Raw genomic sequence first — 72,089 nt, forward strand, 5'->3', positions numbered from 1 at the left:
GCGGTGTATATATTTCCCTGTTCAAAGAGCGGTGTAGATATTTCCATGTTCATAAAGATAGCAGTGTAGATATTTCCATGTTTTTACAGATAGCGGTGTAAGATGTATGCATGTTTACACAGATTGCGGTGTAGATATTTCCATGTTCATACAGATGGCGGTGTAGATATTTCCATGTTCATACAGATAGCGGTGTAGTTATTTCCATGTGTAAAGAGATAGCTGTGTAGATATTTCCATGTATATACAGATAACTGTGTAGACATTTCCATTTACATGCAGATAGCGGTGTATATATTTCCCTGTTCAAACAGTTAGAGGTGCAGATATTTCCATGTTCAGAAAGATAACAGTGTAGATAATTCCATGTTTATACAGATAGCGGTGAAGATGTATGCATGTTTGCACAGATAGCGGTGTATATATTTCCATGTTCATCTAGATGGCTGTGTAGATATATCCATGTTCATACAGATAGCGGTGTAGATATTTCCATGTTCATACAGATAGCGGTGCAGATATTTCCAAGTTCATCCAGATGGCTGTGTAGATATATCCATGTTCATACAGATGGCGGTGAAGATATTTCCATGTTCATACAGATAGCGGTGTAGATATTTCCATGTTCATACAGATAGCGGTGTAGATATTTCCATGTTCATACAGATAGCGGTGTATGTATTTCCATGTTCATACAGATAGCAGTGTAGATATTTCCATGTTCATCCAGATGGCTGTGTAGATATATCCATGTTCATACAGATAGCGGTGTAGATATTTCCATGTTCATCCAGATGGCTGTGTAGCTATTTCCATGTTCATACAGATAGTGGTGTAGATATTTCCATGTTCATACAGATAGCGGTGTAGATATTTCCATGTTCATACAGATAGCCGTGTAGATATTGCTATGTTCATACCGATAGCGGTGCTGATACTTCCATGTTTATACAGGTAGCGGTGTACATATTTCCGTGTTTATACAGGTAGCGGTGTAGATATTTCCATGTTCATACAGATAGCGGTGTAGATATTTCCATGTTTATACAGATAGCAGTGTAGATATCTCCTTCTTGATACAGATGGCGGTGTAGATATTTATATGTTCATACAGATGGCGGTGCAGATATTTCCATGTTCATACAGATGGTGGTGTAGATATTTCCATGTTTGTAGAGATAGCGGTGTAGTTATTTCCATGTGCAAAGAGATAGCTGTGTAGATATTTCCATGTATATACAGATAGCTGTGTAGATATTTCCATTTCCATGCAGATAGCGGTGTAGATATTTCCATGTTCAAACAGATAGCGGTGTAGATATTTCCATGTTCATACAGATAGCGGTGTGGATATTTCCAAGTTTATACAGATAGCGGTGAAGATGTATGCATGTTTACACAGATAGCGGTGTAGATATTTCCATGTTCATACAGATAGCGGTGTAGATATTTCCATGTTCATCCAGACGTCTGTGTAGACATATCCATGTTCATACAGATGGCGGTGAAGATATTTCCATGCTTATACAGAAGCTGTGTAGATTTATCCATGTTGATACAGATGTCGGTGAAGATTTTTCCAGGTTCATACAGATGGCGGTGTAGATATTTCCATGTCCATACAGATAGCGGTGCTGATATTTCCATGTTTATACAGGTAGCAGTGTCGATATTTCCATGTTTATACAGATAGTGGTGTAGATATTTCCATGTTTATAAACATAGCGGTGTAGATATTTCCATGTTTATACAGATAGCGGTGTAGATATCTCCATCTTAATACAGATGGCGGTGTAGATATTTATATGTTCATACAGATGGCGGTGCAGATATTTCCATGTTCATACAGATCGCGTTGAAGATATTTCCATGTTCATACAGATGGCGGTGAAGATACTTCCATGTTCATACTGATAGCGGTGCTGATATTTCCATGTTTATACAGGTAGCGGTGTAGATATTTCCATGTTTATACAGATAGCGGTGTAGATATTTCCATGTCTATACACATAGCGGTGTAGATATTTCCTTGTTTATACACATAGCAGTGTAGATATCTCCATCTTAATACAGATGGCGGTGTAGATATTTATATGTTCTTTCAGATGGCGGTGCAGATATTTCCATGTTCATACAGATGGCGGTGTAGATATTTCCATGTTCATACAGATAGCGGTGTAGTTATTTCCATGTGTAAAGAGATAGCTATGTAGATATTTCCATGTATATGCAGATAGCTGTGTAGACATTTCCATTTTCATGCAGACAGCAGTGTATATATTTCCGTGTTCAAACAGTTAGCGGTGTAGATATTTCCATGTTCATAAAGATAGCAGTGTAGATATTTCCATGTTCATACAGATAGCAGTGTAGTTATTTCCATGTGTAAAGAGATAGATGTGTAGATATTTCCATGTATATGCAGATAGCTGTGTAGACATTTCCATTTACATGCAGATAGCGGTGTATATATTTCCCTGTTCAAACAGTTAGCGGTGCAGATATTTCCATGTTCATAAAGACAGCAGTGTAGATAATTCCATGTTTATGCAGATAGCGGTGAAGATGTATGCATGTTTACACAGATAGCGGTGTATATATTTCCATGTTCATCCAGATGGCTGAGTAGATATATCCATGTTCATACAGATAGCGGTGTAGATATTTCCATGTTCATAGAGATAGCGGTGCAGATATTTCCATGTTCATCCAGATGGCTGTGTAGATATATCCATGTTCATACAGATGGCGGTGAAGATATTTCCATGTTCATACAGATAGCGGTGGAGATATTTCCATGTTCATACAGATAGCGGTGTAGATATTTCCATGTTCATACAGATAGCGGTGTATGTTTTTCCATGTTCATACAGATAGCAGTGTAGATATTTCCATGTTCATCCAGATGGCTGTGTAGATATATCCATGTTCATACAGATAGCGGTGTAGATATTTCCATGTTCATCCAGATGGCTGTGTAGCTATTTCCATGTTCATACAGATAGCAATGTAGATATTTCCATGTTCATACAGATAGCCGTGTAGATATTGCCATGTTCATACCGATAGCGGTGCTGATACTTCCATGTTTATACAGGTAGCGGTGTACATATTTCCGTGTTTATACAGGTAGCGGTGTAGATATTTCCATGTTCATACAGATAGCGGTGTAGATATTTCCATGTTTATACAGATAGCGGTGTAGATATCTCCTTCTTAATACAGATGGCGGTGTAGATATTTACATGTTCATACAGACGGCGGTGCAGACACTTCCATGTTCATACAGATGGTGGTGTAGATATTTCCATGTTTATAGAGATAGCGGTGTAGTTATTTCCATGTGCAAAGAGATAGCAGTGTAGATATTTCCATGTATATACAGATAGCTTTGTAGATATTTCCATTTCCATGCAGATAGCGGTGTAGATATTTCCATGTTCAAACAGATAGCGGTGTAGATATTTCCATGTTCATACAGATAGCGGTGTGGATATTTCCATGTTTATACAGATAGCGGTGAAGATGTATGCATGCTTACACAGATAGCGGTGTAGATATTTCCATGTTCATACAGATAGCGGTGTAGATATTTCCATGTTCATCCAGACGGATGTGTAGACATATCCATGTTCATACAGATGGCGGTGAAGATGTTTCCATGCTTATACAGAAGCTGTGTAGATTTATCCATGTTGATACAGATGGCGGTGAAGATTTTTCCATGTTCATACAGATGGCGGTATAGATATTTCCATGTCCATACAGATAGCGGTGAGGATATTTCCATGTTTATACAGGTAGCAGTGTCGATATTTCCATGTTTATACAGATAGTGGTGTAGATATTTCCATGTTTATACACATAGCGGTGTAGATATTTCCATGTTTATACAGATAGCGGTGTAGATATCTCCATCTTAATACAGATGGCGATGAAGATATTTATATGTTCATACAGATGGCGGTGCAGATATTTCCATGTTCATACAGATGGCGGTGAAGATATTTAGATGTTCTTACAGATGGCGGTGTAGATACTTCCATGTTCATACTGATAGTGGTGCTGATATTTCCATGTTTATACAGGTAGCGGTGTAGATATTTCCATGTTTATACAGATAGCGGTGTAGATATTTCCATGTTTATACACATAGCGGTGTAGATATTTCCATGTTTATACACATAGCAGTGTAGATATCTCCATCTTAATACAGATGGCGGTGTAGATATTTATATGTTCATTCAGATGGCGGTGCAGATATTTCCATGTTCATACAGATGGCGGTGTAGATATTTCCATGGTCATACAGATAGCGATGTAGTTATTTCCATGTGTAAAGAGATAGCTGTGTAGATATTTCCATGTATATGCAGATAGCTGTGTAGACATTTCCATTTTCATGCAGATAGCGGTGTATATATTTCCCTGTTCAAACAGTTAGCGGTGTAGATATTTCCATGTTCATAAAGATAGCAGTGTAGATATTTCCTTGTTTATACAGATAGCGGTGAAGATGCATGCATGTTTACACAGATAGCGGTGTAGATATTTCCATGTTCATCCAGATGGCTGTGTAGATATTTCCATGTTCATACAGATAGCGGTGTATATATTTCCATGTTCATACAGATAGCGGTGCAGATATTTCCATGTTCATCCAGATGGCTGTGTAGATATATGCATGTTCATACAGATGGCGGTGAAGATATTTCCATGTTCATACAGATAGCGTTGTAGATATTTCCATGTTCATACAGATAGCGGTGTAGATATTTCAATTTTCATACAGATAGCGGTGTATGTATTTCCATGTTCATACGGATCGCGGTGTAGATATTTCCATGTTCATCCAGATGGCTGCGTAGATATATCCATGTTCATACAGATAGCGCTGAAGATATTTCCATGTTCATCCAGAGGGCTGTGTAGCTATTTCCATGTTCATACAGATAGTGGTGTAGATATTTCCATGTTCATACAGATAGCAGTGTAGATATTTCCATGTTCATACAGATAGCCGTGTAGATATTGCCATGTTCATTCCGATAGCGGTGCTGATACTTCCATGTTTATACAGGTAGCGGTGTACATATTTCCGTGTTTATACAGGTAGCGGTGTAGATATTTCCATGTTCATACAGATAGCGGTGTAGCTATTTCCATGTTTATACAGATAGCGGTGTAGATATCTCCTTCTTAATACAGATGGCGGTGTAGATATTTATATGTTCATACAGATGGCGGTGCAGATATTTCCATGTTCATACAGATGGTGGTGTAGATATTTCCATGTTTATAGAGATAGCGGTGTAGTTATTTCCATGTGCAAAGAGATAGCTGTGTAGATGTTTCCATGTATATGCAGATAGCTGTGTAGATATTTCCATTTTCATGCAGATAGCGGTTTAGATATTTCCATGTTCAAACAGATAGCGGTGTAGATATTTCCATGTTCATGCAGATAGCGGTGTGGATATTTCCATGTTTATACAGATAGCGGTGAAGATGTATGCATGTTTACACAGAGAGCGGTGTAGATATTTCCATGTTCATACAGATAGCGGTGTAGATATTTCCATGTTCATCCAGACGGCTGTGTAGACATATCCATGTTCATACAGATGGCGGTGAAGATGTTTCCATGCTTATACAGGAGCTGTGTAGATTTATCCATGTTGATACAGATGGCGGTGAAGATTTTTCCATGTTCATACAGATGGCGGTATAGATATTTCCATGTCCATACAGATAGCGGTGCTGATATTTCCATGTTTATACAGGTAGCAGTGTCGATATTTCCATGTTTATACAGATAGTGGTGTAGATATTTCCATGTTTATACACATAGCGGTGTAGATATTTCCATGTTTATACAGATAGCGGTATAGATATCTCCATCTTAATACAGATGGCGGTGTAGATATTTATATGTTCATACAGATGGCGGTGTAGATATTTATATGTTCATTCAGATGGCGGTGCAGATATTTCCATGTTCATACAGATGGCTGTGTAGATATATGCATGTTCATACAGATGGCGGTGAAGATATTTCCATGTTCATACAGATAGCGTTGTAGATATTTCCATGTTCATACAGATAGCGGTGTAGATATTTCCATGTTCATACAGATAGCGGTGTATGTATTTCCATGTTCATACGGATCGCGGTGTAGATATTTCCATGTTCATCCAGATGGCTGCGTAGATATATCCATGTTCATACAGATAGCGCTGAAGATATTTCCATGTTCATCCAGAGGGCTGTGTAGCTATTTCCATGTTCATACAGATAGTGGTGTAGATATTTCCATGTTCATACAGATAGCAGTGTAGATATTTCCATGTTCATACAGATAGCCGTGTAGATATTGCCATGTTCATTCCGATAGCGGTGCTGATACTTCCATGTTTATACAGGTAGCGGTGTACATATTTCCGTGTTTATACAGGTAGCGGTGTAGATATTTCCATGTTCATACAGATAGCGGTGTAGCTATTTCCATGTTTATACAGATAGCGGTGTAGATATCTCCTTCTTAATACAGATGGCGGTGTAGATATTTATATGTTCATACAGATGGCGGTGCAGATATTTCCATGTTCATACAGATGGTGGTGTAGATATTTCCATGTTTATAGAGATAGCGGTGTAGTTATTTCCATGTGCAAAGAGATAGCTGTGTAGATGTTTCCATGTATATGCAGATAGCTGTGTAGATATTTCCATTTTCATGCAGATAGCGGTTTAGATATTTCCATGTTCAAACAGATAGCGGTGTAGATATTTCCATGTTCATGCAGATAGCGGTGTGGATATTTCCATGTTTATACAGATAGCGGTGAAGATGTATGCATGTTTACACAGAGAGCGGTGTAGATATTTCCATGTTCATACAGATAGCGGTGTAGATATTTCCATGTTCATCCAGACGGCTGTGTAGACATATCCATGTTCATACAGATGGCGGTGAAGATGTTTCCATGCTTATACAGGAGCTGTGTAGATTTATCCATGTTGATACAGATGGCGGTGAAGATTTTTCCATGTTCATACAGATGGCGGTATAGATATTTCCATGTCCATACAGATAGCGGTGCTGATATTTCCATGTTTATACAGGTAGCAGTGTCGATATTTCCATGTTTATACAGATAGTGGTGTAGATATTTCCATGTTTATACACATAGCGGTGTAGATATTTCCATGTTTATACAGATAGCGGTATAGATATCTCCATCTTAATACAGATGGCGGTGTAGATATTTATATGTTCATACAGATGGCGGTGTAGATATTTATATGTTCATTCAGATGGCGGTGCAGATATTTCCATGTTCATACAGATGGCGGTGTAGATATTTCCATGTTCATACAGATAGCAGTGTAGTTATTTCCATGTGTAAAGAGATAGCTGTGTAGACATTTCCATTTTCATGCAGATAGCGGTGTATATATTTCCCTGTTCAAACAGTTAGCGGTGTAGATATTTCCATGTTCATAAAGATAGCAGTGTAGATATTTCCTTGTTTATACAGATAGCGGTGAAGATGTATGCATGTTTACACAGATAGCGGTGTAGATATTTCCATGTTCATCCAGATGGCTGTGTAGATATATCCATGTTCATACAGATAGCGGTGTAGATATTTCCATGTTCATGCAGATAGCGGTGTGGATATTTCCATGTTTATACAGATAGCGGTGAAGATGTATGCATGTTTACACAGAGAGCGGTGTAGATATTTCCATGTTCATACAGATAGCGGTGTAGATATTTCCATGTTCATCCAGACGGCTGTGTAGACATATCCATGTTCATACAGATGGCGGTGAAGATGTTTCCATGCTTATACACAAGCTCTGTAGATTTATCCATGTTGATACTGATGGCGGTGAAGATTTTTCCATGTTCATACAGATGGCGGTATAGATATTTCCATGTCCATACAGATAGCGGTGCTGATATTTCCATGTTTATACAGGTAGCAGTGTCGATATTTCCATGTTTATACAGATAGTGGTGTAGATATTTCCATGTTTATACACATAGCGGTGTAGATATTTCCATGTTTATACAGATAGCGGTGTAGATATCTCCATCTTAATACAGATGGCGGTGTAGATATTTATATGTTCATACAGATGGCGGTGCAGATATTTCCATGTTCATACAGATGGCTGTGTAGATATATCCTTTTTCATACAGATGGCGGTGAAGATTTTTAAATGTTCATACAGATTGCGGTGTAGATACTTCCATGTTCATACTGATAGCGGTGCTGATATTTCCATGTTTATACAGGTAGCGGTGTAGATATTTCCATGTTTATACAGATAGCGGTGTAGGTATTTCCATGTTTATACACACAGCGGTGTAGATATTTCCATGTTTATACAGATAGCGGTGTAGATATCTCCATCTTAATACAGATGGCGGTGTAGATATTTATATGTTCATTCAGATGGAGGTGCAGATATTTCCATGTTCATACAGATGGCGGTGTAGATATTTCCATGTTCATACAGATAGCGGTGTAGTTATTTCCATGTGTAAAGAGATAGCTGTGTAGATATTTCCATGTATATGCAGATAGCTGTGTAGACATTTCCATTTTCATGCAGATAGCGATGTATATATTTCCCTGTTCAAAGAGCGGTGTAGATATTTCCATGTTCATAAAGATAGCAGTGTAGATATTTCCATGTTTTTACAGATAGCGGTGTAAGATGTATGCATGTTTACACAGATTGCGGTGTAGATATTTCCATGTTCATACAGATGGCGGTGTAGATATTTCCATGTTCATACAGATAGCGGTGTAGTTATTTCCATGTGTAAAGAGATAGCTGTGTAGATATTTCCATGTATATACAGATAACTGTGTAGACATTTCCATTTACATGCAGATTGCGGTGTATATATTTCCCTGTTCAAACAGTTAGAGGTGCAGATATTTCCATGTTCAGAAAGATAACAGTGTAGATAATTCCATGTTTATACAGATAGCGGTGAAGATGTATGCATGTTTGCACAGATAGCGGTGTATATATTTCCATGTTCATCTAGATGGCTGTGTAGATATATCCATGTTCATACAGATAGCGGTGTAGATATTTCCATGTTCATACAGATAGCGGTGCAGATATTTCCAAGTTCATCCAGATGGCTGTGTAGATATATCCATGTTCATACAGATGGCGGTGAAGATATTTCCATGTTCATACAGATAGCGGTGTAGATATTTCCATGTTCATACAGATAGCGGTGTATGTATTTCCATGTTCATACGGATCGCGGTGTAGATATTTCCATGTTCATCCAGATGGCTGCGTAGATATATCCATGTTCATACAGATAGCGCTGAAGATATTTCCATGTTCATCCAGAGGGCTGTGTAGCTATTTCCATGTTCATACAGATAGTGGTGTAGATATTTCCATGTTCATACAGATAGCAGTGTAGATATTTCCATGTTCATACAGATAGCCGTGTAGATATTGCCATGTTCATTCCGATAGCGGTGCTGATACTTCCATGTTTATACAGGTAGCGGTGTACATATTTCCGTGTTTATACAGGTAGCGGTGTAGATATTTCCATGTTCATACAGATAGCGGTGTAGCTATTTCCATGTTTATACAGATAGCGGTGTAGATATCTCCTTCTTAATACAGATGGCGGTGTAGATATTTATATGTTCATACAGATGGCGGTGCAGATATTTCCATGTTCATACAGATGGTGGTGTAGATATTTCCATGTTTATAGAGATAGCGGTGTAGTTATTTCCATGTGCAAAGAGATAGCTGTGTAGATGTTTCCATGTATATGCAGATAGCTGTGTAGATATTTCCATTTTCATGCAGATAGCGGTTTAGATATTTCCATGTTCAAACAGATAGCGGTGTAGATATTTCCATGTTCATGCAGATAGCGGTGTGGATATTTCCATGTTTATACAGATAGCGGTGAAGATGTATGCATGTTTACACAGAGAGCGGTGTAGATATTTCCATGTTCATACAGATAGCGGTGTAGATATTTCCATGTTCATCCAGACGGCTGTGTAGACATATCCATGTTCATACAGATGGCGGTGAAGATGTTTCCATGCTTATACAGGAGCTGTGTAGATTTATCCATGTTGATACAGATGGCGGTGAAGATTTTTCCATGTTCATACAGATGGCGGTATAGATATTTCCATGTCCATACAGATAGCGGTGCTGATATTTCCATGTTTATACAGGTAGCAGTGTCGATATTTCCATGTTTATACAGATAGTGGTGTAGATATTTCCATGTTTATACACATAGCGGTGTAGATATTTCCATGTTTATACAGATAGCGGTATAGATATCTCCATCTTAATACAGATGGCGGTGTAGATATTTATATGTTCATACAGATGGCGGTGTAGATATTTATATGTTCATTCAGATGGCGGTGCAGATATTTCCATGTTCATACAGATGGCGGTGTAGATATTTCCATGTTCATACAGATAGCAGTGTAGTTATTTCCATGTGTAAAGAGATAGCTGTGTAGAGATTTCCATTTTCATGCAGATAGCGGTGTATATATTTCCCTGTTCAAACAGTTAGCGGTGTAGATATTTCCATGTTCATAAAGATAGCAGTGTAGATATTTCCTTGTTTATACAGATAGCGGTGAAGATGTATGCATGTTTACACAGATAGCGGTGTAGATATTTCCATGTTCATCCAGATGGCTGTGTAGATATATCCATGTTCATACAGATAGCGGTGTAGATATTTCCATGTTCATGCAGATAGCGGTGTGGATATTTCCATGTTTATACAGATAGCGGTGAAGATGTATGCATGTTTACACAGAGAGCGGTGTAGATATTTCCATGTTCATACAGATAGCGGTGTAGATATTTCCATGTTCATCCAGACGGCTGTGTAGACATATCCATGTTCATACAGATGGCGGTGAAGATGTTTCCATGCTTATACACAAGCTCTGTAGATTTATCCATGTTGATACTGATGGCGGTGAAGATTTTTCCATGTTCATACAGATGGCGGTATAGATATTTCCATGTCCATACAGATAGCGGTGCTGATATTTCCATGTTTATACAGGTAGCAGTGTCGATATTTCCATGTTTATACAGATAGTGGTGTAGATATTTCCATGTTTATACACATAGCGGTGTAGATATTTCCATGTTTATACAGATAGCGGTGTAGATATCTCCATCTTAATACAGATGGCGGTGTAGATATTTATATGTTCATACAGATGGCGGTGCAGATATTTCCATGTTCATACAGATGGCTGTGTAGATATATCCATGTTCATACAGATGGCGGTGAAGATTTTTAAATGTTCATACAGATTGCGGTGTAGATACTTCCATGTTCATACTGATAGCGGTGCTGATATTTCCATGTTTATACAGGTAGCGGTGTAGATATTTCCATGTTTATACAGATAGCGGTGTAGGTATTTCCATGTTTATACACACAGCGGTGTAGATATTTCCATGTTTATACAGATAGCGGTGTAGATATCTCCATCTTAATACAGATGGCGGTGTAGATATTTATATGTTCATTCAGATGGAGGTGCAGATATTTCCATGTTCATACAGATGGCGGTGTAGATATTTCCATGTTCATACAGATAGCGGTGTAGTTATTTCCATGTGTAAAGAGATAGCTGTGTAGATATTTCCATGTATATGCAGATAGCTGTGTAGACATTTCCATTTTCATGCAGATAGCGATGTATATATTTCCCTGTTCAAAGAGCGGTGTAGATATTTCCATGTTCATAAAGATAGCAGTGTAGATATTTCCATGTTTTTACAGATAGCGGTGTAAGATGTATGCATGTTTACACAGATTGCGGTGTAGATATTTCCATGTTCATACAGATGGCGGTGTAGATATTTCCATGTTCATACAGATAGCGGTGTAGTTATTTCCATGTGTAAAGAGATAGCTGTGTAGATATTTCCATGTATATACAGATAACTGTGTAGACATTTCCATTTACATGCAGATTGCGGTGTATATATTTCCCTGTTCAAACAGTTAGAGGTGCAGATATTTCCATGTTCAGAAAGATAACAGTGTAGATAATTCCATGTTTATACAGATAGCGGTGAAGATGTATGCATGTTTGCACAGATAGCGGTGTATATATTTCCATGTTCATCTAGATGGCTGTGTAGATATATCCATGTTCATACAGATAGCGGTGTAGATATTTCCATGTTCATACAGATAGCGGTGCAGATATTTCCAAGTTCATCCAGATGGCTGTGTAGATATATCCATGTTCATACAGATGGCGGTGAAGATATTTCCATGTTCATACAGATAGCGGTGTAGATATTTCCATGTTCATACAGATAGCGGTGTAGATATTTCCATGTTCATACAGATAGCGGTGTATGTATTTCCATGTTCATACAGATAGCAGTGTAGATATTTCCATGTTCATCCAGATGGCTGTGTAGATATATCCATGTTCATACAGATAGCGGTGTAGATATTTCCATGTTCATCCAGATGGCTGTGTAGCTATTTCCATGTTCATACAGATAGTGGTGTAGATATTTCCATGTTCATACAGATAGCGGTGTAGATATTTCCATGTTCATACAGATAGCCGTGTAGATATTGCTATGTTCATACCGATAGCGGTGCTGATACTTCCATGTTTATACAGGTAGCGGTGTACATATTTCCGTGTTTATACAGGTAGCGGTGTAGATATTTCCATGTTCATACAGATAGCGGTGTAGATATTTCCATGTTTATACAGATAGCGGTGTAGATATCTCCTTCTTGATACAGATGGCGGTGTAGATATTTATATGTTCATACAGATGGCGGTGTAGATATTTCCATGTTCATACAGATGGTGGTGTAGATATTTCCATGTTTGTAGAGATAGCGGTGTAGTTATTTCCATGTGCAAAGAGATAGCTGTGTAGATATTTCCATGTATATACAGATAGCTGTGTAGATATTTCCATTTCCATGCAGATAGCGGTGTAGATATTTCCATGTTCAAACAGATAGCGGTGTAGATATTTCCATGTTCATACAGATAGCGGTGTGGATATTTCCAAGTTTATACAGATAGCGGTGAAGATGTATGCATGTTTACACAGATAGCGGTGTAGATATTTCCATGTTCATACAGATAGCGGTGTAGATATTTCCATGTTCATCCAGACGTCTGTGTAGACATATCCATGTTCATACAGATGGCGGTGAAGATATTTCCATGCTTATACAGAAGCTGTGTAGATTTATCCATATTGATACAGATGTCGGTGAAGATTTTTCCAGGTTCATACACATGGCGGTGTAGATATTTCCATGTCCATACAGATAGCGGTGCTGATATTTCCATGTTTATACAGGTAGCAGTGTCGATATTTCCATGTTTATACAGATAGTGGTGTAGATATTTCCATGTTTATAAACATAGCGGTGTAGATATTTCCATGTTTATACAGATAGCGGTGTAGATATCTCCATCTTAATACAGATGGCGGTGTAGATATTTATATGTTCATACAGATGGCGGTGCAGATATTTCCATGTTCATACAGATCGCGTTGAAGATATTTCCATGTTCATACAGATGGCGGTGAAGATACTTCCATGTTCATACTGATAGCGGTGCTGATATTTCCATGTTTATACAGGTAGCGGTGTAGATATTTCCATGTTTATACAGATAGCGGTGTAGATATTTCCATGTCTATACACATAGCGGTGTAGATATTTCCTTGTTTATACACATAGCAGTGTAGATATCTCCATCTTAATACAGATGGCGGTGTAGATATTTATATGTTCTTTCAGATGGCGGTGCAGATATTTCCATGTTCATACAGATGGCGGTGTAGATATTTCCATGTTCATACAGATAGCGGTGTAGTTATTTCCATGTGTAAAGAGATAGCTGTGTAGATATTTCCATGTATATGCAGATAGCTGTGTAGACATTTCCATTTTCATGCAGACAGCAGTGTATATATTTCCGTGTTCAAACAGTTAGCGGTGTAGATATTTCCATGTTCATAAAGATAGCAGTGTAGATATTTCCATGTTCATACAGATAGCAGTGTAGTTATTTCCATGTGTAAAGAGATAGATGTGTAGATATTTCCATGTATATGCAGATAGCTGTGTAGACATTTCCATTTACATGCAGATAGCGGTGTATATATTTCCCTGTTCAAACAGTTAGCGGTGCAGATATTTCCATGTTCATAAAGACAGCAGTGTAGATAATTCCATGTTTATGCAGATAGCGGTGAAGATGTATGCATGTTTACACAGATAGCGGTGTATATATTTCCATGTTCATCCAGATGGCTGAGTAGATATATCCATGTTCATACAGATAGCGGTGTAGATATTTCCATGTTCATAGAGATAGCGGTGCAGATATTTCCATGTTCATCCAGATGGCTGTGTAGATATATCCATGTTCATACAGATGGCGGTGAAGATATTTCCATGTTCATACAGATAGCGGTGTAGATATTTCCATGTTCATACAGATAGCGGTGTAGATATTTCCATGTTCATACAGATAGCGGTGTATGTTTTTCCATGTTCATACAGATAGCAGTGTAGATATTTCCATGTTCATCCAGATGGCTGTGTAGATATATCCATGTTCATACAGATAGCGGTGTAGATATTTCCATGTTCATCCAGATGGCTGTGTAGCTATTTCCATGTTCATACAGATAGCAATGTAGATATTTCCATGTTCATACAGATAGCCGTGTAGATATTGCCATGTTCATACCGATAGCGGTGCTGATACTTCCATGTTTATACAGGTAGCGGTGTACATATTTCCGTGTTTATACAGGTAGCGGTGTAGATATTTCCATGTTCATACAGATAGCGGTGTAGATATTTCCATGTTTATACAAATAGCGGTGTAGATATCTCCTTCTTAATACAGATGGCGGTGTAGATATTTACATGTTCATACAGACGGCGGTGCAGACACTTCCATGTTCATACAGATGGTGGTGTAGATATTTCCATGTTTATAGAGATAGCGGTGTAGTTATTTCCATGTGAAAAGAGATAGCAGTGTAAATATTTCCATGTATATACAGATAGCTTTGTAGATATTTCCATTTCCATGCAGATAGCGGTGTAGATATTTCCATGTTCAAACAGATAGCGGTGTAGATATTTCCATGTTCATACAGATAGCGGTGTGGATATTTCCATGTTTATACAGATAGCGGTGAAGATGTATGCATGCTTACACAGATAGCGGTGTAGATATTTCCATGTTCATACAGATAGCGGTGTAGATATTTCCATGTTCATCCAGACGGATGTGTAGACATATCCATGTTCATACAGATGGCGTTGAAGATGTTTCCATGCTTATACAGAAGCTGTGTAGATTTATCCATGTTGATACAGATGGCGGTGAAGATTTTTCCATGTTCATACAGATGGCGGTATAGATATTTCCATGTCCATACAGATAGCGGTGAGGATATTTCCATGTTTATACAGGTAGCAGTGTAGATATTTCCATGTTTATACAGATAGTGGTGTAGATATTTCCATGTTTATACACATAGCGGTGTAGATATTTCCATGTTTATACAGATAGCGGTGTAGATATCTCCATCTTAATACAGATGGCGATGAAGATATTTATATGTTCATACAGATGGCGGTGCAGATATTTCCATGTTCATACAGATGGCGGTGAAGATATTTCCATGTTCTTACAGATGGCGGTGTAGATACTTCCATGTTCATACTGATAGTGGTGCTGATATTTCCATGTTTATACAGGTAGCGGTGTAGATATTTCCATGTTTATACAGATAGCGGTGTAGATATTTCCATGTTTATACACATAGCGGTGTAGATATTTCCATGTTTATACACATAGCAGTGTAGATATCTCCATCTTAATACAGATGGCGGTGTAGATATTTATATGTTCATTCAGATGGCGGTGCAGATATTTCCATGTTCATACAGATGGCGGTGTAGATATTTCCATGGTCATACAGATAGCGATGTAGTTATTTCCATGTGTAAAGAGATAGCTGTGTAGATATTTCCATGTATATGCAGATAGCTGTGTAGACATTTCCATTTTCATGCAGATAGCGGTGTATATATTTCCCTGTTCAAACAGTTAGCGGTGTAGATATTTCCATGTTCATAAAGATAGCAGTGTAGATATTTCCTTGTTTATACAGATAGCGGTGAAGATGTATGCATGTTTACACAGAGAGCGGTGTAGATATTTCCATGTTCATCCAGATGGCTGTGTAGATATATCCATGTTCATACAGATAGCGGTGTAGATATTTCCATGTTCATACAGATAGCGGTGCAGATATTTCCATGTTCATCCAGATGGCTGTGTAGATATATGCATGTTCATACAGATGGCGGTGAAGATATTTCCATGTTCATACAGATAGCGTTGTAGATATTTCCATGTTCATACAGATAGCGGTGTAGATATTTCAATTTTCATACAGATAGCGGTGTATGTATTTCCATGATCATACGGATCGCGGTGTAGATATTTCCATGTTCATCCAGATGGCTGTGTAGATATATCCATGTTCATACAGATAGCGCTGAAGATATTTCCATGTTCATCCAGAGGGCTGTGTAGCTATTTCCATGTTCATACAGATAGTGGTGTAGATATTTCCATGTTCATACAGATAGCGGTGTAGATATTTCCATGTTCATACAGATAGCCGTGTAGATATTGCCATGTTCATTCCGATAGCGGTGCTGATACTTCCATGTTTATACAGGTAGCGGTGTACATATTTCCGTGTTTATACAGGTAGCGGTGTAGATATTTCCATGTTCATACAGATAGCGGTGTAGCTATTTCCATGTTTATACAGATAGCGGTGTAGATATCTCCTTCTTAATACAGATGGCGGTGTAGATATTTATATGTTCATACAGATGGCGGTGCAGATATTTCCATGTTCATACAGATGGTGGTGTAGATATTTCCATGTTTATAGAGATAGCGGTGTAGTTATTTCCATGTGCAAAGAGATAGCTGTGTAGATGTTTCCATGTATATGCAGATAGCTGTGTAGATATTTCCATTTTCATGCAGATAGCGGTGTAGATATTTCCATGTTCAAACAGATAGCGGTGTAGCTATTTCCATGTTCATGCAGATAGCGGTGTGGATATTTCCATGTTTATACAGATAGCGGTGAAGATGTATGCATGTTTACACAGAGAGCGGTGTAGATATTTCCATGTTCATACAGATAGCGGTGTAGATATTTCCATGTTCATCCAGACGGCTGTGTAGACATATCCATGTTCATACAGATGGCGGTGAAGATGTTTCCATGCTTATACAGAAGCTGTGTAGATTTATCCATGTTGATACAGATGGCGGTAAAGATTTTTCCATGTTCATACAGATGGCGGTATAGATATTTCCATGTCCATACAGATAGCGTTGCTGATATTTCCATGTTTATACAGGTAGCAGTGTCGATATTTCCATGTTTATACAGATAGTGGTGTAGATATTTCCATGTTTATACACATAGCGGTGTAGATATTTCCATGTTTATACAGATAGCGGTGTAGATATCTCCATCTTAATACAGATGGCGGTGTAGATATTTATATGTTCATACAGATGGCGGTGCAGATATTTCCATGTTCATACAGATGGCGGTGAAGATATTTCCATGTTCATACAGATGGCGGTGTAGATACTTCCATGTTCATACTGATAGCGGTGCTGATATTTCCATGTTTATACAGGTAGCGGTGTAGATATTTCCATGTTTATACAGATAGCGGTGTAGATATTTCCATGTTTATACACATAGCGGTGTAGATATTTCCATGTTTATACACATAGCAGTGTAGATATCTCCATCTTAATACAGATGGCGGTGTAGATAATTATGTTCATTCAGATGGGGGTGCAGATATTTCCATGTTCATACAGATGGCGGTGTAGATATTTCCATGTTCATACAGATAGCGGTGTAGTTATTTCCATGTGTAAAGAGATAGCTGTGTAGATATTTCCATGTATATGCAGATAGCTGTGTAGACATTTCCATTTTCATGCAGATAGCGGTGTATATATTTCCCTGTTCAAACAGTTAGCGGTGTAGATATTTCCATGTTCATAAAGATAGCAGTGTAGATATTTCCTTGTTTATACAGATAGCGGTGAAGATGTATGCATGTTTACACAGATAGCGGTGTAGATATTTCCATGTTCATCCAGATGGCTGTGTAGATATATCCATGTTCATACAGATAGCGGTGTAGATATTTCCATGTTCATACAGATAGCGGTGCAGATATTTCCATGTTCATCCAGATGGCTGTGTAGATATATGCATGTTCATACAGATGGCGGTGAAGATATTTCCATGTTCATCCAGAGGGCTGTGTAGCTATTTCCATGTTCATACAGATAGTGGTGTAGATATTTCCATGTTCATACAGATAGCGGTGTAGATATTTCCATGTTCATACAGATAGCCGTGTAGATATTGCCATGTTCATACCGATAGCGGTGCTGATACTTCCATGTTTATACAGGTAGCGGTGTACATATTTCCGTGTTTATACAGGTAGCGGTGTAGATATTTCCATGTTCATACAGATAGCGGTGTAGCTATTTCCATGTTTATACAGATAGCGGTGTAGATATCTCCTTCTTAATACAGATGGCGGTGTAGATATTTATATGTTCATACAGATGGCGGTGCAGATATTTCCATGTTCATACAGATGGTGGTGTAGATATTTCCATGTTTATAGAGATAGCGGTGTAGTTATTTCCATGTGCAAAGAGATAGCTGTGTAGATATTTCCATGTATATGCAGATAGCTGTGTAGATATTTCCATTTTCATGCAGATAGCTGTGTAGATATTTCCATGTTCAAACAGATAGCGGTGTAGATATTTCCATGTTCATGCAGATAGCGGTGTGGATATTTCCATGTTTATACAGATAGCGGTGAAGATGTATGCATGTTTACACAGAGAGCGGTGTAGATATTTCCATGTTCATACAGATAGCGGTGTAGATATTTCCATGTTCATCCAGACGGCTGTGTAGACATATCCAGGTTCATACAGATGGCGGTGAAGATGTTTCCATGCTTATACAGAAGCTGTGTAGATTTATCCATGTTGATACAGATGGCGGTGAAGATTTTTCCATGTTCATACAGATGGCGGTATAGATATTTCCATGTCCATACAGATAGCGTTGCTGATATTTCCATGTTTATACAGGTAGCAGTGTCGATATTTCCATGTTTATACAGATAGTGGTGTAGATATTTCCATGTTTATACACATAGCGGTGTAGATATTTCCATGTTTATACAGATAGCGGTGTAGATATCTCCATCTTAATACAGATGGCGGTGTAGATATTTATATGTTCATACAGATGGCGGTGCAGATATTTCCATGTTCATACAGATGGCGGTGAAGATTTTTCCATGTTCATACAGATGGCGGTGTAGATATTTCCATGTTCATACAGATAGCGGTGTAGTTATTTCCATGTGCAAAGAGATAGCTGTGTAGATATTTCCATGTATATGCAGATAGCTGTGTAGATATTTCCATTTTCATGCAGATAGCGGTGTAGATATTTCCATGTTCAAACAGATAGCGGTGTAGATATTTCCATGTTCATGCAGATAGCGGTGTGGATATTTCCATGTTTATACAGATAGCGGTGAAGATGTATGCATGTTTACACAGAGAGCGGTGTAGATATTTCCATGTTCATACAGATAGCGGTGTATGTATTTCCATGTTCATACAGATAGCGGTGTAGATATTTCCATGTTCATCCAGATGGCTGTGTAGATATATCCATGTTCATACAGATAGCGGTGTAGATATTTCCATGTTCATCCAGATGGCTGTGTAGCTATTTCCATGTTCATCCAGTTGGCTGTGTAGCTATTTCCATGTTCATACAGATAGTGGTGTAGATATTTCCATGTTCATACAGATAGCGGTGTAGATATTTCCATGTTCATCCATACGGCTGTGTAGACATATCCATGTTCATAAAGATGGCGGTGAAGATATTTCCATGTTGATACAGATGGCTGTGTAGATATATCCATGTTCATACAGATGGCGGTGAAGATTTTTCCATGTTCATACAGATGGCGGTGTAGATATTTCCATGTTCATACAGATAGCGGTGCTGATATTTCCATGTTTATACAGGTAGCAGTGTAGATATTTCCATGTTTATACCGATAGCGGTGTAGATATTTCCATGTTTATACACATAGCGGTGTAGATATTTCCATGTTTATACAGATAGCGGTGTAGATATATCCATCTTAATACAGATGGTGGTGTAGATATTTATATGTTCATACAGATGGCGGTGAAGATATTTCCATGTTCATACAGATTTCGGTGAAGATATTTCCATGTTCACACAGATGGCAGTGTAGATACTTCCATGTTCATACTGATAGCGGTGCTGATATTTCCATGTTTATAAAGGTAGCGGTGTAGATATTTCCATGTTTATACAGATAGCCGTGTAGATATTGCCATGTTTATACACGTAGCGGTGTAGATATTTCCATGTTTATACAGATAGCGGTGTAGATATCTCCATCTTAATACAGATGGCGGTGCAGATATTTATATGTTCATTCAGATGGCGGTGCAGATATTTCCATGTTCATACAGATGGCGGTGTAGATATTTCCATGTTCATACAGATAGCAGTTTAGTTATTTCCATGTGTAAAGAGATAGCTGTGTAGATATTTCCATGTATATGCAGTTAGCTGTGTAGACATTTCCATTTTCAAGCAGATAGCGGTGTATATATTTCCCTGTTCAAACAGTTAGCGGTGTAGATATTTCCATGTTCATAAAGATAGCAGTGTAGATATTTCCATGTTTATACAGATAGCGGTGAAGATGTATGCATGTTTAAACAGATAGCGGTGTAGATATTTCCATGTTCATCCAGATGGCTGTGTAGATATATCCATGTTCATACAGATAGCAGTGTAGATATTTCCATGTTCATACAGATAGCGGTGCAGTTATTTCCATGTTCATCCAGATGGCTGTGTAGATATATCCATGTTCATACAGATGGCGGTGAAGATATTTCCATGTTCATACAGATAGCGGTGTAGATATTTCCATGTTCATACAGATAGCGGTGTAGATATTTCCATGTTCATACAGATAGCGGTGCAGATATTTCCATGTTCATCCAGATGGCTGTGTAGATATATCCATGTTCATACAGATAGCGGTGTAGATATTTCCATGTTCATCCAGATGGCTGTGTAGCTATTTCCATGTTCATACAGATAGTGGTGTAGATATTTCCATGTTCATACAGATAGCGATGTAGATATTTCCATGTTCATACAGATAGCCATGTAGATATTGCCATGTTCATACTGATAGCGGTGCTGATACTTCCATGTTTATACAGGTAGTGGTGTACATATTTCCGTGTTTATACAAGTAGCGGTGTAGATATTTCCATGTTCATATAGATAGCGGTGTAGATATTTCCATGTTTATACAGATAGCGGTGTAGATATCTCCTTCTTAATACAGATGGCGGTGTAGATATTTATATGTTCATACAGACGGCGGTGCAGATATTTCCATGTTCATACAGATGGTGGTGTAGATATTTCCATGTTGATACTGATAGCGGTCTGGATATTTCCATGTTTATACAGATAGCGGTGAAGATGTATGCATGTTTACACAGATAGTGGTGTAGATATTTCCATGTTCATACAGATAGCGGTGTAGATATTTCCATGATCATCCAGACGGCTGTGTAGACATATCCAGGTTCATACAGATGGCGGTGAAGATATTTCCATGTTGATACAGATGGCTGTGTAGATATATCCATGTTCATACAGATGGCGGTGAAGATTTTTCCATGTTCATACAGATGGCGGTGTAGATATTTCCATATTCATACAGATAGCGGTGCTGATATTTCCATGTTTATACAGGTAGCAGTGTAGATATTTCCATGTTTATACCGATAGCGGTGTAGATATTTCCATGTTTATACACATAGCGGTGTAGATATTTCCATGTTTATACAGATAGCGGTGTAGATATCTCCATCTTAATACAGATGGTGGTGTAGATATTTATATGTTCATACAGATGGCGGTGAAGATATTTCCATGTTCATACTGATGGCGGTGAAGATATTTCCATGTTCACACAGATGGCGGTGTAGATACTTCCATGTTCATACTGATAGCGGTGATGATATTTCCATGTTTATACAGGTAACGGTGTAGATATTTCCATGTTTATACAGATAGCGGTGTAGATATTTCCATGTTTTTACACATAGCTGTGTAGATATTTCCATGTTTATACAGATAGCGGTGTAGATATCTCCATCTTAATACAGATGGCGGTGAAGATATTTATATGTTCATTCAGATGGCGGTGCAGATATTTCCATGTTCATACAGATGGCGTTGTAGACATTTCCATGTTCATACAGATAGCGGTGTAGTTATTTCCATGTGTAAAGAGATAGCTGTGTAGATATTTCCATGTATATGCAGTTAGCTGTGTAGACATTTCCATTTTCAAGCAGATAGCGGTGTATATATTTCCCTGTTCAAACAGTTAGCGGTGTAGATATTTCCATGTTCATAAAGATAGCAGTGTAGATATTTCCATGTTTATACAGATAGCGGTGAAGATGTATGCATGTTTAAACAGATAGCGGTGTAGATATTTCCATGTTCATCCAGATGGCTGTGTAGATATATCCATGTTCATACAGATAGCAGTGTAGATATTTCCATGTTCATACAGATAGCGGTGCAGTTATTTCCATGTTCATCCAGATGGCTGTGTAGATATATCCATGTTCATACAGATGGCGGTGAAGATATTTCCATGTTCATACAGATAGCGGTGTAGATATTTCCATGTTCATACAGATAGCGGTGTAGATATTTCCATGTTCATACAGATAGCGGTGCAGATATTTCCATGTTCATCCAGATGGCTGTGTAGATATATCCATGTTCATACAGATAGCGGTGTAGATATTTCCATGTTCATCCAGATGGCTGTGTAGCTATTTCCATGTTCATACAGATAGTGGTGTAGATATTTCCATGTTCATACAGATAGCGATGTAGATATTTCCATGTTCATACAGATAGCCATGTAGATATTGCCATGTTCATACTGATAGCGGTGCTGATACTTCCATGTTTATACAGGTAGTGGTGTACATATTTCCGTGTTTATACAAGTAGCGGTGTAGATATTTCCATGTTCATATAGATAGCGGTGTAGATATTTCCATGTTTATACAGATAGCGGTGTAGATATCTCCTTCTTAATACAGATGGCGGTGTAGATATTTATATGTTCATAAAGATGGCGGTGCAGATATTTCCATGTTCATACAGATGGTGGTGTAGATATTTCCATGTTGATACTGATAGCGGTCTGGATATTTCCATGTTTATACAGATAGCGGTGAAGATGTATGCATGTTTACACAGATAGTGGTGTAGATATTTCCATGTTCATACAGATAGCGGTGTAGATATTTCCATGATCATCCAGACGGCTGTGTAGACATATCCAGGTTCATACAGATGGCGGTGAAGATATTTCCATGTTGATACAGATGGCTGTGTAGATATATCCATGTTCATACAGATGGCGGTGAAGATTTTTCCATGTTCATACAGATGGCGGTGTAGATATTTCCATATTCATACAGATAGCGGTGCTGATATTTCCATGTTTATACAGGTAGCAGTGTAGATATTTCCATGTTTATACAGATAGCGGTGTAGATATTTCCATGTTTATACACATAGCGGTGTAGATATTTCCATGTTTATACAGATAGCGGTGTAGATATCTCCATCTTAATACAGATGGTGGTGTAGATATTTATATGTTCATATAGATGGCGGTGAAGATATTTCCATGTTCATACAGATGGCGGTGAAGATATTTCCATGTTCACACAGATGGCGGTGTAGATACTTCCATGTTCATACTGATAGCGGTGATGATATTTCCATGTTTATACAGGTAACGGTGTAGATATTTCCATGTTTATACAGATAGCGGTGTAGATATTTCCATGTTTTTACACATAGCTGTGTAGATATTTCCATGTTTATACAGATAGCGGTGTAGATATCTCCATCTTAATACAGATGGCGGTGAAGATATTTATATGTTCTTTCAGATGGCGGTGCAGATATTTCCATGTTCATACAGATTGCGTTGTAGACATTTCCATGTCCATACAGATAGCGGTGTAGTTATTTCCATGTGTAAAGAGATAGCTGTGTAGATATTTCCATGTATATGCAGTTAGCTGTGTAGACATTTCCATTTTCAAGCAGATAGCGGTGTATATATTTCCCTGTTCAAACAGTTAGAGGTGTAGATATTTCCATGTTCATAAAGATAGCAGTGTAGATATTTCCATGTTTATACAGATAGCGGTGAAGATGTATGCATGTTTACACAGATAGCGGTCTAGATATTTCCATGTTCATCCAGATGGCTGTGTAGATATATCCATGTTCATACAGATAGCGGTGTAGATATTTCCATGTTCATACCCATAGCGGTGCAGATATTTCCATGTTCATCCAGATGGCTGTGTAGATATATCCATGTTCATACAGATGGCGGTGAAGATATTTCCATGTTCATACAGATAGCGGTGTAGATATTTCCATGTTCATACAGATAGCGGTGTAGATAATTCCATGTTCATACAGATAGCGGTGTAGATATTTCCATATTTATACAGATAGCGGTGTATGTATTTCCAAGTTCATACAGATAGCGGTGTAGATATTTCCATGTTCATCCAGATGGCTGTGTAGATATATCCATGTTCATTCAGATAGAGGTGTAGATATTTCCATGTTCGTCCATATGGGTGTGTAGCTATTTCCATGTTCATACAGATAGTGGTGTAGATATTTCCATGTTCATACAGATAGCGGTGTATGTATTTCCAAGTTCATACAGATAGCGGTGTAGATATTTCCATGTTCATCCAGACGGCTGTGTAGACATATCCATGTTCATACAGATGGCGGTGAAGATATTTCCATGTTGATACAGATGGCTGTGTCGATATATCCATGTTCATACAGATGGCGGTGAAGATTTTTCCATGTTCATACAGATGGCGGTGTAGATATTTCCATGTTCATACAGATAGCGGTGAAGATTCTTAAATGTTCATACAGATGGCGGTTTAGATACTTCAATGTTCATACTGATAGCGGTGCTGATATTTCCATGTTTATACAGGTAGCGGTGTACATATTTCCGTGTTTATACAGGTAACGGTGTAGATATTTCCATGTTCATATAGATAGCCGTGTAGATATTTCCATGTTTATACAGATAGCGGTGTAGATATCTCCTTCTTAATACAGATGGCGGTGTAGATATTTATATGTTCATACAGACGGCGGTGCAGATATTTCCATGTTCATACAGATGGTGGTGTAGATATTTCCATGTTGATGCAGATAGTGGTGTGGATATTTCCATGTTTATACAGATAGCGGTGAAGATGTATGCATGTTTACACAGATAGTGGTGTAGATATTTCCATGTTCATGCAGATAGCGGTGTAGATATTTCCATGTTTATCCAGACGGCTGTGTAGACATATCCATTTTCATACAATTGGCGGTGAAGATATTTCCATGTTGATACAGATGGCTGTGTAGATATATCCATGTTCATACAGATGGCGGTGAAGATTTTTCCATGTTCATACAGATGGCGGTGTAGATATTTCCATGTTCATACAGATAGCGGTGTAGTTATTTCCATGTGTAAGGAGATAGCTGTGTAGATATTTCCATGTATATGCAGTTAGCTGTGTAGACATTTCCATTTTGAAGCAGATAGCGGTGTATATATTTCCCTGTTCAAACAGTTAGAGGTGTAGATATTTCCATGTTCATAAAGATAGCAGTGCAGATATTTCTATGTTTATACAGATAGCGGTGAAGATGTATGCATGTTTACACAGATAGCGGTGTAGATATTTCCATGTTCATCCAGATGGCTGTGTAGATATATCCATGTTCATACAGATAGCGGTGTAGATATTTCCATGTTCATACAGATAGCGGTGCAGATATTTCCATGTTCATCCAGATGGCTGTTTAGATATATCCATGTTCATCCAGATGGCTGTGTAGATATATCCATGTTCATACAGATGGCGGTGAAGATATTTCCATGTTCATACAGATAGCTGTGTAGATATTTCCATATTCATACAGATAGCAGTGTATGTATTTCCATGTTCATACAGATAGCGGTGTAGATATTTCCATGTTCATCCAGATGGCTGTGTAGATATATCCATGTTCATACAGATAGCGGTGTAGATATTTCCATGTTCATCCAGATGGCTGTGTAGCTATTTCCATGTTCATACAGATAGTGGTGTAGATATTTCCATGTTCGTACAGATAGCGATGTAGATATTTCCATGTTCATACAGATAGCCGTGTAGATATTGCCATGTTCATACCGATAGCGGTGCTGATACTTCCATGTTTATACAGGTAGCGGTGTACATATTTCCTTGGCATACAGGTAGCGGTGTAGATATTTCCATGTTCATATAGATAGCGGTGTAGATATTTCCATGTTTATACAGATAGCGGTGTAGATATCTCCTTCTTAATACAGATGGCGGTGTAGTTATTTATATGTTCATACAGACGGCGGAGCAGATATTTCCATGTTCATACAGATGGTTGTGTAGATATTTCCATGTTCATACAGATAGCGGTGTGGATATTTCCATGTTTATACAGATAGCAGTGAAGATGTATGCATGTTTACACAGATAGTGGTGTAGATATTTCCATGTTCATACAGATAGCGGTGTAGATATTTCCATGTTCATCCATACGGCTGTGTAGACATATCCATGTTCGTAAAGATTGCCGTGAAGGTATTTCCATGTTGATACAGATGGCTGTGTAGATATATCCATGTTCATACAGATGGCGGTGAAGATTTTTCCATGTTCATACAGATGGCGGTGTAGATATTTCCATGTTCATACAGATAGCGGTGCTGATATTTCCATCTTAATACAGATGGTGGTGTAGATATTTATATGTTCATACAGATGGCGGTGCAGATATTTCCATGTTCATACAGATGGCGGTGAAGTTATTTCCATGTTCACACAGATGGCAGTGTAGATACTTCCATGTTCATACTGATAGCGGTGCTGATATTTCCATGTTTATACAGGTAGCGGTGTAGATATTTCCATGTTTATACAGATAGCCGTGTAGATATTGCCATGTTTATACACGTAGCGGTGTAGATATTTCCATGTTTATACAGATAGCGGTGTAGATATCTCCATCTTAATACAGATGGCGGTGTAGATAATTATATGTTCATTCAGATGGCGGTGCAGATATTTCCATGTTCATACAGATGGCGGTGTAGATATTTCCATGTTCATACAGATAGCGGTGTAGTTATTTCCATGTGTAAAGAGATAGCTGTGTAGATATTTCCATGTATATGCAGATAGCTGTGTTGCCATTTCCATTTTCAAGCAGATAGTGGTGTATATATTTCCCTGTTCAAACAGTTAGCGGTGTAGATATTTCCATGTTCATAAAGATAGCAGTGAAGATATTTCCATGTTTATACAGATAGCGGTGAAGATGTATGCATGTTTACACACATAGCGGTGTAGATATTTCCATGTTAATCCAGATGGCTCTGTAGATATATCCATGTTCATACAGATAGCGGTGTAGATATTTCCAAGTTCATACAGATAGCGGTGCAGATATTTCCATGTTCATCCAGATGGCTGTGTAGATATATCCATGTTCATACAGATGGCGGTGAAGATATTTCCATGTTCATACAGATAGCGGTGTAGATATTTCCATGTTCATACAGATAGCGGTGTAGATATTTCCATGTTCATACAGATAGCGGTGGATGTATTTCCATGTTCATACAGATAGCGGTGTAGATATTTCCATGTTCATCCAGATGGCTGTGTAGATATATCCATGTTCATACAGATAGCGGTGTAGATATTTCCATGTTCATCCAGATGGCTGTGTAGCTATTTCCATGTTCATACAGATAGTGGTGTAGATATTTCCATGTTCATACAGATAGCGATGTAGATATTTCCATGTTCACACAGATAGCCTTGTAGATATTGCCATGTTCATACCGATAGCGGTGCTGATACTTCCATGTTTATACAGGTAGCGTTGTACATATTTCCGTGTTTATACAGGTAACCGTGTAGATATTTCCATGTTCATATAGATAGCGGTGTAGATATTTCCATGTTTATACAGATAGCGGTGTAGATATCTCCTTCTAATACAGATGGCGGTGTAGATATTTATATGTTCATACAGACGGCGGTGCAGATATTTCCATGTTCATACAGATGGTGGTGTAGATATTTCCATGTTCATACAGATAGCGGTGTGGATATTTCCATGTTTATACAGATAGCGGTGAAGATGTATGCATGTTTACACAGATAGTGGTGCAGATATTTCCATGTTCATACAGATAGCGGTGTAGATATTTCCATGTTCATCCAGACGGCTGTGTAGACATATCCATGTTCATACAGATGGCGGTGAAGATATTTCCATGTTGATACAGATGGCTGTGTAGATATATCCATGTTCATACAGATGGCGGTGAAGATTTTTCCATGTTCATACAGATGGCGGTGTAGATATTTCCATGTTCATACAGATAGCGGTGCTGATATTTCCATGTTTATACAGGTAGCAGTGTAGATATTTACATGTTTATACAGATAGCGGTGTAGATATTTCCATGTTTATACACATAGCGGTGTAGATATTTCCATGTTTATACAGATAGCGGTGTAGTTATCTCCATCTTAATACAGATGGTGGTGTAGATATTTATATGTTCCTACAGATGGCGGTGGAGATATTTCCATGTTCATACAGATGGCGGTGAAGATATTTCCATGTTCACACAGATGGCGGTGTAGATACTTCCATGTTCATACTGATAGCGGTGCTGATATTTCCATGTTTATACAGGTAGCGGTGTAGTTATTTCCATGTTTATACAGATGGCGGTGTAGAGATTTCCATGTTTATAAACATAGCGGTGTAGATATTTCCATGTTTATACAGATAGCGGTGTAGATATCTCCATCTTAATACAAATGGCGGTGCAGATATTTATATGTTCATTCAGATGGCGGTTCAGATATTTCCATGTTCATACAGATGGCGGTGTAGATATTTCCATGTTCATACAGATAGCGGTGTACTTATTTCCATGTGTAAAGAGATAGCTGTGTAGATATTTCCATGTATATGCAGTTAGCTGTGTAGACATTTCCATTTTCAAGCAGATAGCGGTGTATATATTTCCCTATTCAATCAGATAGCGGTGTAGATATTTCCATGTTCATAAAGATAGCAGTGTAGATATTTCCATGTTTATACAGATAGCGGTGAAGATGTATGCATGTTTACACAGATAGCGGTGTAGATATTTCCATGTTCATCCAGATGGCTGTGTAGATATATCCATGTTCATACAGATAGCGGTGTAGATATTTCCATGTTCATACAGATAGCGGTGCAGTTATTTCCATGTTCATCCAGATGGCTGTGTAGATATATCCATGTTCATACAGATGGCGGTGAAGATATTTCCATGTTCATACGGATAGCGGTGTAGATATTTCCATGTTCATACAGATAGCGTTGTAGATATTGCCATGTTCATACCGATAGCGGTGCTGATACTTCCATGTTTATACAGGTAGCGGTGTACATATTTCCGTGTTTATACAGGTAGCGGTGTAGATATTTCCATGTTCATACAGATAGCGGTGTAGATATTTCCATGTTTATACAGATAGCGGTGTAGATATCTCTTTCTTAATACAGATGGCGGTGTAGATATTTATATGTTCATACAGATGGCGGTGCAGATATTTCCATGTTCATACAGATGGTGGTGTAGATATTTCCATGTTTATAGAGATAGCGGTGTAGTTATTTCCACGTGCAAAGAGATAGCTGTGTAGATATTTCCATGTATATGCAGATAGCTGTGTAGATATTTCCATTTTCATGCAGATAGCGGTGTAGATATTTCCATGTTCAAACAGATAGCGGTGTAGATATTTCCATGTTCATACAGATAGCAGTGTAGATATTTCCATGTTTATACAGATAGCGGTGAAGATGTATGCATGTTTACACAGATAGCGGTGTAGATATTTCCATGTTCATACAGATAGCGGTGTAGATATTTCCATGTTCATCCAGATGGCTGTTTAGATATATCCATGTTCATCCAGATGGCTGTGTAGATATATCCATGTTCATACAGATGGCGGTGAAGATATTTCCATGTTCATACAGATAGCGTTGTAGATATTTCCATATTCATACAGATAGCAGTGTATGTATTTCCATGTTAATACAGATAGCGGTGTAGGTATTTCCATGTTCATCCAGATGGCTGTGTAGATATATCCATATTCATACAGATAGCGGTGTAGATATTTCCATGTTCATCCAGATGGCTGTGTAGCTATTTCCATGTTCGTACAGATAGTGGTGTAGATATTTCCATGTTCATACAGATAGCGGTGTAGATATTTCCATGTTCATACAGATAGCAGTGTAGATATTGCCATGTTCATACTGATAGCGGTGCTGATACTTCCATGTTTATACAGGTAGCGGTGTACATACTTCCGTGTTTATACAGGTAGCGGTGTAGATATTTCCATGTTCATACAGATAGCGGTGTAGATATTTCCATGTTTATACAGATAGCGGTGTAGATATCTCCTTCTTAATACAGATGGCGGTGTAGATATTTATATGTTCATACAGATGGCGGTGCAGATATTTCCATGTTCATACAGATGGTGGTGTAGATATTTCCATGTTTATAGAGATAGCGGTGTAGTTATTTCCATGTGCAAAGAGATAGCTGTGTAGATATTTCCATGTATATGCAGATAGCTGTGTAGATATTTCCATTTTCATGCACATAGCGGTGTAGATATTTCCATGTTCAAACAGATAGCGGTGTAGATATTTCCATGTTTATACAGATAGCGGTGTAGATATCTCCTTCTAATACAGATGGCGGTGTAGATATTTATATGTTCATACAGACGGCGGTGCAGATATTTCCATGTTCATACAGATGGTGGTGTAGATATTTCCATGTTCATACAGATAGCGGTGTGGATATTTCCATGTTTATACAGATAGCGGTGAAGATGTATGCATGTTTACACAGATAGTGGTGCAGATATTTCCATGTTCATACAGATAGCGGTGTAGATATTTCCATGTTCATCCAGACGGCTGTGTAGACATATCCATGTTCATACAGATGGCGGTGAAGATATTTCCATGTTGATACAGATGGCTGTGTAGATATATCCATGTTCATACAGATGGCGGTGAAGATTTTTCCATGTTCATACAGATGGCGGTGTAGATATTTCCATGTTCATACAGATAGCGGTGCTGATATTTCCATGTTTATACAGGTAGCAGTGTAGATATTTACATGTTTATACAGATAGCGGTGTAGATATTTCCATGTTTATACACATAGCGGTGTAGATATTTCCATGTTTATACAGATAGCGGTGTAGTTATCTCCATCTTAATACAGATGGTGGTGTAGATATTTATATGTTCCTACAGATGGCGGTGGAGATATTTCCATGTTCATACAGATGGCGGTGAAGATATTTCCATGTTCACACAGATGGCGGTGTAGATACTTCCATGTTCATACTGATAGCGGTGCTGATATTTCCATGTTTATACAGGTAGCGGTGTAGTTATTTCCATGTTTATACAGATGGCGGTGTAGAGATTTCCATGTTTATAAACATAGCGGTGTAGATATTTCCATGTTTATACAGATAGCGGTGTAGATATCTCCATCTTAATACAAATGGCGGTGCAGATATTTATATGTTCATTCAGATGGCGGTTCAGATATTTCCATGTTCATACAGATGGCGGTGTAGATATTTCCATGTTCATACAGATAGCGGTGTACTTATTTCCATGTGTAAAGAGATAGCTGTGTAGATATTTCCATGTATATGCAGTTAGCTGTGTAGACATTTCCATTTTCAAGCAGATAGCGGTGTATATATTTCCCTATTCAATCAGATAGCGGTGTAGATATTTCCATGTTCATAAAGATAGCAGTGTAGATATTTCCATGTTTATACAGATAGCGGTGAAGATGTATGCATGTTTACACAGATAGCGGTGTAGATATTTCCATGTTCATCCAGATGGCTGTGTAGATATATCCATGTTCATACAGATAGCGGTGTAGATATTTCCATGTTCATACAGATAGCGGTGCAGTTATTTCCATGTTCATCCAGATGGCTGTGTAGATATATCCATGTTCATACAGATGGCGGTGAAGATATTTCCATGTTCATACGGATAGCGGTGTAGATATTTCCATGTTCATACAGATAGCGTTGTAGATATTGCCATGTTCATACCGATAGCGGTGCTGATACTTCCATGTTTATACAGGTAGCGGTGTACATATTTCCGTGTTTATACAGGTAGCGGTGTAGATATTTCCATGTTCATACAGATAGCGGTGTAGATATTTCCATGTTTATACAGATAGCGGTGTAGATATCTCTTTCTTAATACAGATGGCGGTGTAGATATTTATATGTTCATACAGATGGCGGTGCAGATATTTCCATGTTCATACAGATGGTGGTGTAGATATTTCCATGTTTATAGAGATAGCGGTGTAGTTATTTCCACGTGCAAAGAGATAGCTGTGTAGATATTTCCATGTATATGCAGATAGCTGTGTAGATATTTCCATTTTCATGCAGATAGCGGTGTAGATATTTCCATGTTCAAACAGATAGCGGTGTAGATATTTCCATGTTCATACAGATAGCAGTGTAGATATTTCCATGTTTATACAGATAGCGGTGAAGATGTATGCATGTTTACACAGATAGCGGTGTAGATATTTCCATGTTCATACAGATAGCGGTGTAGATATTTCCATGTTCATCCAGATGGCTGTTTAGATATATCCATGTTCATCCAGATGGCTGTGTAGATATATCCATGTTCATACAGATGGCGGTGAAGATATTTCCATGTTCATACAGATAGCGGTGTAGATATTTCCATATTCATACAGATAGCAGTGTATGTATTTCCATGTTAATACAGATAGCGGTGTAGGTATTTCCATGTTCATCCAGATGGCTGTGTAGATATATCCATATTCATACAGATAGCGGTGTAGATATTTCCATGTTCATCCAGATGGCTGTGTAGCTATTTCCATGTTCGTACAGATAGTGGTGTAGATATTTCCATGTTCATACAGATAGCGGTGTAGATATTTCCATGTTCATACAGATAGCAGTGTAGATATTGCCATGTTCATACTGATAGCGGTGCTGATACTTCCATGTTTATACAGGTAGCGGTGTACATACTTCCGTGTTTATACAGGTAGCGGTGTAGATATTTCCATGTTCATACAGATAGCGGTGTAGATATTTCCATGTTTATACAGATAGCGGTGTAGATATCTCCTTCTTAATACAGATGGCGGTGTAGATATTTATATGTTCATACAGATGGCGGTGCAGATATTTCCATGTTCATACAGATGGTGGTGTAGATATTTCCATGTTTATAGAGATAGCGGTGTAGTTATTTCCATGTGCAAAGAGATAGCTGTGTAGATATTTCCATGTATATGCAGATAGCTGTGTAGATATTTCCATTTTCATGCACATAGCGGTGTAGATATTTCCATGTTCAAACAGATAGCGGTGTAGATATTTCCATGTTTATACAGATAGCGGTGTAGATATCTCCTTCTAATACAGATGGCGGTGTAGATATTTATATGTTCATACAGACGGCGGTGCAGATATTTCCATGTTCATACAGATGGTGGTGTAGATATTTCCATGTTCATACAGATAGCGGTGTGGATATTTCCATGTTTATACAGATAGCGGTGAAGATGTATGCATGTTTACACAGATAGTGGTGCAGATATTTCCATGTTCATACAGATAGCGGTGTAGATATTTCCATGTTCATCCAGAAGGCTGTGTAGACATATCCATGTTCATACAGATGGCGGTGAAGATATTTCCATGTTGATACAGATGGCTGTGTAGATATATCCATGTTCATAAAGATGGCGGTGAGGATTTTTCCATGTTCATACAGATGGCGGTGTAGATATTTCCATGTTCATACAGATAGCGGTGCTGATATTTCCATGTTTATACAGGTAGCAGTGTAGATATTTACATGTTTATACAGATAGCGGTGTAGATATTTCCATGTTTATACACATAGCGGTGTAGATATTTCCAAGTTTATACAGATAGCGGTGTAGATATCTCCATCTTAATACAGATGGTGGTGTAGATATTTATATGTTCCTACAGATGGCGGTGGAGATATTTCCATGTTCATACAGATGGCGGTGAAGATATTTCCATGTTCACACAGATGGCGGTGTAGATATTTCCATGTTCATACAGATAGCGGTGTAGATATTTCCATGTTTATACAGGTAGCTGTGTATATATTTCCATGTTTATACAGATAGCGGTGTAGATATTTCCATGTTTATATAGGTAGCGGTGTAGATATTTCCATGTTTATACAGATAGCGGTGTAGATATCTCCATCTTAATACGGATGGCGGTGCAGATATTTATATGTTCATTCAGATGGCGGTGCAGATATTTCCATGTTCATACAGATGGCGGTGTAGATATTTCCATGTTCATACAGATAGCGGTGTACTTATTTCCATGTGTAAAGAGATAGCTGTGTAGATATTTCCATGTATATGCAGTTAGCTGTGTAGACATTTCCATTTTCAAGCAGATAGCGGTGTATATATTTCCCTATTCAATCAGTTAGCGGTGTAGATATTTCCATGTTCATAAATATAGCAGTGTAGATATTTCCATGTTTATACAGATAGCGGTGAAGATGTATGCATGTTTACACAGATAGCGGTGTAGATATTTCCATGTTCATCCAGATGGCTGTGTAGATATATCCATGTTCATACAGATAGCGGTGTAGATATTTCCATGTTCATACAGATAGCGGTGCAGTTATTTCCATGTTCATCCAGATGGCTGTGTAGATATATCCATGTTCATACAGATGGCGGTGAAGATATTTCCATGTTCATACGGATAGCGGTGTAGATATTTCCATGTTCATACAGATAGCATTGTAGTTATTGCCATGTTCATACCGATAGCAGTGCTGATACTTCCATGTTTATACAGGTAGTGGTGTACATATTTCCGTGTTTATACAGGTAGCGGTGTAGATATTTCCATGTTCATACAGATAGCGGTGTAGATATTTCCATGTTTATACAGATAGCGGTGTAGATATCTCCTTCTTAATACAGATGGCGGTGTAGATATTTATATGTTCATACAGATGGCGGTGCAGATATTTCCATGTTCATACAGATGGTGGTGTAGATATTTCCATGTTTATAGAGATAGCGGTGTAGTTATTTCCACGTGCAAAGAGATAGCTGTGTAGATATTTCCATGTATAAGCAGATAGCTGTGTAGATATTTCCATTTTCGTGCAGATAGCGGTGTAGATATTTCCATGTTCAAACAGATAGCGGTGTAGATATTTCCATGTTCATACAGATAGCAGTGTAGATATTTCCATGTTTATACAGATAGCGGTGAAGATGTATGCATGTTTACACAGATAGCGGTGTAGATATTTCCATGTTCATACAGATAGCGGTGTAGATATTTCCATGTTCATCCAGATGGCTGTTTAGATATATCCATGTTCATCCAGATGGCTGTGTAGATATATCCATGTTCATACAGATGGCGGTGAAGATATTTCCATGTTCATACAGATTGCGGTGTAGATATTTCCATATCCATACAGATAGCTGTGTATGTATTTCCATGTTCATACAGATAGCGGTGTAGATATTTCCATGTTCATCCAGATGGCTGTGTAGATATATCCATATTCATACAGATAGCGGTGTAGATATTTCCATGTTCATCCAGATGGCTGTGTAGCTATTTCCATGTTCGTACAGATAGTGGTGTAGATATTTCCATGTTCATACAGATAGCGGTGTAGATATTTCCATGTTCATACAGATAGCAGTGTAGATATTGCCATGTTCATACCGATAGCGGTGCTGATACTTCCATGTTTATACAGGTAGCGGTGTACATACTTCCGTGTTTATACAGGTAGCGGTGTAGATATTTCCATGTTCATACAGATAGCGGTGTAGATATTTCCATGTTTATACAGATAGCGGTGTAGATATCTCCTTCTTAATACAGATGGCGGTGTAGATATTTATATGTTCATACAGATGGCGGTGCAGATATTTCCATGTTCATACAGATGGTGGTGTAGATATTTCCATGTTTATAGAGATAGCGGTGTAGTTATTTCCATGTGCAAAGAGATAGCTGTGTAGATATTTCCATGTATATGCAGATAGCTGTTTAGATATTTCCATTTTCATGCACATAGCGGTGTAGATATTTCCATGTTCAAACAGATAGCGGTGTAGATATTTCCATGTTTATACAGATAGCGGTGTAGATATCTCCTTCTAATACAGATGGCGGTGTAGATATTTATATGTTCATACAGACGGCGGTGCAGATATTTCCATGTTCATACAGATGGTGGTGTAGATATTTCCATGTTCATACAGATAGCGGTGTGGATATTTCCATGTTTATACAGATAGCGGTGAAGATGTATGCATGTTTACACAGATAGTGGTGCAGATATTTCCATGTTCATACAGATAGCGGTGTAGATATTTCCATGTTCATCCAGACGGCTGTGTAGACATATCCATGTTCATACAGATGGCGGTGAAGATATTTCCATGTTGATACAGATGGCTGTGTAGATATATCCATGTTCATAAAGATGGCGGTGAAGATTTTTCCATGTTCATACAGATGGCGGTGTAGATATTTCCATGTTCATACAGATAGCGGTGCTGATATTTCCATGTTTATACAGGTAGCAGTGTAGATATTTACATGTTTATACAGATAGCGGTGTAGATATTTCCATGTTTATACACATAGCGGTGTAGATATTTCCATGTTTATACAGATAGCGGTGTAGATATCTCCATCTTAATACAGATGGTGGTGTAGATATTTATATGTTCCTACAGATGGCGGTGGAGATATTTCCATGTTCATACAGATGGCGGTGAAGATATTTCCATGTTCACACAGATGGCGGTGTCGATATTTCCATGTTCATACAGATAGCGGTGTAGATATTTCCATGTTTATACAGGTAGCTGTGTATATATTTCCATGTTTATACAGATAGCGGTGTAGATATTTCCATGTTTATATAGGTAGCGGTGTAGATATTTCCATGTTTATACAGATAGCGGTGTAGATATCTCCATCTTAATACAGATGGCGGTGCAGATATTTATATGTTCATTCAGATGGCGGTGCAGATATTTCCATGTTCATACAGATGGCGGTGTAGATATTTCCATGTTCATACAGATAGCGGTGTACTTATTTCCATGTGTAAAGAGATAGCTGTGTAGATATTTCCATGTATATGCAGTTAGCTGTGTAGACATTTCCATTTTCAAGCAGATAGCGGTGTATATATTTCCCTATTCAATCAGTTAGCGGTGTAGATATTTCCATGTTCATAAAGATAGCAGTGTAGATATTTCCATGTTTATACAGATAGCGGTGAAGATGTATGCATGTTTACACAGATAGCGGTGTAGATATTTCCATGTTCATCCAGATGGCTGTGTAGATATATCCATGTTCATACAGATAGCGGTGTAGATATTTCCATGTTCATACAGATAGCGGTGCAGTTATTTCCATGTTCATCCAGATGGCTGTGTAGATATATCCATGTTCATACAGATGGCGGTGAAGATATTTCCATGTTCATACGGATAGCGGTGTAGATATTTCCATGTTCATACAGATAGCATTGTAGATATTGCCATGTTCATACCGATAGCGGTGCTGATACTTCCATGTTTATTCAGGTAGCGGTGTACATATTTCCGTGTTTATACAGGTAGCGGTGTAGATATTTCCATGTTCATACAGATAGCGGTGTAGATATTTCCATGTTTATACAGATAGCGGTGTAGATATCTCCTTCTTAATACAGATGGCGGTGTAGATATTTATATGTTCATACAGATGGCGGTGCAGATATTTCCATGTTCATACAGATGGTGGTGTAGATATTTCCATGTTTATAGAGATAGCGGTGTAGTTATTTCCACGTGCAAAGAGATAGCTGTGTAGATATTTCCATGTATAAGCAGATAGCTGTGTAGATATTTCCATTTTCATGCAGATAGCGGTGTAGATATTTCCATGTTCAAACAGATAGCGGTGTAGATATTTCCATGTTCATACAGATAGCAGTGTAGATATTTCCATGTTTATACAGATAGCGGTGAAGATGTATGCATGTTTACACAGATAGCGGTGTAGATATTTCCATGTTCATACAGATAGCGGTGTAGATATTTCCATGTTCATCCAGATGGCTGTTTAGATATATCCATGTTCATCCAGATGGCTGTGTAGATATATCCATGTTCATACAGATGGCGGTGAAGATATTTCCATGTTCATACAGATAGCGGTGTAGATATTTCCATATCCATACAGATAGCTGTGTATGTATTTCCATGTTCATACAGATAGCAGTGTAGATATTTCCATGTTCATCCAGATGGCTGTGTAGATATATCCATATTCATACAGATAGCGGTGTAGATATTTCCATGTTCATCCAGATGGCTGTGTAGTTATTTCCATGTTCGTACAGATAGTGGTGTAGATATTTCCATGTTCATACAGATAGCGGTGTAGATATTTCCATGTTCATACAGATAGCAGTGTAGATATTGCCATGTTCATACCGATAGCGGTGCTGATACTTCCATGTTTATACAGGTAGCGGTGTACATACTTCCGTGTTTATACAGGTAGCGGTGTAGATATTTCCATGTTCATACAGATAGCGGTGTAGATATTTCCATGTTTATACAGATAGCGGTGTAGATATCTCCTTCTTAATACAGATGGCGGTGTAGATATTTATATGTTCATACAGATGGCGGTGCAGATATTTCCATGTTCATACAGATGGTGGTGTAGATATTTCCATGTTTATAGAGATAGCGGTGTAGTTATTTCCATGTGCAAAGAGATAGCTGTGGAGATATTTCCATGTATATGCAGATAGCTGTGTAGATATTTCCATTTTCATGCACATAGCGGTGTAGATATTTCCATGTTCAAACAGATAGCGGTGTAGATATTTCCATGTTCATACAGATAGCGGTGTGGATATTTCCATGTTTATACAGATAGCAGTGAAGATGTATGCATGTTTACACAGATAGCGGTGTAGATATTTCCATGTTCATACAGATAGCGGTGTAGATATTTCCATGTTCATCCAGACGGCTGTGTAGACATATCCATGTTCATACAGATGGCGGTGAAGATATTTTCATGTTCATACAGATGGCTGTGTAGATATATCCATGTTCATACAGATGGCGGTGAAGATTTTTCCATGTTCATACAGATAGCGGTGTAGATATTTCCATATTCATACAGATAGCAGTGTATGTATTTCCATGTTCATACAGATAGCGGTGTAGATATTTCCATGTTCATCCAGATGGCTGTGTAGATATATCCATATTCATACAGATAGCGGTGTAGATATTTCCATGTTCATCCAGATGGCTGTGTAGCTATTTCCATGTTCGTACAGATAGTGGTGTAGATATTTCCATGTTCATACAGATAGCGGTGTAGATATTTCCAGGTTCATACAGATAGCAGTGTAGATATTGCCATGTTCATACTGATAGCGGTGCTGATACTTCCATGTTTATACAGGTAGCGGTGTACATACTTCCGTGTTTATACAGGTAGCGGTGTAGATATTTCCATGTTCATACAGATAGCGGTGTAGATATTTCCATGTTTATACAGATAGCGGTGTAGATATCTCCTTCTAATACAGATGGCGGTGTAGATATTTATATGTTCATACAGACGGCGGTGCAGATATTTCCATGTTCATACAGATGGTGGTGTAGATATTTCCATGTTCATACAGATAGCGGTGTGGATATTTCCATGTTTATACAGATAGCGGTGAAGATGTATGCATGTTTACACAGATAGTGGTGCAGATATTTCCATGTTCATACAGATAGCGGTGTAGATATTTCCATGTTCATCCAGACGGCTGTGTAGACATATCCATGTTCATACAGATGGCGGTGAAGATATTTCCATGTTGATACAGATGGCTGTGTAGATATATCCATGTTCATACAGATGGCGGTGAAGATTTTTCCATGTTCATACAGATGGCGGTGTAGATTTTTCCATGTTCATACAGATGGCGGTGTAGATATTTCCATGTTTATACACATAGCGGTGTAGATATTTCCATGTTTATACAGATAGCGGTGTAGATATCTCCATCTTAATACAGATGGTGGTGTAGATATTTATATGTTCCTACAGATGGCGGTGGAGATATTTCCATGTTCATACAGATGGCGGTGAAGATATTTCCATGTTCACACAGATGGCGGTGTAGATACTTCCATGTTCATACTGATAGCGGTGCTGATATTTCCATGTTTATACTGGTAGCGGTGTAGTTATTTCCATGTTTATACAGATGGCGGTGTAGATATTTCCATGTTTATACACATAGCGGTGTAGATATTTCCATGTTTATACAGATAGCGGTGTAGATATCTCCATCTTAATACAGATGGCGGTGCAGATATTTATATGTTCATTCAGATGGCGGTGCAGATATTTCCATGTTCATACAGATGGCGGTGTAGATATTTCCATGTTCATACAGATAGCAGTGTACTTATTTCCATGTGTAAAGAGATAGCTGTGTAGATATTTCCATGTATATGCAGTTAGCTGTCTAGACATTTCCATTTTCAAGCAGATAGCGGTGTATATATTTCCCTATTCAATCAGTTAGCGGTGTAGATATTTCCATGTTCATAAAGATAGCAGTGTAGATATTTCCATGTTTATACAGATAGCGGTGAAGAATTATGCATGTTTACACAGATAGCGGTGTAGATATTTCCATGTTCATCCAGATGGCTGTGTAGATATATCCATGTTCATACAGATAGCGGTGTAGATATTTCCATGTTCATACAGATAGCGGTGCAGTTATTTCCATGTTCATCCAGATGGCTGTGTAGATATATCCATGTTCATACAGATGGCGGTGAAGATATTTCCATGTTCATACGGATAGCGGTGTAGATATTTCCATGTTCATACAGATAGCGTTGTAGATATTGCCATGTTCATACCGATAGCGGTGCTGATACTTCCATGTTTATACAGGTAGCGGTGTACATATTTCCGTGTTTATACAGGTAGCGGTGTAGATATTTCCATGTTCATACAGATAGCGGTGTAGATATTTCCATGTTTATACAGATAGCGGTGTAGATATCTCCTTCTTAATACAGATGGTGGTGTAGATATTTATATGTTCATACAGATGGCGGTGCAGATATTTCCATGTTCATACAGATGGTGGTGTAGATATTTCCATGTTTATAGAGATAGCGGTGTAGTTATTTCCACGTGCAAAGAGATAGCTGTGTAGATATTTCCATGTATATGCAGATAGCTGTGTAGATATTTCCATTTTCATGCAGATAGCGGTGTAGATATTTCCATGTTCAAACAGATAGCGGTGTAGATATTTCCATGTTCATACAGATAGCAGTGTAGATATTTCCATGTTTATACAGATAGCGGTGAAGATGTATGCATGTTTACACAGATAGCGGTGTAGATATTTCCATGTTCATACAGATAGCGGTGTAGATATTTCCATGTTCATCCAGATGGCTGTTTAGATATATCCATGTTCATCCTGATGGCTGTGTAGATATATCCATGTTCATACAGATGGCGGTGAAGATATTTCCATGTTCATACAGATAGCGGTGTAGATATTTCCATGTTCATACAGATAGCGGTTTATGTATTTCCATGTTCATACAGATAGCGGTGTATGTATTTCCATGTTCATACAGATAGCGGTGTAGATATTTCCATGTTCATCCAGATGGCTGTGTAGATATTCCCATGTTCATCCAGATGGCTGTGTAGCTATTTCCATGTTCATACAGATAGCCGTGTAGATATTGCCATGTTCATACCGATAATTGTGCTGATACTTCCATGTTTATACAGGTAGCGGTGTACATATTTCCGTGTTTATACAGGTAGTGGTGTAGATATTTCCATGTTCATACAGATTGCGGTGTAGATATTTCCATGTTTATACAGATAGCGGTGTAGATATCTCATTCTTAATACAGATGGCGGTGTAGATATTTATATGTTCATACAGATGGCGGTGTAGATATTTCCATGTTCATACAGATGGTGGTGTAGATATTTCCATGTTCATACAGATAGCGGTGTGGATATTTCCATGTTTATACAGATAGCGGTGAAGATGTATGCATGTTTACACAGATAGCGGTGTAGATATTTCCATGTTCATACAGATAGCGGTGTATATATTTCCATGTTCTTCCAGACGGCTGTGTAGACATATCCATGTTCATACAGATGGCTGTGAAGATATTTCCATGTTCATACAGATGGCTATGTAGATATATCCATGTTCATACAGATGGCGGTGAAGATTTTTCCATGTTCATACAGATGGCGGTGTAGATATTTCAATGTTCATACAGAGTGCGGTGCTGATATTTCCATGTTTATACAGGTAGCAGTGTAGATATTTCCATGTTTATACAGATAGCGGTGTAGATATTTCCATGTTTATACACATAGCGGTGTAGATATTTCCATGTTTATACAGATAGCGGTGTAGGTATCTCCATCTTAATACAGATGGCGGTGTAGATATTTATATGTTCATACAGATGGCGGTGCAGATATTTCCATGATCATACAGATGGCGGTGAAGATATTTCCATGTTCATACAGATGGCGGTGTAGATATTACCAGGTTTACAGAGATAGCGGTGTAGTTATTTACATGTGTAAAGAGATAGCTGTGTAGATATTTCCATGTATATGCAGATAGCTGTGTAGATATTTCCATTTTCATGCAGATAGCGGTGTAGATATTTCCATGTTCAAACAGATAGCAGTGTAGATATTTCCATGTTTATAAAGATAGCGGTGAAGATGTATGCATGTTTACACAGATAGCGGTGTAGATCTTTCCATGTTCATACAGATAGCGGTGTAGATATCTCCATCTTAATACAGATGGTGGTGTAGATATTTATATGTTCATACAGATGGCGGTGCAGATATTTCCATGTTCATACAGATGGCAGTGAAGATATTTCCATGTTCACACAGATGGCGGTGTAGATACTTCCACGTTCATACTGATAGCGGTGCTGATATTTCCATGTTTATACAGGTAGCGGTGTAGTTATTTCCATGTTTATACAGATGGCGGTGTAGATATTTCCATGTTTATACACATAGCGGTGTAGATATTTCCATGTTTATATAGATAGCGGTGTAGATATCTCCATCTTAATACAGATGACGGTGCAGATATTTATATGTTCATTCAGATGGCGGCGCAGATATTTCCATGTTCATACAGATGGCGGTGTAGATATTTCCATGTTCATACAGATAGCGGTGTACTTATTTCCATGTGTAAAGAGATAGCTGTGTAGATATTTCCATGTATATGCAGTTAGCTGTGTGGACATTTCCATTTTCAAGCAGATGACGGTGTATATATTTCCCTGTTCAATCAGTTAGCGGTGTAGATATTTCCATGTTCATAAAGATAGCAGTGTAGATATTTCCATGTTTATACAGATAGCGGTGAAGATGTATGCATGTTTACACAGATAGCGGTGTAGATATTTCCATGTTCATCCAGATGGCTGTGTAGATATATCCATGTTCATACAGATAGCGGTGAAGGTGTATGCATGTTTACACAGATAGCGGTGTAGATATTTCCATGTTCATCCAGATGGCTGTGTAGATATATCCATGTTCATACAGATAGCGGTGTAGATATTTCCATGTTCATACAGATAGCGGTGCAGTTATTTCCATGTTCATCCAGATGGCTGTGTAGATATATCCATGTTCATACAGATGGCGGTGAAGATATTTCCATGTTCATACAGATAGCGGTGTAGATATTTCCATGTTTATACAGATAGCGGTGTAGATATTTCCATGTTTATACATGTAGCGGTGTAGATATTTCCATGTTTATACAGATAGCGGTGTAGATATCTCCATCTAAATACAGATGGCGGTGTAGATATTTATATGTGCATACAGATGGCGGTGCAAATATTTCCATGTTCATACAGATGGCGGTGTAGATATTACCATTTTTATAGAGACAGCGGTGTAGTTATTTCCATGTGTAAAGAGATAGCTGTGTAGATATTTCCATGTATATGCAGATAGCTGTGTAGATATTTCCATTTTCATGCAGATAGCGGTGTAGATATTTCCATGTTCAAACAGATAGCGGTGTAGATATTTCCTTGTTCATACAGATAGCAGTGTAGATATTTCCATGTTTATACAGATAGCGGTGAAGATGTATGCATGTTTACACAGATAGCGGTGTAGATATTTCCATGTTCATACAGATAGCGGTGTAGATATTTCCATGTTCATCCAGATGGCTGTGTAGATATATCCATGTTCATCCAGATGGCTGTGTAGATATATCCATGTTCATACAGATGGCGGTGAAGATATTTCCATGTTCATACAGATAGCGGTGTAGATATTTCCATATTCATACAGATAGCAGTGTATGTATTTCCATGTTCATACAGATAGCGGTGTAGATATTTCCATGTTCATCCAGATGGCTGTGTAGATATATCCATGTTCATACAGATAGCGGTGTAGATATTTCCATGTTCATCCAGATGGCTGTGTAGCTATTTCCATGTTCATACAGATAGTGGTGTAGATATTTCCATGTTCATACAGATAGCCGTGTAGATATTGCCATGTTCATACCGATAGCGGTGCTGATACTTCCATGTTTATACAGGTAGCGGTGTACATATTTCCGTGTTTATACAGGTAGCGGTGTAGATATTTCCATGTTCATACAGATAGCGGTGTAGATATTTCCATGTTTATACAGATAGCGGTGTAGATATCTCCTTCTTAATACAGATGGCGGTGTAGATATTTATATGTTCATACAGATGGCGGTGCAGATATTTCCATGTTCATACAGATGGTGGTGTAGATATTTCCATGTTTATAGAGATAGCGGTGTAGTTATTTCCATGTGCAAAGAGATAGCTGTGTAGATATTTCCATGTATATGCAGATAGCTGTGTAGATATTTCCATTTTCATGCAGATAGCGGTGTAGATACTTCCATGTTCATACTGATAGCGGTGCTGATATTTCCATCTTTATACAGGTAGCGGTGTAGATATTTCCATGTTTATACAGATAGCGGCGTAGATATTTCCATGTTTATACACATAGCGGTGTAGATATTTCCATGTTTATAGAGATAGCGGTGTAGTTATTTCCATGTGCAAAGAGATAGCTGTGTAGATATTTCCATGTATATGCAGAAAGCTGTGTAGACATTTCCATTTTCATGCAGATAGCGGTGTATATATTTCCCTGTTCAAACAGTTAGCGGAGTAGATATTTCCATGTTCATAAAGATAGCAGTGTAGATATTTCCATGTTTCTACAGATAGCGGTGAAGATGTATGCATGTTTACACAGATAGCGGTGTAGATATTTCCATGTTCATTCAGATGGCTCTGTAGATATATCCATGTTCATACAGATAGCGGTGTAGATATTTCCATGTTCATACAGATAGCGGTGCAGATATTTCCATGTTCATCCAGATGGCTGTGTAGATATATCCATGTTCATACAGATGGCGGTGAAGATATTTCCATGTTCATACAGATAGCGGTGTAGATATTTCCATGTTCATACAGATAACGGTGTAGATATTTCCATGTTCATACAGATAGCGGTGTATGTATTTCCCTGTTCATACAGATAGCAGTGTACATATTTCCGTGTTCATCCAGATGGCTGTGTAGATATATCCATGTTCATACAGATAGCGGTGTACATATTTCCGTGTTCATCCAGATGGCTGTGTAGCTATTTCCATGTTCATACAGATGGTGGTGTAGATATTTCCATGTTTATAGAGATAGCGGTGTAGTTATTTCCATGTGCAAAGAGATAGCTCTGTAGATATTTCCATGTATATGCAGATAGCTGTGTAGATATTTCCATTTTCATGCAGATAGCGGTGTAGATATTTCCATGTTCAAACAGATAGCAGTGTGGATATTTCCATGTTTATAAAGATAGCGGTGAAGATGTATGCATGTTTACACAGATAGCGGTGTAGATATTTGCATGTTCATACAGATAGCGGTGTAGATATTTCCATGTTCATACAGATAGCGGTGTAGATATTTCAATGTTTATACAGATAGCGGTGAAGATGTATGCATGTTTACACAGATAGCGGTGTAGATATTTCCATGTTCATACAGAAAACTGTGTAGATATTTCCATGTTTATACAGATAGCGGTGAAGATGTATGCATGTTTACACAGATAGCGGTGTAGATAATTCCATGTTCATCCAGATGGCTGTGTAGATATATCCATGTTCATACAGATAGCGGTGTAGGTATTTCCATGTTCATACAGATAGCGGTGCAGATATTTCCATGTTCATCAAGATGGCTGTGTAGATATATCCATGTTCATACAGAGGGCGGTGAAGATATTTCCATGTTCATACAGATAGCGGTGTAGATATTTCCATGTTCATACAGATAGCGGTGTATATATTTCCATGTTCATAAATATAGCAGTGTATGTATTTCCATGTTCATACAGATAGCGGTGTAGATATTTTCATGTTCATCCAGATGGCTGTGTAGATATATCCATGTTCATACAGATAGCGGTGTAGATATTTCCATGTTCATGCAGATGGCTGTGTAGCTATTTCCATGTTCATACAGATAGTGGTGTAGATATTTCCATGTTCATACAGATAGCGGTGTAGATATTTCCATGTTCCTACAGATGGCGGTGCTGATATTTCCAAGTTTATACAGGTAGCGGTGTAGATATTTCCATGTTTATACAGATAGCGGTGTAGATATTTCCATGTTTATAGACATAGCAGTGTAGATATTTCCATGTTTATACAGATAGCGGTGTAGATATCTCCATCTTAATACAGATGTCAGTGTAGATATTTATAAGTTCATACAGATGGCAGTGCAAATATTTCCATGTTCATACAGATGGCGGTGTAGATATTACCATGTTTATAGAGATAGCGGTGTAGTTATTTCCATGTGTATAGAGATAGCTGTCTAGATATTTCCATGTATATGCAGATAGCTGTGTAGATATTTCCATTTTCATGCAGATAGCGGTGTAGATATTTCCATGTTCAAACAGATAGCGGTGTAGATATTTCCATGTACTTACAGATAGCAGTGTAGATATTTCCATGTTTATACAGATAGCGGTGAAGATGTATTCATGTTTACACAGATAGCGGTGTAGATATTTCCATGTTCATACAGATAGCGGTGTAGATATTTCCATGTTCATCCAGATAGCTGTGTATATATATCCATGTTCATCCAGATGGCTGTGTAGATATATCCATGTTCATACAGATGGCGGTGAAGATATTTCCATGTTCATACAGATAGCGGTGTAGATATTTCCATGTTTATACAGATAGCGGTGTAGATATTTCCATGTTCATACAGACAGCGGTGCTGATATTTCCTTGTTCATCCAGATGGCTGTGTAGATATATCCATGTTCATAGAGATGGTGGTGAAGATATTTCCATGTTCATACAGATATTGGTTTAGATATTTCCATGTTCATACAGATAGCGGTGTAGATATTTCCATGTTTATACAGGTAGCTGTGTAGGTATTTCCATGTTTATACAGATAGCGGTGTAGATATTTCCATGTTTATACAGATAGCGGTGCAGATATCTTCATCTTAATACAGATGGCGGTGTAGATATTTATATGTTCATACAGATGGCGGTGCAGATATTTCCATGTTCATACAGATGGCCGTGTAGATATTTCTATGTTTATAGAGATAGCGGTGTAGTTATTTCCATGTGTAAAGAGATAGCTGTGTAGATATTTCCATGTATGTGCAGATAGCTGTGTAGATATTTCCATTTTCATGCAGATAGCGGTGTAGATATTTCCATTTTCAAACAGATAGCGGTGTAGATATTTCCATATTCATACAGATAGCGTTGCTGATATTTCCATGTTTATACTCATAGCGGTGTAGATATTTCCATGTTTATACAGATAGCGGTGTAGATATCTCCATCTTAATACATATGGCGGTGTAGATATTTATATGTGCATACAGATGGCGGTGCAGATATTTCCATGTTCATACAGATGACGGTGAAGGTATTTCCATGTTCATACAGATGGCGGTGTAGATATTACCATGTTTATAGAGATAGCGGTGTAGTTATTTACATGTGTAAAGAGAGAGCTGTGTAGATATTTCCATGTATATGCAGATAGCTGTGTAGATATTTCCATTTTCATGCAGATAGCGGTGTAGATATTTCCATGTTCAAACAGATAGCAGTGTAGATACTTCCATGTTTATAAAGATAGCGGTGAAGATGTATGCATGTTTACACAGATAGCGGTGTAGATATTTCCATGTTCATACAGATAGTGGTGTAGATATTTCCATGTTCATACAGATAGCGGTGTAGATATTTCAATGTTTATACAAATAGCGGTGAAGATGTATGCATGTTTACACAGATAGCGGTGTAGATATTTCCATGTTCATACAGAAAACGGTGTAGATATTTCCATGTTTATACAGATAGCTGTGAAGATGTATGCATGTTTACACAGATAGCGGTGTAGATAATTCCATGTTCATCCAGATGGCTGTGTAGATATATCCATGTTCATACAGATAGCGGTGTAGATATTTCCATGTTCATACAGATAGCGGTGCAGATATTTCCATGTTCATCAAGATGGCTGTGTAGATATATCCATGTTCATACAGATGGCGGTGAAGATATTTCCATGTTCATAGAGATAGCGGTGTAGATATTTCCATGTTCATACAGATAGCGGTGTAGATATTTCCATGTTCATAAATATAGCGGTGTATGTATTTCCATGTTCATACAGATAGCGGTGTAGATATTTTCATGTTCATCCAGATGGCTGTGTAGATATATCCATGTTCATACAGATAGCGGTGTAGATATTTCCATGTTCATGCAGATGGCTGTGTAGCTATTTCCATGTTCATACAGATAGTGGTGTAGATATTTCCATGTTCATACAGATAGCGGTGTAGATATTTCCATGTTCCTACAGATGGCGGTGCTGATATTTCCAAGTTTATACAGGTAGCGGTGTAGATATTTCCATGTTTATACAGATAGCGGTGTAGATATTTCCATGTTTATAGACATAGCAGTGTAGATATTTCCATGTTTATACAGATAGCGGTGTAGATATCTCCATCTTAATACAGATGTCGGTGTAGATATTTATAAGTTCATACAGATGGCAGTGCAAATATTTCCATGTTCATACAGATGGCGGTGTAGATATTACCATGTTTATAGAGATAGCGGTGTAGTTATTTCCATGTGTATAGAGATAGCTGTCTAGATATTTCCATGTATATGCAGATAGCTGTGTAGATATTTCCATTTTCATGCAGATAGCGGTGTAGATATTTCCATGTTCAAACAGATAGCGGTGTAGATATTTCCATGTACTTACAGATAGCAGTGTAGATATTTCCATGTTTATACAGATAGCGGTGAAGATGTATTCATGTTTACACAGATAGCGGTGTAGATATTTCCATGTTCATACAGATAGCGGTGTAGATATTTCCATGTTCATCCAGAAGGCTGTGTAGATATATCCATGTTCATCCAGATGGCTGTGTAGATATATCCATGTTCATACAGATGGCGGTGAAGATATTTCCATGTTCATACAGATAGCGGTGTAGATATTTCCATGTTTATACAGATAGCGGTGTAGATATTTCCATGTTCATACAGACAGCGGTGCTGATATTTCCTTGTTCATCCAGATGGCTGTGTAGATATATCCATGTTCATAGAGATGGTGGTGAAGATATTTCCATGTTCATACAGATATTGGTTTAGATATTTCCATGTTCATACAGATAGCGGTGTAGATATTTCCATGTTTATACAGGTAGCTGTGTAGGTATTTCCATGTTTATACAGATAGCGGTGTAGATATTTCCATGTTTATACAGATAGCGGTGCAGATATCTTCATCTTAATACAGATGGCGGTGTAGATATTTATATGTTCATACAGATGGCGGTGCAGATATTTCCATGTTCATACAGATGGCCGTGTAGATATTTCTATGTTTATAGAGATAGCGGTGTAGTTATTTCCATGTGTAAAGAGATAGCTGTGTAGATATTTCCATGTATGTGCAGATAGCTGTGTAGATATTTCCATTTTCATGCAGATAGCGGTGTAGATATTTCCATTTTCAAACAGATAGCGGTGTAGATATTTCCATATTCATACAGATAGCGTTGCTGATATTTCCATGTTTATACTCATAGCGGTGTAGATATTTCCATGTTTATACAGATAGCGGTGTAGATATCTCCATCTTAATACATATGGCGGTGTAGATATTTATATGTGCATACAGATGGCGGTGCAGATATTTCCATGTTCATACAGATGGCGGTGAAGGTATTTCCATGTTCATACAGATGGCGGTGTAGATATTACCATGTTTATAGAGATAGCGGTGTAGTTATTTACATGTGTAAAGAGATAGCTGTGTAGATATTTCCATGTATATGCAGATAGCTGTGTAGATATTTCCATTTTCATGCAGATAGCGGTGTAGATATTTCCATGTTCAAACAGATAGCAGTGTAGATACTTCCATGTTTATAAAGATAGCGGTGAAGATGTATGCATGTTTACACAGATAGCGGTGTAGATATTTCCATGTTCATACAGATAGTGGTGTAGATATTTCCATGTTCATACAGATAGCGGTGTAGATATTTCAATGTTTATACAAATAGCGGTGAAGATGTATGCATGTTTACACAGATAGCGGTGTAGATATTTCCATGTTCATACAGAAAACGGTGTAGATATTTCCATGTTTATACAGATAGCTGTGAAGATGTATGCATGTTTACACAGATAGCGGTGTAGATAATTCCATGTTCATCCAGATGGCTGTGTAGATATATCCATGTTCATACAGATAGCGGTGTAGATATTTCCATGTTCATACAGATAGCGGTGCAGATATTTCCATGTTCATCAAGATGGCTGTGTAGATATATCCATGTTCATACAGATGGCGGTGAAGATATTTCCATGTTCATAGAGATAGCGGTGTAGATATTTCCATGTTCATACAGATAGCGGTGTAGATATTTCCATGTTCATAAATATAGCGGTGTATGTATTTCCATGTTCATACAGATAGCGGTGTAGATATTTTCATGTTCATCCAGATGGCTGTGTAGATATATCCATGTTCATACAGATAGCGGTGTAGATATTTCCATGTTCATGCAGATGGCTGTGTAGCTATTTCCATGTTCATACAGATAGTGGTGTAGATATTTCCATGTTCATACAGATAGCGGTGTAGATATTTCCATGTTCCTACAGATGGCGGTGCTGATATTTCCAAGTTTATACAGGTAGCGGTGTAGATATTTCCATGTTTATACAGATAGCGGTGTAGATATTTCCATGTTTATAGACATAGCAGTGTAGATATTTCCATGTTTATACAGATAGCGGTGTAGATATCTCCATCTTAATACAGATGTCGGTGTAGATATTTATAAGTTCATACAGATGGCAGTGCAAATATTTCCATGTTCATACAGATGGCGGTGTAGATATTACCATGTTTATAGAGATAGCGGTGTAGTTATTTCCATGTGTATAGAGATAGCTGTCTAGATATTTCCATGTATATGCAGATAGATGTGTAGATATTTCCATTTTCATGCAGATAGCGGTGTAGATATTTCCATGTTCAAACAGATAGCGGTGTAGATATTTCCATGTACTTACAGATAGCAGTGTAGATATTTCCATGTTTATACAGATAGCAGTGAAGATGTATTCATGTTTACACAGATAGCGGTGTAGATATTTCCATGTTCATACAGATAGCGGTGTAGATATTTCCATGTTCATCCAGAAGGCTGTGTAGATATATCCATGTTCATCCAGATGGCTGTGTAGATATATCCATGTTCATACAGATGGCGGTGAAGATATTTCCATGTTCATACAGATAGCGGTGTAGATATTTCCATGTTTATACAGATAGCGGTGTAGATATTTCCATGTTCATACAGACAGCGGTGCTGATATTTCCTTGTTCATCCAGATGGCTGTGTAGATATATCCATGTTCATAGAGATGGCGGTGAAGATATTTCCATGTTCATACAGATATTGGTGTAGATATTTCCATGTTCATACAGATAGCGGTGTAGATATTTCCATGTTCATAAAGATAGCAGTGTAGATATTTCCATGTTTATACAGATAGCGGTGAAGATGTATGCATGTTTACACAGATAGCGGTGTATATATTTCCATGTTCATCCAGATGGCTCTGTAGATATATCCATGTTCATACAGATAGCGGTGTAGATATTTCCATGTTCATACAGATAGCGGTGCAGATATTTCCATGTTCATCCAGATGGCTGTGTAGATATATCCATGTTCAAACAGATGGCGGTGAAGATATTTCCATGTTCATACAGATAGCGGTGTAGATATTTCCATGTTCATACAGATAACGGTGTAGATATTTCCATGTTCATACAGATAGCGGTTTATGTATTTCCATGTTCATACAGATAGCGGTGTATGTATTTCCATGTTCATACAGATAGCGGTGTAGATATTTCCATGTTCATCCAGATGGCTGTGTAGATATTCCCATGTTCATCCAGATGGCTGTGTAGCTATTTCCATGTTCATACAGATAGCCGTGTAGATATTGCCATGTTCATACCGATAATTGTGCTGATACTTCCATGTTTATACAGGTAGCGGTGTACATATTTCCGTGTTTATACAGGTAGTGGTGTAGATATTTCCATGTTCATACAGATTGCGGTGTAGATATTTCCATGTTTATACAGATAGCGGTGTAGATATCTCATTCTTAATACAGATGGCGGTGTAGATATTTATATGTTCATACAGATGGCGGTGTAGATATTTCCATGTTCATACAGATGGTGGTGTAGATATTTCCATGTTCATACAGATAGCGGTGTGGATATTTCCATGTTTATACAGATAGCGGTGAAGATGTATGCATGTTTACACAGATAGCGGTGTAGATATTTCCATGTTCATACAGATAGCGGTGTATATATTTCCATGTTCTTCCAGACGGCTGTGTAGACATATCCATGTTCATACAGATGGCTGTGAAGATATTTCCATGTTCATACAGATGGCTATGTAGATATATCCATGTTCATACAGATGGCGGTGAAGATTTTTCCATGTTCATACAGATGGCGGTGTAGATATTTCAATGTTCATACAGAGTGCGGTGCTGATATTTCCATGTTTATACAGGTAGCAGTGTAGATATTTCCATGTTTATACAGATAGCGGTGTAGATATTTCCATGTTTATACACATAGCGGTGTAGATATTTCCATGTTTATACAGATAGCGGTGTAGGTATCTCCATCTTAATACAGATGGCGGTGTAGATATTTATATGTTCATACAGATGGCGGTGCAGATATTTCCATGATCATACAGATGGCGGTGAAGATATTTCCATGTTCATACAGATGGCGGTGTAGATATTACCAGGTTTACAGAGATAGCGGTGTAGTTATTTACATGTGTAAAGAGATAGCTGTGTAGATATTTCCATGTATATGCAGATAGCTGTGTAGATATTTCCATTTTCATGCAGATAGCGGTGTAGATATTTCCATGTTCAAACAGATAGCAGTGTAGATATTTCCATGTTTATAAAGATAGCGGTGAAGATGTATGCATGTTTACACAGATAGCGGTGTAGATCTTTCCATGTTCATACAGATAGCGGTGTAGATATCTCCATCTTAATACAGATGGTGGTGTAGATATTTATATGTTCATACAGATGGCGGTGCAGATATTTCCATGTTCATACAGATGGCAGTGAAGATATTTCCATGTTCACACAGATGGCGGTGTAGATACTTCCACGTTCATACTGATAGCGGTGCTGATATTTCCATGTTTATACAGGTAGCGGTGTAGTTATTTCCATGTTTATACAGATGGCGGTGTAGATATTTCCATGTTTATACACATAGCGGTGTAGATATTTCCATGTTTATATAGATAGCGGTGTAGATATCTCCATCTTAATACAGATGACGGTGCAGATATTTATATGTTCATTCAGATGGCGGCGCAGATATTTCCATGTTCATACAGATGGCGGTGTAGATATTTCCATGTTCATACAGATAGCGGTGTACTTATTTCCATGTGTAAAGAGATAGCTGTGTAGATATTTCCATGTATATGCAGTTAGCTGTGTGGACATTTCCATTTTCAAGCAGATGACGGTGTATATATTTCCCTGTTCAATCAGTTAGCGGTGTAGATATTTCCATGTTCATAAAGATAGCAGTGTAGATATTTCCATGTTTATACAGATAGCGGTGAAGATGTATGCATGTTTACACAGATAGCGGTGTAGATATTTCCATGTTCATCCAGATGGCTGTGTAGATATATCCATGTTCATACAGATAGCGGTGAAGGTGTATGCATGTTTACACAGATAGCGGTGTAGATATTTCCATGTTCATCCAGATGGCTGTGTAGATATATCCATGTTCATACAGATAGCGGTGTAGATATTTCCATGTTCATACAGATAGCGGTGCAGTTATTTCCATGTTCATCCAGATGGCTGTGTAGATATATCCATGTTCATACAGATGGCGGTGAAGATATTTCCATGTTCATACAGATAGCGGTGTAGATATTTCCATGTTTATACAGATAGCGGTGTAGATATTTCCATGTTTATACATGTAGCGGTGTAGATATTTCCATGTTTATACAGATAGCGGTGTAGATATCTCCATCTAAATACAGATGGCGGTGTAGATATTTATATGTGCATACAGATGGCGGTGCAAATATTTCCATGTTCATACAGATGGCGGTGTAGATATTACCATTTTTATAGAGACAGCGGTGTAGTTATTTCCATGTGTAAAGAGATAGCTGTGTAGATATTTCCATGTATATGCAGATAGCTGTGTAGATATTTCCATTTTCATGCAGATAGCGGTGTAGATATTTCCATGTTCAAACAGATAGCGGTGTAGATATTTCCTTGTTCATACAGATAGCAGTGTAGATATTTCCATGTTTATACAGATAGCGGTGAAGATGTATGCATGTTTACACAGATAGCGGTGTAGATATTTCCATGTTCATACAGATAGCGGTGTAGATATTTCCATGTTCATCCAGATGGCTGTGTAGATATATCCATGTTCATCCAGATGGCTGTGTAGATATATCCATGTTCATACAGATGGCGGTGAAGATATTTCCATGTTCATACAGATAGCGGTGTAGATATTTCCATATTCATACAGATAGCAGTGTATGTATTTCCATGTTCATACAGATAGCGGTGTAGATATTTCCATGTTCATCCAGATGGCTGTGTAGATATATCCATGTTCATACAGATAGCGGTGTAGATATTTCCATGTTCATCCAGATGGCTGTGTAGCTATTTCCATGTTCATACAGATAGTGGTGTAGATATTTCCATGTTCATACAGATAGCCGTGTAGATATTGCCATGTTCATACCGATAGCGGTGCTGATACTTCCATGTTTATACAGGTAGCGGTGTACATATTTCCGTGTTTATACAGGTAGCGGTGTAGATATTTCCATGTTCATACAGATAGCGGTGTAGATATTTCCATGTTTATACAGATAGCGGTGTAGATATCTCCTTCTTAATACAGATGGCGGTGTAGATATTTATATGTTCATACAGATGGCGGTGCAGATATTTCCATGTTCATACAGATGGTGGTGTAGATATTTCCATGTTTATAGAGATAGCGGTGTAGTTATTTCCATGTGCAAAGAGATAGCTGTGTAGATATTTCCATGTATATGCAGATAGCTGTGTAGATATTTCCATTTTCATGCAGATAGCGGTGTAGATACTTCCATGTTCATACTGATAGCGGTGCTGATATTTCCATCTTTATACAGGTAGCGGTGTAGATATTTCCATGTTTATACAGATAGCGGTGAAGATGTATGCATGTTTACACAGATAGCGGTGTAGATAATTCCATGTTCATCCAGATGGCTGTGTAGATATATCCATGTTCATACAGATAGCGGTGTAGGTATTTCCATGTTCATACAGATAGCGGTGCAGATATTTCCATGTTCATCAAGATGGCTGTGTAGATATATCCATGTTCATACAGAGGGCGGTGAAGATATTTCCATGTTCTTACAGATAGCGGTGTAGATATTTCCATGTTCATACAGATAGCGGTGTATATATTTCCATGTTCATAAATATAGCAGTGTATGTATTTCCATGTTCATACAGATAGCGGTGTAGATATTTTCATGTTCATCCAGATGGCTGTGTAGATATATCCATGTTCATACAGATAGCGGTGTAGATATTTCCATGTTCATGCAGATGGCTGTGTAGCTATTTCCATGTTCATACAGATAGTGGTGTAGATATTTCCATGTTCATACAGATAGCGGTGTAGATATTTCCATGTTCCTACAGATGGCGGTGCTGATATTTCCAAGTTTATACAGGTAGCGGTGTAGATATTTCCATGTTTATACAGATAGCGGTGTAGATATTTCCATGTTTATAGACATAGCAGTGTAGATATTTCCATGTTTATACAGATAGCGGTGTAGATATCTCCATCTTAATACAGATGTCAGTGTAGATATTTATAAGTTCATACAGATGGCAGTGCAAATATTTCCATGTTCATACAGATGGCGGTGTAGATATTACCATGTTTATAGAGATAGCGGTGTAGTTATTTCCATGTGTATAGAGATAGCTGTCTAGATATTTCCATGTATATGCAGATAGCTGTGTAGATATTTCCATTTTCATGCAGATAGCGGTGTAGATATTTCCATGTTCAAACAGATAGCGGTGTAGATATTTCCATGTACTTACAGATAGCAGTGTAGATATTTCCATGTTTATACAGATAGCGGTGAAGATGTATTCCTGTTTACACAGATAGCGGTGTAGATATTTCCATGTTCATACAGATAGCGGTGTAGATATTTCCATGTTCATCCAGAAGGCTGTGTAGATATATCCATGTTCATCCAGATGGCTGTGTAGATATATCCATGTTCATACAGATGGCGGTGAAGATATTTCCATGTTCATACAGATAGCGGTGTAGATATTTCCATGTTTATACAGATAGCGGTGTAGATATTTCCATGTTCATACAGACAGCGGTGCTGATATTTCCTTGTTCATCCAGATGGCTGTGTAGATATATCCATGTTCATAGAGATGGTGGTGAAGATATTTCCATGTTCATACAGATATTGGTTTAGATATTTCCATGTTCATACAGATAGCGGTGTAGATATTTCCATGTTTATACAGGTAGCTGTGTAGGTATTTCCATGTTTATACAGATAGCGGTGTAGATATTTCCATGTTTATACAGATAGCGGTGCAGATATCTTCATCTTAATACAGATGGCGGTGTAGATATTTATATGTTCATACAGATGGCGGTGCAGATATTTCCATGTTCATACAGATGGCCGTGTAGATATTTCTATGTTTATAGAGATAGCGGTGTAGTTATTTCCATGTGTAAAGAGATAGCTGTGTAGATATTTCCATGTATGTGCAGATAGCTGTGTAGATATTTCCATTTTCATGCAGATAGCGGTGTAGATATTTCCATTTTCAAACAGATAGCGGTGTAGATATTTCCATATTCATACAGATAGCGTTGCTGATATTTCCATGTTTATACTCATAGCGGTGTAGATATTTCCATGTTTATACAGATAGCGGTGTAGATATCTCCATCTTAATACATATGGCGGTGTAGATATTTATATGTGCATACAGATGGCGGTGCAGATATTTCCATGTTCATACAGATGGCGGTGAAGGTATTTCCATGTTCATACAGATGGCGGTGTAGATATTACCATGTTTATAGAGATAGCGGTGTAGTTATTTACATGTGTAAAGAGATAGCTGTGTAGATATTTCCATGTATATGCAGATAGCTGTGTAGATATTTCCATTTTCATGCAGATAGCGGTGTAGATATTTCCATGTTCAAACAGATAGCAGTGTAGATACTTCCATGTTTATAAAGATAGCGGTGAAGATGTATGCATGTTTACACAGATAGCGGTGTAGATATTTCCATGTTCATACAGATAGTGGTGTAGATATTTCCATGTTCATACAGATAGCGGTGTAGATATTTCAATGTTTATACAAATAGCGGTGAAGATGTATGCATGTTTACACAGATAGCGGTGTAGATATTTCCATGTTCATACAGAAAACGGTGTAGATATTTCCATGTTTATACAGATAGCTGTGAAGATGTATGCATGTTTACACAGATAGCGGTGTAGATAATTCCATGTTCATCCAGATGGCTGTGTAGATATATCCATGTTCATACAGATAGCGGTGTAGATATTTCCATGTTCATACAGATAGCGGTGCAGATATTTCCATGTTCATCAAGATGGCTGTGTAGATATATCCATGTTCATACAGATGGCGGTGAAGATATTTCCATGTTCATAGAGATAGCGGTGTAGATATTTCCATGTTCATACAGATAGCGGTGTAGATATTTCCATGTTCATAAATATAGCGGTGTATGTATTTCCATGTTCATACAGATAGCGGTGTAGATATTTTCATGTTCATCCAGATGGCTGTGTAGATATATCCATGTTCATACAGATAGCGGTGTAGATATTTCCATGTTCATGCAGATGGCTGTGTAGCTATTTCCATGTTCATACAGATAGTGGTGTAGATATTTCCATGTTCATACAGATAGCGGTGTAGATATTTCCATGTTCCTACAGATGGCGGTGCTGATATTTCCAAGTTTATACAGGTAGCGGTGTAGATATTTCCATGTTTATACAGATAGCGGTGTAGATATTTCCATGTTTATAGACATAGCAGTGTAGATATTTCCATGTTTATACAGATAGCGGTGTAGATATCTCCATCTTAATACAGATGTCGGTGTAGATATTTATAAGTTCATACAGATGGCAGTGCAAATATTTCCATGTTCATACAGATGGCGGTGTAGATATTACCATGTTTATAGAGATAGCGGTGTAGTTATTTCCATGTGTATAGAGATAGCTGTCTAGATATTTCCATGTATATGCAGATAGCTGTGTAGATATTTCCATTTTCATGCAGATAGCGGTGTAGATATTTCCATGTTCAAACAGATAGCGGTGTAGATATTTCCATGTACTTACAGATAGCAGTGTAGATATTTCCATGTTTATACAGATAGCGGTGAAGATGTATTCATGTTTACACAGATAGCGGTGTAGATATTTCCATGTTCATACAGATAGCGGTGTAGATATTTCCATGTTCATCCAGAAGGCTGTGTAGATATATCCATGTTCATCCAGATGGCTGTGTAGATATATCCATGTTCATACAGATGGCGGTGAAGATATTTCCATGTTCATACAGATAGCGGTGTAGATATTTCCATGTTCATACAGATAGCGGTGTAGATATTTCCATGTTCATACAGATAGCGGTGTAGATATTTCCATGTTCATGCAGATAGTGGTGTAGATATTTCCATGTTTATGCAGATAGCGGAGTAGATATCTCCATCTTAATACAGATGGCGGTGTAGATATTTATATGATCATACAGATGGCGGTGCAGATATTTCCATGTTCATACAGATGGCGGTGTAGATATTTCCATGTTTATAGAGATAGCGGTGTACTTATTTCCATGTGTAAAGAGATAGCTTTGTAGATATTTCCATTTATGTGCAGATAGCTGTGTAGATATTTCCATTTTCATGCAGATAGCGGTGTAGATATTTCCATTTTCAAACAGATAGCGGTGTAGATACTTCCATGTTCATACAGATAGCGGTGTAGATATTTCCATGTTTATACAGATAGCGGTGAAGATGTATGCATGTTTACACAGATAGCGGTGTAGATATTTCCATGTTCATACAGAAAAAGGTGTAGATATTTCCATGTTTATACAGATAACGGTGAAGATGTATGCATGTTTTCACAGATAGCGGTGTAGATAATTCCATGTTCATCCACATGGCTGTGTAGATATATCCATGTTCGTACAGATAGCGGTGTAGATATTTCCATGTTCATACAGATAGCGGTGCGGATATTTCCTTGTTCATCCAGATGGCTGTGTATATATATCCTTGTTCATACAGATGGTGGTGAGGGTATTTCCATGTTCATACAGATAGCGGTGTATGTATTTCCGTGTTCATACAGATAGCGGTGTAGACATTTTCATGTTCATCCAGATGGCTGTGTAGATATTTCCATGTTCATACAGATAGCGGTGTAGATATTTCCATGTTCATAGAGATAGCGGTGTAGATATTTCCATGTTCATCCAGATGGCTGTGTAGGTATATCGATGCTCATACAGATGGCGGTGAAGATATTTCCATGTTTATACAGATAGCGGTGTAGATATTTCCATGTTCATACGGATATCCGTGTAGATATTGCCATGTTCATACCGATAGCGGTGCTGATACTTCCATGTTTATACAGGTAGCTGTGTACTTATTTCCGTGTTTATACAGATAGCGGTGTAGATATTTCCATGTATATACAGATAGCGGTGTAGATATTTCCATGTTTATTCAGATAGCGGTGTAGATATCTCCTTCTTTATACAGATGGCGGTGTAGATATTTATATGTTCATACAGATAGCGGTGCAGATATGTCCATGTTCATACAGATGGCTGTGTAGATATATCCATGTTCATACAGATGGCGGTGAAGATTTTTCCATGTTCATACAGATGGCGGTGTAGATATTTCCATGTTCATACAGATAGCGGGGCTGATATTTCCAAGTTTATACAGGTAGCAGTGTAGATATTTCCATGTTTATACAGATAGCGGTGTAGATATTTCCAGGTTTATACACATAGCGGTGTAGATATTTCCATGTTTATACAGATAGCGGTGTAGATATCTCCATCACAATACAGATGGCGTAGTAGATATTTATATGTTCATACAGATGGCGGTGCAGATATTTCCATGTTCATACAGATGGCGTTGAAGATATTTCCATGTTCATACAGATGGCGGTGTAGATACTTCCATGTTCATACTGATAGCGGTGCTGATATTTCCATGTTTATACAGGTAGCAGTGTAGATATTTCCATGTTTATACAGATAGCGGTGTAGGTATTTCCATGTTTATACACATAGCGGTGTAGATATTTCCATGTTTATGCAGATAGTGGTGTAGATATCTCCATCTTAATACAGATGGCGGTGTAGATATTTAAATGTTCATACTGATGGCGGTGCAGATATTTCCATGTTCATACAGATGGCGGTGTAGATATTTCCATGTTCCTACAGATAGCGGTGTAGTTATTTCCTTGTGTAAAGAGATAGCTGTGTAGATATTTCCATGTATAAGCAGATAGCTGTGTAGATATTTCCGTTTTCATGCAGATAGCGGTGTATGTATTTCCCTGTTCAAACAGTAAGCCGTGTAGGTATTTCCATGTACATAAAGATAGCGGAGTAGATATTTCCATGTTCATCCACATGGCTGTGTAGATATATCCATGTTCATACAGATGGCGGTGAAGATATTTCCATGTTCATACAGATAGCGGTGTAGATATTTCCATGTTCATACAGATAGCGGTGTAGATATTTCCATGTTCATACAGATAGTGGTGTAGGTATTTCCATGTTCATACGGATAGCGGTGTAGATATTTCCATGTTCATCCTGATGGCTGTGTAGATATTTCTATGTTCATACAGATAGCGGTATAGATATTTCCATGTTCATACAGATAGCGGTGTAGATATTTCCATGTTCAACCACATGGCTGTGTAGATATTTCCATGTTCATACAGATGGCGGTGAAGATATTTCCATGTTCATACAGATGGCGTTGTAGATATTTCCATGTTCATACAGATAGCTGTGTAGATATTGCCATGTTCATACCGATAGCGGTGCTGATACTTCCATGTTTATACAGGTAGCGGTGTACATATTTCCGTGTTTATACAGGTAGCGGTGTAGATATTTCCATGTTCATACAGATAGCGGTGTAGCTATTTCCATGTTTATACAGATAGCGGTGTAGATATCTCCTTCTTAATACAGATGGCGGTGTAGATATTTATATGTTCATACAGATGGCGGTGCAGATATTTCCATGTTCATACAGATGGTGGTGTAGATATTTCCATGTTTATAGAGGTAGCGGTGTAGTTATTTCCATGTGCAAAGAGATAGCTGTGTAGATATTTCCATGCATATGCAGATAGCTGTGTAGATATTTCCATTTTCATGCAGATAGCGGTGTAGATATTTCCATGTTCAAACAGATAGCAGTGTAGATATTTCCATATTCATACAGATAGCGGTCTGCATATTTCCATGTTTATACAGATAGCGGTGAAGATGTATGCATGTTTACACAGATAGCGGTGTAGATATTTCCATGTTCATACAGATAGCGGTGTAGATATTTCCATGTTCATCCAGACGGCTGTGTAGACATATCCATGTTCATACAGATGGCGGTGAAGATATTTCCATGTTCATACAGATGGCTGTGTAGATATATCCATGTTCATACAGATGGCTGTGAAGGTTTTTCCATGATCATACAGATTCCGGTGTAGATATTTCCATGTTCATACAGATAGCGTTGCTGATATTTCCATGTTTATACAGGTAGCAGTGTAGATATTTCCATGTTTATACAGATAGCGGTGTAGATATTTCCATGTTTATACAAGTAGTGGTATAGATATTTCCATTTTTATACAGATAGCGGTGTAGATATCTCCATCTTAATTCAGATGGCGGTGTAGATATTTATATGTTCATACAGATGGCGGTGCAGATATTTCCATGTTCATACAGATGGCAGTGAAGATATTTCCATGTTCATACAGATGGCGGTGTAGATACTTCCATGTTCCTACTGATAGCGGTGCTGATATTTCCATGTTTATACAGGTAGCGGTGTAGAGATTTCCATGTTTATACAGATAGCAGTGTAGATATTTCCATGTTTATACACATAGCGGTGTAGATATTTCCATGTTTATACAGATAGCGTTGTAGATATCTCCATCTTAATACAGATGGCGGTGTAGATATTTATATGTTCATTCAGATGGCGGTGCATATATTTCCATGTTCATACTGATGGCGGTGTAGATATTTCCATGTTCATACAGATAGCGGTGTAGTTATTTCCATGTGTAAAGAGATAGCTGTGTAGATATTTCCATGTATATGCAGATAGCTGTGTAGACATTTCCATTTTCATGCAGATAGCGGTGTATATATTTCCCTGTTCAAACAGCGGTGTAGATATTTCCATGTTCATAAAGATAGCAGTGTAGATATTTCCATGTTTATACAGATAGCAGTGAAGATGTATGCATGTTTACACAGATAGCGGTGTAGATACTTCCATGTTCATCCAGATGGCTGTGTAGATATATCCATGTTCATACAGATAGCGGTGTAGATATTTCCATGTTCATACAGATAGCGGTGCAGATATTTCCGTGTTCATCCAGATGGCTGTGTAGATATATCCATGTTCATACAGACGGCGGTGAACATATTTCCATGTTCATACAGATAGCGGTGTAGATATTTCCATGTTCATACAGATAGCGGTGTAGATATTTCCATGTTCATACAGATAGCGGTGTATGTATTTCCATGTTCATACAGATAGAGGTGTAGATATTTCCATGTTCATCCAGATGGCTGTGTAGATATATCCATGTTCATACAGATAGCGTTGTAGATATTTCCATGTTCATCCAGATGGCTGTGTAGCTATTTCCATGTTCATACAGATAGTGGTGTAGATATTTCCATGTTCATACAGATAGCGGTGTAGATATTTCCATGTTCATACAGATAGCCGTGTAGATATTGCCATGTTCATACCGATAGCGCTGCTGATACTTCCATGTTTATACAGGTAGCGGTGTACATATTTCCGTGTTTATACAGGTAGCGGTGTAGATATTTCCATGTTCATACAGATAGCGGTGTAGATATTTCCATGTTTATACAGATAGCGGTGTAGATATCTCCTTCTTAATACAGATGGCGGTGTAGATATTTATATGTTCATACAGATGGCAGTGCAGATATTTCCATGTTCAAACAGATGGTGGTGTAGATATTTCCATGTTTATAGAGATAGCGGTGTAGTTATTTCCATGTGCAAAGAGATAGCTGTGTAGATATTTCCATGTATATGCAGATAGCTTTGTAGATATTTCCATTTTCATGCAGATAGCGGTGTAGATAATTCCATGTTCAAACAGATAGCGGTGTAGATATTTCCATGTTCATACAGATAGCGGTGAGGATATTTCCATGTTTTTACAGATAGCGGAGAAGATGTATGCATGGTTACACAGATAGCGGTGTAGATATTTTCATGTTCATACAGATAGCGGTGTAGATATTTCCATGTTCATCCAGACGGCTGTGTAGACATATCCATGTTCATACAGATGGCGGTGAAAATATTTCCATGTTCATACAGATGGCTGTGTAGATATATCCATGTTCATACAGATGGCGGTGAAGATTTTTAAATGTTCATACAGATTGCGGTGTAGATACTTCCATGTTCATACTGATAGCGGTGCTGATATTTCCATGTTTATACAGGTAGCGGTGTAGATATTTCCATGTTTATACAGATAGCGGTGTAGGTATTTCCATGTTTATACACACAGCGGTGTAGATATTTCCATGTTTATACAGATAGCGGTGTAGATATCTCCATCTTAATACAGATGGCGGTGTAGATATTTATATGTTCATTCAGATGGAGGTGCAGATATTTCCATGTTCATACAGATGGCGGTGTAGATATTTCCATGTTCATACAGATAGCGGTGTAGTTATTTCCATGTGTAAAGAGATAGCTGTGTAGATATTTCCATGTATATGCAGATAGCTGTGTAGACATTTCCATTTTCATGCAGATAGCGGTGTATATATTTCCCTGTTCAAAGAGCGGTGTAGATATTTCCATGTTCATAAAGATAGCAGTGTAGATATTTCCATGTTTTTACAGATAGCGGTGTAAGATGTATGCATGTTTACACAGATTGCGGTGTAGATATTTCCATGTTCATACAGATGGCGGTGTAGATATTTCCATGTTCATACAGATAGCGGTGTAGTTATTTCCATGTGTAAAGAGATAGCTGTGTAGATATTTCCATGTATATACAGATAACTGTGTAGACATTTCCATTTACATGCAGATAGCGGTGTATATATTTCCCTGTTCAAACAGTTAGAGGTGCAGATATTTCCATGTTCAGAAAGATAACAGTGTAGATAATTCCATGTTTATACAGATAGCGGTGAAGATGTATGCATGTTTGCACAGATAGCGGTGTATATATTTCCATGTTCATCCAGATGGCTGTGTAGATATATCCATGTTCATACAGATAGCGGTGTAGATATTTCCATGTTCATACAGATAGCGGTGCAGATATTTCCAAGTTCATCCAGATGGCTGTGTAGATATATCCATGTTCATACAGATGGCGGTGAAGATATTTCCATGTTCATACAGATAGCGGTGTAGATATTTCCATGTTCATACAGATAGCGGTGTAGATATTTCCATGTTCATACAGATAGCGGTGTATGTATTTCCATGTTCATACAGATAGCAGTGTAGATATTTCCATGTTCATCCAGATGGCTGTGTAGATATATCCATGTTCATACAGATAGCGGTGTAGATATTTCCATGTTCATCCAGATGGCTGTGTAGCTATTTCCATGTTCATACAGATAGTGGTGTAGATATTTCCATGTTCATACAGATAGCGGTGTAGATATTTCCATGTTCATACAGATAGCCGTGTAGATATTGCTATGTTCATACCGATAGCGGTGCTGAAACTTCCATGTTTATACAGGTAGCGGTGTACATATTTCCGTGTTTATACAGGTAGCGGTGTAGATATTTCCATGTTCATACAGATAGCGGTGTAGATATTTCCATGTTTATACAGATAGCGGTGTAGATATCTCCTTCTTAATACAGATGGTGGTGTAGATATTTATATGTTCATACAGATGGCGGTGCAGATATTTCCATGTTCATACAGATGGTGGTGTAGATATTTCCATGTTTGTAGAGATAGCGGTGTAGTTATTTCCATGTGCAAAGAGATAGCTGTGTAGATATTTCCATGTATATACAGATAGCTGTGTAGATATTTCCATTTCCATGCAGATAGCGGTGTAGATATTTCCATGTTCAAACAGATAGCGGTGTAGATATTTCCATGTTCATACAGATAGCGGTGTGGATATTTCCAAGTTTATACAGATAGCGGTGAAGATGTATGCATGTTTACACAGATAGCGGTGTAGATATTTCCATGTTCATACAGATAGCGGTGTAGATATTTCCATGTTCATCCAGACGTCTGTGTAGACATATCCATGTTCATACAGATGGCGGTGAAGATATTTCCATGCTTATACCGAAGCTGTGTAGATTTATCCATGTTGATACAGATGGCGGTGAAGATTTTTCCATGTTCATACAGATGGCGGTGTAGATATTTCCATGTCCATACAGATAGCGGTGCTGATATTTCCATGTTTATACAGGTAGCAGTGTCGATATTTCCATGTTTATACAGATAGTGGTGTAGATATTTCCATGTTTATAAACATAGCGGTGTAGATATTTCCATGTTTATACAGATAGCGGTGTAGATATCTCCATCTTAATACAGATGGCGGTGTAGATATTTATATGTTCATACAGATGGCGGTGCAGATATTTCCATGTTCATACAGATGGCGTTGAAGATATTTCCATGTTCATACAGATGGCGGTGAAGATACTTCCATGTTCATACTGATAGCGGTGCTGATATTTCCATGTTTATACAGGTAGCGGTGTAGATATTTCCATGTTTATACAGATAGCGGTGTAGATATTTCCATGTCTATACACATAGCGGTGTAGATATTTCCTTGTTTATACACATAGCAGTGTAGATATCTCCATCTTAATACAGATGGCGGTGTAGATATTTATATGTTCTTTCAGATGGCGGTGCAGATATTTCCATGTTCATACAGATGGCGGTGTAGATATTTCCATGTTCATACAGATAGCGGTGTAGTTATTTCCATGTGTAAAGAGATAGCTGTGTAGATATTTCCATGTATATGCAGATAGCTGTGTAGACATTTCCATTTTCATGCAGACAGCAGTGTATATATTTCCGTGTTCAAACAGTTAGCGGTGTAGATATTTCCATGTTCATAAAGATAGCAGTGTAGATATTTCCATGTTCATACAGATAGCAGTGTAGTTATTTCCATGTGTAAAGAGATAGATGTGTAGATATTTCCATGTATATGCAGATAGCTGTGTAGACATTTCCATTTACATGCAGATAGCGGTGTATATATTTCCCTGTTCAAACAGTTAGCGGTGCAGATATTTCCATGTTCATAAAGACAGCAGTGTAGATAATTCCATGTTTATGCAGATAGCGGTGAAGATGTATGCATGTTTACACAGATAGCGGTGTATATATTTCCATGTTCATCCAGATGGCTGAGTAGATATATCCATGTTCATACAGATAGCGGTGTAGATATTTCCATGTTCATAGAGATAGCGGTGCAGATATTTCCATGTTCATCCAGATGGCTGTGTAGATATATCCATGTTCATACAGATGGCGGTGAAGATATTTCCATGTTCATACAGATAGCGGTGTAGATATTTCCATGTTCATACAGATAGCGGTGAAGATATTTCCATGTTCATACAGATAGCGGTGTATGTATTTCCATGTTCATACAGATAGCAGTGTAGATATTTCCATGTTCATCCAGATGGCTGTGTAGATATATCCATGTTCATACAGATAGCGGTGTAGATATTTCCATGTTCATCCAGATGGCTGTGTAGCTATTTCCATGTTCATACAGATAGCAATGTAGATATTTCCATGTTCATACAGATAGCCGTGTAGATATTGCCATGTTCATACCGATAGCGGTGCTGATACTTCCATGTTTATACAGGTAGCGGTGTACATATTTCCGTGTTTATACAGGTAGCGGTGTAGATATTTCCATGTTCATACAGATAGCGGTGTAGATATTTCCATGTTTATACAGATAGCGGTGTAGATATCTCCTTCTTAATACAGATGGCGGTGTAGATATTTATATGTTCATACAGATGGCGGTGCAGATACTTCCATGTTCATACAGATGGTGGTGTAGATATTTCCATGTTTATAGAGATAGCGGTGTAGTTATTTCCATGTGCAAAGAGATAGCTGTGTAGATATTTCCATGTATATACAGATAGCTTTGTAGATATTTCCATTTCCATGCAGATACCGGTGTAGATATTTCCATGTTCAAACAGATAGCGGTGTAGATATTTCCATGTTCATACAGATAGCGGTGTGGATATTTCCATGTTTATACAGATAGCGGTGAAGATGTATGCATGCTTACACAGATAGCGGTGTAGATATTTCCATGTTCATACAGATAGCGGTGTAGATATTTCCATGTTCATCCAGACGGATGTGTAGACATATCCATGTTCATACAGATGGCGGTGAAGATGTTTCCATGCTTATACAGAAGCTGTGTAGATTTATCCATGTTGATACAGATGGCGGTGAAGATTTTTCCATGTTCATATAGATGGCGGTACAGATATTTCCATGTCCATACAGATAGCGGTGCTGATATTTCCATGTTTATACAGGTAGCAGTGTCGATATTTCCATGTTTATACAGATAGTGGTGTAGATATTTCCATGTTTATACACATAGCGGTGTAGATATTTCCATGTTTATACAGATAGCGGTGTAGATATCTCCATCTTAATACAGATGGCGATGAAGATATTTATATGTTCATACAGATGGCGGTGCAGATATTTCCATGTTCATACAGATGGCGGTGAAGATATTTCCATGTTCTTACAGATGGCGGTGTAGATACTTCCATGTTCATACTGATAGTGGTGCTGATATTTCCATGTTTATACAGGTAGCGGTGTAGATATTTCCATGTTTATACAGATAGCGGTGTAGATATTTCCATGTTTATACACATAGCGGTGTAGATATTTCCATGTTTATACACATAGCAGTGTAGATATCTCCATCTTAATACAGATGGCGGTGTAGATATTTATATGTTCATTCAGATGGCGGTGCAGATATTTCCATGTTCATACAGATGACGGTGTAGATATTTCCATGGTCATACAGATAGCGGTGTAGTTATTTCCATGTGTAAAGAGATAGCTGTGTAGATATTTCCATGTATATGCAGTTAGCTGCGTAGACATTTCCATTTTCATGCAGATAGCGGTGTATATATTTCCCTGTTCAAACAGTTAGCGGTGTAGATATTTCCATGTTCATAAAGATAGCAGTGTAGATATTTCCTTGTTTATACAGATAGCGGTGAAGATGTATGCATGTTTACACAGATAGCGGTGTAGATATTTCCATGATCATCCCGACGGCTGTGTAGACATATCCAGGTTCATACAGATGGCGGTGAAGATATTTCCATGTTGATACAGATGGCTGTGTAGATATATCCATGTTCATACAGATGGCGGTGAAGATTTTTCCATGTTCATACAGATGGCGGTGTAGATATTTCCATATTCATACAGATAGCGGTGCTGATATTTCCATGTTTATACAGGTAGCAGTGTAGATATTTCCATGTTTATACAGATAGCGGTGTAGATATTTCCATGTTTATACACATAGCGGTGTAGATATTTCCATGTTTATACAGATAGCGGTGTAGATATCTCCATCTTAATACAGATGGTGGTGTAGATATTTATATGTTCATACAGATGGCGGTGAAGTTATTTCCATGTTCATACAGATGGCGGTGAAGATATTTCCATGTTCACACAGATGGCGGTGTAGATACTTCCATGTTCATACTGATAGCGGTGATGATATTTCCATGTTTATACAGGTAACGGTGTAGATATTTCCATGTTTATACAGATAGCGGTGTAGATATTTCCATGTTTTTACACATAGCTGTGTAGATATTTCCATGTTTATACAGATAGCGGTGTAGATATCTCCATCTTAATACAGATGGCGGTGAAGATATTTATATGTTCTTTCAGATGGCGGTGCAGATATTTCCATGTTCATACAGATGGCGTTGTAGACATTTCCATGTTCATACAGATAGCGGTGTAGTTATTTCCATGTGTAAAGAGATAGCTGTGTAGATATTTCCATGTATATGCAGTTAGCTGTGTAGACATTTCCATTTTCAAGCAGATAGCGGTGTATATATTTCCCTGTTCAAACAGTTAGAGGTGTAGATATTTCCATGTTCATAAAGATAGCAGTGTAGATATTTCCATGTTTATACAGATAGCGGTGAAGATGTATGCATGTTTACACAGATAGCGGTGTAGATATTTCCATGTTCATCCAGATGGCTGTGTAGATATATCCATGTTCATACAGATAGCGGTGTAGATATTTCCATCTTCATACAGATAGCGGTGCAGATATTTCCATGTTCATCCAGATGGCTGTGTAGATATATCCATGTTCATACAGATGGCGGTGAAGATATTTCCATGTTCATACAGATAGCGGTGTAGATAATTCCATGTTCATACAGATAGCGGTGTAGATAATTCCATGTTCATACAGATAGCGGTGTAGATATTTCCATGTTAATACAGATAGCGGTGTATGTATTTCCAAGTTCATACAGATAGCGGTGTAGATATTTCCATGTTCATCCCGATGGCTGTGTAGATATATCCATGTTCATTCAGATAGCGGTGTAGATATTTCCATGTTCATCCAGATGGGTGTGTAGCTATTTCCATGTTCATACAGATAGTGGTGTAGATATTTCCATGTTCATACAGATAGCGATGTAGATATTTCCATGTTCATACAGATAGCCATGTAGATATTGCCATGTTCATACCGATAGCGGTGCTGATACTTCCATGTTTATACAGGTAGCGGTGTACATATTTCCGTGTTTATACAGGTAACCGTGTAGATATTTCCATGTTCATATAGATAGCCGTGTAGATATTTCCATGTTTATACAGATAGCGGTGTAGATATCTCCTTCTTAATACAGATGGCTGTGTAGATATTTATATGTTCATACAGA

This window comes from Gorilla gorilla, chromosome 7 (assembly GCF_029281585.2).
Source record: "Gorilla gorilla gorilla isolate KB3781 chromosome 7, NHGRI_mGorGor1-v2.1_pri, whole genome shotgun sequence".
NCBI classification, from domain to species: domain Eukaryota; kingdom Metazoa; phylum Chordata; class Mammalia; order Primates; family Hominidae; genus Gorilla; species Gorilla gorilla.